Source organism: Saccopteryx leptura, chromosome 5, assembly GCF_036850995.1.
Source record: "Saccopteryx leptura isolate mSacLep1 chromosome 5, mSacLep1_pri_phased_curated, whole genome shotgun sequence".
Classification (NCBI taxonomy): Eukaryota; Metazoa; Chordata; class Mammalia; order Chiroptera; family Emballonuridae; genus Saccopteryx; species Saccopteryx leptura.
In genome coordinates, this window is record NC_089507.1 from 210,024,898 (window position 1) to 210,095,678 (window position 70,781).

General features: G+C 51.8%; 1 protein-coding gene across 2 annotated transcripts; it reads left to right on the forward strand.

The window, feature by feature from the left end:
- The first annotated feature begins 24,198 nt into the window (after positions 1-24,198).
- Positions 24,199-56,368, forward strand: KIAA1755 (KIAA1755 ortholog). 2 transcript variants are annotated; one of them, XM_066387835.1, is made up of 14 exons: positions 24,199-24,424; positions 36,365-36,562; positions 38,365-39,715; positions 40,211-40,408; positions 41,511-41,634; positions 42,525-42,618; positions 43,511-43,597; positions 45,316-45,432; positions 47,113-47,211; positions 47,936-48,084; positions 50,570-50,708; positions 50,861-50,983; positions 51,507-51,728; positions 55,202-56,368. In XM_066387835.1, the coding sequence occupies exons 1-14, from the start codon at positions 24,422-24,424 to the stop codon at positions 55,901-55,903; spliced, it is 3,606 nt and encodes a 1,201-aa protein (XP_066243932.1). In that variant the 5' UTR covers positions 24,199-24,421; the 3' UTR covers positions 55,904-56,368. The 2 variants fall into 2 exon arrangements, with proteins under 2 accessions (XP_066243932.1, XP_066243933.1); XM_066387836.1 differs by lacking the exon at positions 45,316-45,432.
- Positions 56,369-70,781: the final 14,413 nt, after the last annotated feature.

Below are 70,781 nucleotides of genomic sequence, written 5' to 3' on the forward strand. Positions count from 1 at the left end.
TATATATATATATATATATATATATATATATATATATATACACAATGTCATGATTTGATATGGATATTCATTGTGAAATAACTGCCACCACCAAGCTAATTGACACATCCACCATCCCACCTATCCTAATTTCTCCGTGTGTGCTGGGAATACTTCAGACCTCCTCTCTGAAGGTGAATCCCAAGACTACGATATAACACTCCTAACTAGAGTCCCCGTGCTGTGCGCTAGGTCCCCAGGACTTACTCATTTTATAACTGAAAGTTATATTTTTCTGTCTACTTTTGCCTTCCTTGATTTATATTTTCCATAGGAAGACATTTAAGAAAACAGAACTTTTTGTGTTTTCTTGTTTTAAGAGGCAGTAGTAGTAATAATTAAATGTTCGAATTTTGGAAGTTCAGTATCTTAGCAGGGATTTTGAAATCTTAGCTCTGCCACAAGTGTGGTTTGACCTTGGTCAAGCCCTTTATCCTCTCTGAACCTAATTTCCTCTTCTGTAAAGTGGGGATAATCAGAGTATGCTCCCTCCCTGGATGACTGTGAAGACAGAAGGGGCTTAAAAAAAAAAAAAAGAGCTCATTGATTTTAAAGAGAGAGGAAAGGAGAGAGAGAGAAACATCAATTTGTTGTACCAGTGCCACTTATTTATGTATTCATTGGTTAATTCTTGTATGTGCCCTGACTGCACCCACAATGTTGGTATTTCTAATCAACTGAGCTACCCCACCAGGGTCAGAGGGGCTTTAAACTTGTAGAGCAGTGGTCCCCAAACTCTGGGCCGTGGACCGGTACCGGTCCACAGAGAAAGAATAAATAACTTACATTATTTCCATTTTATTTATAGTTAAGTCTGAACGATGTTTTATTTTTTAAAAATGACCAGATGCCCTCTGTTACATCCGTCTAAGACTCACTCTTGATGCGTGTCTCGGTCACGTGATACATTTATCCGTCCCACCCTAAAGGCCAGTCCGTGAACATATTTTCTGACATTAAACCGGTCCGTGGCCCAAAAGAGGTTGGGGACCACTGCTGTAGAGCACTTCTCAGCGCAATGCCTCTGCGTGATAAGCACAGAAACGGTAGCTATTGATGTCACTCTGACTTTAAAAGTAATCCATGTTCACTGCCAAAACTTGAGAAAGAACCAAGAAGATAAAAATTACATGCAATCCCCCTTCTGGAGACAGTAAGCAGAAGTGTATTTAGAGTATTTCCTCCCCTCCGCCCCCTCCTTGGTTTTGGTAAGCATAAATAGAGAGTGTGGTTTTTAACAAAGAGAAATGGGATCACACCAGTCAGTTTTGTAAAGTTCTCTTTTTTTCAATAAACCGGGGTGTCGTGTATGTTCTCTCTGAATACTAAATATTCTCCTACATGCACCCTATTGCATTGCTTCCTCACCCCCCAGTTTTCTTCATCAAGTTTTCTTTTTATCCCTTTTATCCCTTCCTTTGACAGATGTGGGACCGGAGGCTTTGGGAGAGGAAGTGTTTTTCCCACAGTCTCGCAGCTCGCCGCTGCAGCAGAGCAGGGATTCAGACGGCCACCGGGCCGCCAGACACATCCCACACCAGCCTGAGCCCTTCAGCGCCTTGGGGGCTGGGAGGGGGGCATAGACACCTCCCCCACCCCCCACCCCCAGCTTTCCAGACGGCTCTCTGTCTGCAGGGTTCCTGCCCCTCCCTTTGCAGTCCCTTCAGGCCCTGGGTGGGCGGGAACCCTGCCGGCAGCTAGCTCGGTCTCCATGGTGATGAGAGAAGGGGGAGGGACTTCTGCGGGGAGGCCAGTTTCTCTCCTGCTGGGTCCCCATCAGTCCCCTGGAACCCTGTCTCCCCGACTTTGATTTTATGAAAGTCTAATGAAGCCCTGGTTGAGCCAGGAGGACGTGAGACCTCTAGACTTTTTTTTGTTTGTTTGTTTTTTGTTTTCCTTCTCTTTGCCTAGTTCTAAAAGGGCTTCCCTTCATGCCCCCACCCACAACTAGAATCCTCCTGGCTTGCTTAAGAATGAAAACGGCGGCTATGTACCTCTGTTTTGTGCCAGATGCCCTACACATATCATCTCCAAGCCTGAAAACAAGCCGGAGGGAGGGAAGAGTTCTTCTCTATTTTGGAGATGAGGGAACTGAGTCACAGAGTGTTTATGTCCCGGTCAAGGTCAAACTGCCTTTCAAGAAGAGAAGACTTCTCCCCCCTACCTGGGTCAGTAGACAAGGAGGACTTGTCACCCTGGGGTCCTCACGACCCAGCTGTACCTGACTGAGCCACCAGAGTCAGAGGTCCGCACCTGTACAAGGAAGATAGCTTTAAGTAACTGCCAAAACACATTGATCGATGACCTGTCAGAAAATTAGATTTTTAAAAAAATTCTCTTGCACAGTTCTGAACAGCAGCAGTTCTAACTAAACTGCGTAACATTCCCAAGTCCCCTGGGCCCAGGCGGATCTTGAGAGTGTGAGGACATCAGACAGGAAAGGAGCAGTAAGATGAAATTCACATGACTATGACTTACACCGCCATAAAATTGGACTCTTAAAACCAACTACCAAGCTTCTGAGTCAGTTGCCCCCGACCGGCTTCTCACTGATGACTCACGACGCCCAGCCAAATCCAGGCGCGTCCTTCAGGGACCCGCCAGGCTACCTACTATGTGTATGTAACTCTGCTCAAATTCTTTGACCCTCCTGGAACCTGGGGAAACAATGCCCGTCATGGGGGCTGTCCTGGGGATTAAATGAGATAATAAGTATGACGCAGTCTGCGTGGAGAAGGTGGTCAGTCAGTCAACAGTCACAATGCACCCTTCAGCACCAGCTGGCCTGAGAGTCCTGGAGCCAGGAGAGCACACCCTGTCATCACAAGCGGGAGCTCTGGCCTTGGGAGTGGGTTGGACATGTGCACAGAGAGGGGAGTTCACAGCTCACAGCAGGTAACAGGTGAGTGGGGACAAACAGACCTGGGCGCAAATCTCAGCCTGCCACTTACTTGCCTCTCGCGTTTGAGCTTAGCTTTGCTCAATCTCCGTCTCCTCGTTTGTCCCCACACGCCATCTTCAGGTCCAGATCCTTAGGTTTGACCACGAGGCCACCCCTGTGATCCACTGAGGCCCTATAAGCCTCTCCCCCCACCCCTTAGGTGGTTTCTCCCACTCTGTCTCCACCCACCCCGTCTTACCCCTTCTGTGTGTCTGGCTTCGAGGGTATGCTGTGGGTCATTGTCTGACCCTGGATGGGGGATGCGGGAGTAGGAGGGGCTTGTGGTCTGTCCTGAGGGTGGAGGTAATGCCGGTGGCCGAGGCTGGGCAGGTTCACATTGGATTCGGGCAGACAGTAGAGGAACTGCGGAGCTGGGAAGCACTGGGCCATTCCCCGTTTATTGGAGTCTCCCAACGGTGGACCAGCAAACAGGCAGGGGAAAACCCGCTGCTCACAGCAATGGGCAAGCAAAGAGGCAAATCACTCCTTGTGGCAGCAGGTGAGCAAACAAGCAAATGGTCCTGCGCAGTGGCGGGCAAGCCATCGGTGCCAAGGGAAAGCACCCATAGCCTCATGCAGGCTAGCTCACGCCCTAATCTCGCAAAGTACAAATGAGCAAGCCTGACACAGCTGTTTTCCCTGCAGTCGAGGAAGAGATCTGGCCTCAAGGTAGTATCTAAATGGCAATCAGACATTTTGCACCAAGCAGATAGCCTCCTGAGAGGGTGTATCACCTGCCTTGTTGTGCTAAAACAGTGTCTTGTCTCCTGAGCCTTGAGTCTCATAAAAGGGCTCCTTTGGGTACTCTGGTCCTGGAGGTGGGGGAGATCTTTCTCATTGCATCATCATCATTATATATTATATATTATATTGATATATATATTATATATATTATTATTATCATCCCAGAATAGATCACAGATATATTTAATAGTGAATAAATGAGAGAAGGGTTAGAACTCAGACAATAAATGTTTGGAGCCTGAGAAGGCCAAGCTCAGCCCGACCTGGCAATGCCAGGAGGAGGCGAGAATTGGCGTTGGTCCTGGGGCCGGAGGGGGCAGCCCACCTCGGTGCCCCCGGGCTGAGAGGAGGAGGTCCGCTTCTGACACTGGAGGCACTGGCTTTGCAGGAAGAACAGTTTCTGGGGAGAGCTGGAGGCTGAGGGAAAGAATGGGAAGAAAATTGCAGGTGAGGGGGCAGAGGGGAGGGAGCGTGTGGCTCTCACTTCTCCTTTCTCTTGAGCTTGGCCTGTGTCACTGCTGTGGCTCCTGTAGGCTGGTCTTCCTCCAGCCCCAGGGAGGATCGAGCACAGGAAGTCTAAGGCAACAGGCCCTTACTGGCCTCTGACACCCAGAACCTTCCTTTTCCTTTCAGTCACATTAGGAAATGGGTGTGTGGGCTCAGTCAGCCCCCGGGGGGTGGGGGTGGGAGGTGAGGGGTGGTCCCAAAGGGAACTGGTGCTGGTGAAGAGCAAACTACCCCGTGGTGGCCCTGCCCAGTCTGGGGACACAGACAGACCTGGACTAGAGGAGGTCAGGGAGGAACGACCTGGCTTGGAGCCCTGCTTGGCTCTACATGGCTCTGTGAACTTGGACGAGACTTGGCTCCTTTCTGAGCCCCAGAAGAGCCGTCCCACGTTCGGAGGGCTTGAAGCCCTCCAGAAACCACAAGTCCAGCTGTGGGCTAACCCTCTCCTTCCCTCACCCAACCCTGAGAGTTGGTCTCGTTGGCTCCATTTCACAGATGAGAAACTGGAGGCTCAGAGCCATTAAATAGCTTGCCCAAGGCCGCACAAAGGGAGGCCGCACAAAGGTTTCAGAATGAGGAAGGGAGCACTTCCTGTTGGGTTTCATGATGGAGGGGACCGTGGGATGCTGGGGCTCGAGGAGAAACGCAAACCCTGAGCTGAAGGTGGGGGAAGGGAGGCCGGGTGGCCAGTGGGTTAGAAGTCCCAGGGGTTTCCGTGGGGGAGTGTAAGTTGGGGGAGGGGAGGTGTTGGGTCCTGGGGTCGTGATGTGGTCTTGTTCTTGAAGGCCAGTGACCCCAAGTTTTTCAAGTAAGAAGGTCTTTTCATGATGATAGTTAAATTTGCAATCAGTAGAAAATCAGGTTGAAGAGAAAGCCAATGCAAAATCAGGAACTCTTTTAAATGAATCTTAATTTTTCTAGCTTCAGATTTATAGGCATTTCACATGCGGAAAGCCAGAGGCATGTCTGATGCTATTTGATAGTGTTTGGCTAAGGGGTTTCTGAGCGCCCCCAAAACTTGCCCTTCCAGTTCCCTGGCCCCTTGTCCCCACTGCACCTGGGGAGCTGAACCCGGAGATTGTCATGCTCGGAAACAAAGCACTGATTCATAGTCAGCTGGGTAGTGGCCAAGGGCTGAGGCTGGGCAGGACCACAGAAGGCATGGGACTGGCCTCTTCCCACCGCCCACCTCTTCCCCTCCCAGACTTTAGCGGGCCACGTGGGGGAGAAGTCCCAGGATGACGGGGAGAGGGGGAGAGAGCTTGAACCTAGCTCCCTGGTCACATGGCACAGTTTCAAGAACAGAGAAAGGGCCATCTGGGTGTTGGCCTTGTAGCGCAGGGACTCCTGCTCACTGGCAGACGAGGGTCAGTCAATGTCCTAGAATCCAGCCAATCAGAGTAGCAATTCCAGATTCCTAGGGGAGGGGAAATGACAGCCTGGACAGCAGAGAAGCAGGTGGGGTGAGAGGGTTTCTTCTCCTGCTAGGGATGTGTGCTGGCCTCCAGACAATGGTCCATGACTAAGGGTGGGGGGTGCAGACCCTTGAAAAGGATTCCGAGACTCCACCCCCCCCACCATGAGTGTCCACAGCCCAGAGGCCAGGGCTTCTCTGATGACAGCTGGAGCTATTAAAGGATTTTTAGTGGAGGTATCCCAGGAGACAATGAGCTTTTATTATTATTAGATGACATTTCTGGAGCGCTAACTCTACGCAAAGCACAGCACTACCTGTGCCTCCCACTTAATTTTAGTAAAGTTCACTCTGCCTTCTGGGTAGAGGCCTGGAGAACTTCCTATGATTCTGAAAGTCAAACTTTTACCCTTTCCAAAAATTCCTCTTCTGCTCAAATCAATCACCTGGGTCACCCGAGAGGGCCCTGCTGGCCACCAAGAGCCTACTGTGTACCTTGCCCTGTACTGTACGTCCCCAAGGAGTGAACACCAGTGGGGCGCCCTGCCTGGAAGTTGCTGCCAACCCAACTGGGGACAAGGTGACCGCTACAACGAGGCCACCGTTGCTGAGCTCCTACTGTGTGCCAAGCCGGGGCGTGTTCTACGTGGAACGGAACACGGTTGATGATGACTGGACGTGCCCAGTCTCGGTTCAAGCCCTACCTACTGAAGAGTCTACCGACTCAGCCTCCTTCTCCACCCTACCCTCTGAGGAAGGGGCTGCAGGGTCCTCCTGGGTTCCGGTGACAGAATATGGAAAAAGAGGGGGGAAAGAATGAGGGAAACAGGAAAAAGACCAAGGGTCTGGGCAAGCTCTGGGGGCCGGCTCTGTACTCTACATGTGCACAGTGGGGATTCTTGTCTCTCGTTCCCGGCTCGATCTTAAGTACCTAGAACAGCTCCTGGTACATAGTAGGTGCTCAGTAAACACCTGTTAGAATTTGAAGGAGGACCCCTCACTCCACCAAGGAGATGATAGTAATTGCGGTGGGGAAACAGCCGGTTGAAGAGACGAAACTATTAGGAGGTATTTTAGTAAACCACATATTCCCTTCAGGGTGTGCTACATCACAAATGAAGAATTTGAGTCATTTAAAAATTACTTTGGGGGTGGTAGGGCTGTGACCCTGTGATGGCCACCTGCTCTCAGACGACCTCAGGGACCTGTGCGCTCATACATCTATCAGCTGGATTTTCACAGCCGTTCTCCCAAACACTTACTGAGCTCTTCGATGTGTGCCAGGCATCCTTCTAAGCTCTTTGCACGTGGGCACATGCACGCATACACACACAGCGTCCTGATGAGGTAGACCCCGTCTTTATCCCCGTGGTACAGAGGACATGGAGGCACAGAGAGGTTGAGTAACTGGCCTAGAGACACACAGCCGATAAGTGATTAATTGCGAGTCCACCTGTAGGCACCAGAGTCCACCCTCTCTGACCTTATATTCAACTACAGAAGCCCAAGCTGTGGGGCGGGGCTTATGTTCTGGCTGCCCGGTGGCAATAGAAGGGGGCTTCTGAGTCTGAATTGCTGCCCCCTTTCCCAGTCTCCTGCCTTGTCTGCTCAGGGAGGAAAATAAACACTGACAGGACGAGGCCCAGGGTTCATCCGGGGGCTGCTGTTTTCCCAGCTGTGGCGTGGCCGCCTCCTCCCAGCCTCCCTGAGCCAGGCCCCGACTCCAGCGGTTCCAAGGAGCCAGGACGCAGTGTGGGAAAATGAGCAAGCACAGGAGCAAAAGAAAACAAAGGTCAGCTGCAGCCCCTGCACTCGGAGAGCCTCGCGGACACCCCTTCTGGTGTCTGTGTGGCAGGTTGTCTTCCTAGACGCGTGTGCATGTGTATCCGCACGGACCGGCGGAGACCCAGTCTGGGGCTGGGTAACAGGGACAGTCGTTTGACAATGCTGCGGATGTGTTCCCGTGTCATTAAATGTTCTTACAGACTGTTTCTCTCTAGCTTTCCCATCAGGGGTTTATTTCAGTTTACAAAGGTATTCTACACAGCACCTTTTCTAGTTTGCATGTTTCATTGAGGTGTAATTTGCAGACAATAAAAGTCACCCTTCCTGGTATTTATGTCTGAGTTTTGGACAGACTCACAGTCATGCAATCAACCTATAAAACCGTTCCTTCACCCCCAGAAATTTTCCTTGTACCCGTTTGTAGTCAACTTCTCCCATCGTCACAGCCCCTGACATCCTTTGATGTTTCCCTGCCTTATAAATTTGCCTTTTTTTTTTTGCAATGTCATAGAAATGGGACCACAGAGCCCATAATCCATAAAACTGCCCATAAATCACTAAGAAGAGGCTAATAAAGAACACAGTCGAAAATGCACAAAAACATGAACAGAAACCTCATAAAAGAAGCAGACATGATTCATAAACACGAGAACAGACGTTCCATCTCATTCTCGGGCAAAGAAGTCCAGACCGAGACCCCGTCCGATCCTGGGTTAGATACCCCCGGGTTGGCAGCAAAGGATGGCGAGGCTCTGGGGGGAGCCGGTGAGCGTGGAAACTTCGGAAGCAGTTTAAAAACAGAAGATGCTGTATTGTGATGTAAACATAGGTGTGTGTGCATTCTCACTTCTAGGTTTACCCCAGAGAAGCATGTCTGTATGTCCGCAACACGTGCAGGACAGCTCATAGAAACACTGTCCTCAATGGCAGAGCACCCGCAGAGAACTCACATAGCCACGGATACCCGAAAATGGACATGTCGCAACACGCAGTGGTCCCACCCGTGTGGTGATATGCAGACAATGAAATACTCTATAGCTGTGACAGAAAAGGGACGGCTGGGCTGCTGGGCCCACCCACATGAATGAATCTCAAAGCAGAGTGTCCAGGGAGAAAGCCTAGTCACGGAAGAGACAATTCAATAGGGACTCCATTTATATGAAGTTCGAAAACAGACAAAGCAAGAGAAAAATTTGTTTGGGGATTTCTATGTAAGGAGTAAAAGTATACACAGAAGCAACAGGGTGGGTTACCTCGGGCAGGGGGCCGGAACACGGGACCAGTGATGTCAGCCATGTGCTTTTTTTTTTTTTTTTTTTTTTAATTTTCTGTATTGATGGTGTTTTAACATCTTAAAAAATCTTGCTGGCCAAAGAGAGATGGCCCTCCCAGGGGTAGCCGATTCTTAGAAACAGCAGAGGGTTCTGCCAAGAGCATGCCTTTCATAAGCAAACCACGAGGACCCAGTTTATCTAACTCACACACCATGCCAGTATTTCTCCCGCTCAGGGCCAGCTACGGGACAACTGGAGACCACCCCTGGAGTCCAAAGCCCACTGGAATGATTCACACCAGCCAATCCTAAGCTGTTGGCCCTGCCCTGCCTTTCTCCTGGAAACCCCAATACACGCCATGCCTAAGGGCTTGCTCCCCTCTACCCTGACTGACTATGATGTCTTTTCCATGTGGCCCGGAATGGTGTGGTGCGCCCCCTTCTGTTGGGAAATGTAAGTCAATTCTTTCAAAGACATTAGCCTCTTCTGGTCCTCAACTCCGTCATCTCCACAAATTAGAAGCTGTGGGCACAATCATTGGAATGGGGGATTTGATCAGGGAGGGGCACAGAGAGTGCCAAGGTAACATCGTGTTTAATTTCTTAAATAGACTGGTGGGTTCAAGGGCACTTATTATCATTCAAACTGTTCATATATGCTTTTGTATCTATAGAATATGCCCCAATAAAAATGAAAGCGATCTATAATCACTTTTGTTTACTATGAAAGTAACACATCATTAGACCAATGTTAATGCCTTAGTTTTGTTTGTTTTTTTTGTATTTTTCTGAAGCTGGAAACGGGGAGAGACAGTCAGACAGACTCCCGCATGCGCCCGACCGGGATCCACCCGGCACGCCCACCAAGGGCGAAGCTCTGCCCACCAGGGGGCGATGCTCTGCCCCTCCGGGGCATCGCTCTGCCGCAACCAGAGCCACTCTAGCGCCTGGGGCAGAGGCCAAGGAGCCATCCCCAGCGCCCGGGCCATCTTTGCTCCAATGGAGCCTTGGCTGCGGGAAGGGAAGAGAGAGACAGAGAGGAAGGAGGGGGTGGGGGTGGAGAAGCAAATGGGCGCCTCTCCTATGTGCCCTGGCCGGGAATCAAACCCGGGTCCCCCGCACGCCAGGCCGACGCTCTACCGCTGAGCCAACCGGCCAGGGCCAATACCTTAGTTTTGATCAATGTGCTATGATTACACATGACGTTAATGTCAGGGGAACTTAGGTGAGGGGTATATTGAAAATCTTTATATTACCTTTGCATATCTTTTATGCAAACCTAAAATTATTTCAAAATATAAAAAGGTTTTAAGTACCACAGAACCCAAACCACGCAGGGTCTTGAAGGCCACTGTGGAGTGTATGGATTCTGTTTTCTGAGCAATGGGGCATCCCACTGGCCAGCTTCCAGAGTGTGGGGTAGGGCCCCACAGATGTGAAGACAAAACATAGCTTCTTAAGAATTTCAAGTGTTGGCAGAGATGTGGAGGCAGAACTTCCCTTCGGCCAGATGGAGACTGCTGTGACCATGGCCATGTGGTCCCTGTGATGGGGGGACACGGGGAGGGGGCGCCAGAGAGAACACAGCATCCATTGATCGGAGTGGACAGCAGATGGGAGGGAGTGTCCCCCTGACCTCATAGGAGGGTCCTGGGGGAGACAGGGAGGAAATGGCAAGGACTGAGCTGCAGGGGCAGCGGGGGTGGGGAGTGGGTAGGGAGTGGGGCCTGGGGAGTCCCCGTCCTCAAGCTTCCTGTGTCTCTCAGCCCAGCCCTCAGCCTTCTCCCTCCTCACGTCTTAGACCCCCTGCAGCCCCCCTCTCCGCAGGTCTCCTCCTCCGCCCCCTTTCCACTTTCCCCACGGCTCCTGCGTATGCACCTGCCCCTCCCTCCCTCCCTCCCTCCCTCTCCGCTTCCAGAACAATCCCAGCTCTCCTCTTTTCAGAATGTTTTGGAGTCTAATCAGCTCACAAAATTCTCCACCATGAAATCGGATGAAACTCCCCTTTGATCCCAGGCCTCCTTCCAGCCACGGTCCTCCCTCCCTCCCTCCCTCCTTCCCTCCCTCCCTCCGCCAAACCTCCTCAAAGCCCCTTTGTCTCCCTGGTCCAGACTCCTACTTCCTGTCCTCAGGCCACCCTCCCCGCTCAGCTCTGGAACGTTCCACCCCATAGATAAGAGCAACACCTTCCCCTCGCCCCTGCTGTTTCTCTCTCCACACCACCCCTCACCTACTGGGGTATCATCTACTTATCTGCTTATCGAGGGTCGGCCTCACTAGATTGGAAGGTGGATGTTATGGTGTGAATTGTGTCCCCCGCAAAGTCATATGTCGAAGTCCTGATCCCCCAGCACCTCAGGGTGTGACCTTCTATGGAGAGATGGTCTTTATAGAAGTAATCAAATCAGAGTGAGGTCGTTAGTGTGAACCCTAATCCAGTACGACTGGGGTCCTTCTACAGAAGGGAAAATGTGGACACACGGACACACAGGGAGGAGGCTGTGTGAACCTGGAGGTGGCCACTCACAGCTGAGCAGGGACACCTGGAACAGGGACCCTTCCCCCATAGCCTTCAGAAGCAACCAACCCTCTGACACCCTGAATTCAGACTTCCAGCCTCCCGAGCTGGGAGAAAATACATTTCTGTTGTTTAAGCCGCCTGGGCTGTGGTATTCTGTTATGACAGCCCTCGCAGACTAATCCTGCTGATGACAGCAGGAACTTTGTTCGGTTCTCTGTTTCCAGCGCCAAGAACAATGCCTGGCACACAGTGGGAGCTCCATAAAAATATTTGTTGTTCGAAGGAATGAAAGAACTCCTTTCCAAATTCAGTGACACTCCCTTGGTCTCCTGGTAATTATTTTTTTAAAAATATATATTTATTAGAATAGGGAAACACATAAAAGATACAAAGACATGACCAGGGAAAAGCGTGCCCTCTCAGAGATGTCCTATGAATAGACCTCAGATGCTTATGTAGGTGGGCGGCCTTTTAATGACAGCTCTCTCTGGGTCACTTGTGGGCCTCTGTCCCACTGCCCCCTGTGGGCCTCCGTCCCACTGCCCCCTGTGGGCCTCTGTCCCACTACCCTTGTGGGCCTCTGTCCCACTGCCCCCTGTGGGCCCCTGTCCCACTGCCCCCTGTGGGCCTCTGTCCCACTGCCCCTTGTGGGCCTCTGTTCCACTACCCCTGAAACCCAGGGGCTTTCTGGGGTTCTGTCCTGGGCCACCTTCCCTGCCTACTCAGTGTCACGCACCATCTCGAATGACCAGTGGTCCAGTCTCTCCTTAGCTCCTCATTATGCTGCCCACTCCCTGACTCTCCTCAGATCTCCCTAGAGCCTCATGTCATTGTCCCCCCCGGACAGGGAGAGCCCAGAGGAGCCTCTGACTCAGGAGGTCAAAGCGCAATGTATCATTTACTCAGTCGTGCTCATCCTTCTATGCCTCTCTCTAACAGATGGCATCTCATCAGTAACCTGAGGCCATCTCAGACACCTCCTGCCCCAGCAATAGCAACCTATAAAGCCCTGTGGCTTTTGTATCCTGGAGAGCTGGTTTAGCTTTTCTTTTTTCCTTCTCATCCCTGCACGTCCACTGACCACAGTCCAGACCACCATTTCTCCCCACCTGGACCACTGCAACCACCTTTACACTGGTCTTCCTGCTGCCCTCCGCTCCACTCAACATGGCAGTCGGAAGGACCTTGACAATCCAAAGTTGACCCTGCTCTCTCTTCTGCTTAAATCTTTCGCTGACTTCTTATACTTTACATACTTTACAAAAAGAAGGGGGGGGGGGAGAGAAAAAGAAATTCTTAGCGTATCACTTAAGTTCCTCTTGGAACTGGCCCCTACCAAGGTTTCTCCAGTCTCATTGCACTCCTGCCTCAGGACCTTTGCACTTGCTGCTGCTTCTTTCTAGAACATGCTTCATCCAGATTCTTTACAACTCACTCTGTTATTCCCTTCAGGTATCCACTAATGGCCATTTACTCCAAGAGGCTGTCCCTGGCTGTCCTTCTGAAATAATCCCTAGCCCCTTACCCTGCATTATAGTTCTCCTCAGAGCTTACCACCTCATACATGTTATGCACTTATTAACTTATTTGCTTGTAGTGTGTGTTGTCTCTCCTCTTCACTACAATGTAAGGTCATGAGGGAAGAGACTTTTTTTCTTTGTTCACTGTGCCCAAACCCAGTGCCTGAACAGGGTCTGGCATACATGGGTCTAAGCATTTAACAGACGTAATCAGGGGGTGAACACTTCACCTACACTGAGCTGCTTTGGCTGCCCACACACACTGTGCTACTTCTCACTGCCAAGCCTTTGCTCCTGCTGATCCATCTCCCTGGAGGACCCTTCCTTCTTTGCATAGATATTTTCTATGGCTCCTTTAAGGTTCTGCTTGGGCCTGACCTGTGGTGGCACAGTGAATAAAGCGTCAACTTGGAAGGCTATGGTCATCGGTTCAAAACCCCGGGCTTGCCCGGTCAAGGCACATAGGGGAGTTGATGCTTCCTGCTCCTTCCCTCCACTCTAAAATGATAATCAAATAAAATCTAAAAAAGAATAAAAAAGATTCTGCTTGGGTTATCACTTCTTCCAGGCAGCCTTCACTGATCACAGCCCCTTTGCCTCCCTGGGCTTCTGCAGAATTCTGGAAATCTCAACTGCAGTCTTTATCACTGTGCTTTTGAAGACCCCTGTTTGCTGTTTTCTTACTGGCTTATTGTGAGCGCCTTGTGTGCAGACTCTCTCTCTGGTCCATCCTTAGCATAGAGCCTGGGATAGTCAGTGCTCAGTGGATGTTTTTATGAATGAAGAAGGGAGTGAATTAATGAATGAGGCGGCCTGTGTCTAGCCATGAGACTTGCTCTGTGACCCTGAGCGAGTCCATGTGCCTCTCTGGACCTCAGTTTTCCGCAGTCTGTGTAACCAGGTATCTCACTAACCAGCTGTGCTTGATTTTTTACTTTTAAAAATGTTTTATTGAATTTATTGGGGTGACATTGGTTAATAAAATAATCTAGGTTTCGGGCATACTGTTCTATATAAAACATCATTTGCATATTACATTGTGTGTTCACCACCCCAAGTACCAGCTATGTTTATTAGAAATGTAATTTCTGGCCCTGGCCGGTTGGCTCAGCGGTAGAGCGTCGGCCTAGCGTGCGGAGGACCCGGGTTCGATTCCCAGCCAGGGCACATAGGAGAAGCGCCCATTTGCTTCTCCACCCCTCCGCCGCACTTTCCTCTCTGTCTCTCTTCCCCTCCCGCAGCCAAGGCTCCATTGGAGCAAAGATGGCCCGGGCGCTGGGGATGGCTCTGTGGCCTCTGCCCCAGGCGCTAGAGTGGCTCTGGTCGCAACATGGCGACGCCCAGGATGGGCAGAGCATTGCCCCCTGGTGGGCAGAGCGTCGCCCCTGGTGGGCTGCCGGGTGGATCCCGGTCGGGCGCATGCGGGAGTCTGTCTGACTGTCTCTCCCTGTTTCCAGCTTCAGAAAAATGAAAAAAAAAAAAAAAGAAATGTAATTTCTGGTCCTAGCCCTGGGGGTTCCGATCCCATAGAAGAGGGGCACGTCTGCCTGTCACCCCCCCCCCCCAGGAGTCATGCTGATGTGACAACCGCAGGATGCTGTGGTTTCTGAGGCCCCTTCTCACTCTGCAGACCTGAGGTTCTGCTTTGACAAGAAACCAGGAGGGGAAGGTGGCACTTGATGTCCCCTGGAGGACTGTCCTGGAGGACTCCCTGTGGGGCGGGACGGGAGGGACGACATGACACAGGCAGGAAGAAGACAGCGCCGCCCTCCCAGAGAGGGGAAGGCAGACAAGCACAGCTGCAGAGGACAAGTCCACGCTTTCACCCGGAGCTATGTTCCCGCCGCTGGGCTGGCGGGAGGGGCTGCGGAATGACCTCTGCGTCCACCCTGTTGCGGCCGCCATGACATTATCTGCTCTGTTTCCTCACACTTCCCAGGCCTTTTCACTCTGGGAAGAGACCCTGATGCTCTTGGGTGGCCTTGGAGCTAAGCAGGGGGGGGGGGAGATACTGTCCCCACGAGTAAGGAGACATTTCAGTGCTGAGAATCTCAGAAAAGGGGGGTAAATGAGGTTAAGCTGAGATCCTCACAGTGGGGTGTCCTCACAGTGGGGTGTGGCTTGGCGATCTCCACTTCTTATTTTTTTTATTTTTTATTTTTTATTTTTTAGAGACAGAGAGAGAGAGAGAGTCAGAGAGAGGGATAGACAGGGACAGACAGACAGGAACGGAGAGATGAGAAGCATCAATCATTAGTTTTTCGTTGCGCGTTGCGACACCTTAGTTGTTCACTCATTGCTTTCTCATATGTGCCTTGACCGTGGGCCTTCAGCAGACCGAGTAACCCCTTGCTTGAGCCATTGACCTTGGGCTCAAGCTGGTGAGCTTTTGCTCAAACCAGATGAGCCCGTGCTCAAGCTGGCGACCTCAGGGTCTCAAACCTGGGTCTTCCGCATCCCAGTCCGACGCTCTATCCACTGCACCACCGCCTGGTCAGGCTCCACTTCTTATTTTTGGCAGCTGTGCTGCTACAAGGTAACGCAGGGGAATTCTGCCAGTCCCTCTTATCTTCTCTGCAAAATGGGTGTCCCCACAGCAGTGGCTCTGATAATGTCATAAAGAGGCCTGTTCCATGCCTGCCCTTCCCAGCACTCTGGAATTTGGGGGAGGACCCCTGATCAGGACAGTGAGTTTGAATCCTGAATCTTCTATAGGTGGGTTGTGCAGCCTTGGAGAAGCCTGTTGCCCTCTCTGGGCATCGTGCAAGGCAGGTGGGGGCAGAATGGAGGTGTCTAAGGTAGCCTGTAACTCAGTCACCCTAGTCTCACGCCACACATCAGAGGCGCAGACTATCAACAGGACTCACCACTGCGGATGTTGACCGTGGTCACCTGGCTGAGGCAGTGTTTGTCACGTTTCTCCACCATGAAGTGGCTCCGTCCCCCCTTTCCCTCCTGGGCTCTTTGGAAAGAAGCCGTGTGTGACCACACGCGAGGACTGGGGGGTTATGCTCCACCGCCTGAGGGTGAAGTCGCTACATAAATGACTTGGAATTCTTCTGCACAGAAGGTTTGTCTCCTCTCTCCCACTTACTTATTTATATCAGGATAATGATTTATTTTCTTGCTCAAATTGTTCCAAATTTGGTTATTCGAAGCTCTTTGAATGGTCCCTGCGCTCCCTTTTCATCCTTGTGGGGTTCGTCTGTGTGTCGTGAGCACTTCCTAATGTCCGGCCGAGAAGGTGCACCAGGCACATCCTGTGTATTCCCCGCTCAGGCCCCACACAGACATTCCTCCCAAAACCCAGGTGTGCTGGTTGTCACTAGGGGTCATTGCCTCTGAGCCTGCTCAGCTGATGGAAAAGGGAAGTCCGTGTGCATAGACCGACTTCTGTACACACACATATCTACATCTATGTCTAGACGTATCTATCAATCCACCTATCTACGTCTGTATCCGTCTTAAGCTAACCGTGAGTTCATACTGTCTCTAGTATATGTTAATGTAATATATAGTTAAGCTCATTTTTTTCTCTTTGTTTTCAAGTTTAGGGATTAGGGTTTCATCTTTTTATTTAAGTTTTTAAAAAATTTTACTCTAGTTAATTTTTTTTCATGTGTATTTTATTGATATTTAGAGAGAGACAGAAACATCAATCTGTTCCTGTATGTGCCCTGACCGGGGATCGAACCAGCAACCTCTGTGCCTCAAAACGATGCTCTAACCAACCGAGTTATCAGGCCAGGGCTTATTTAAAATTTTTTTTTTAATGTAAAATACTTACATGGTTAGAGTCAAAATGATATAAAAATATATTCAGGGAAATCTCACTCCCATCTCTTTGTTTTCCACTGCGTTCCCATTAATTCCTTTGAGTACCCATTTTCAAGTTTGTAATTCATATTTCCTGGGTTTCTTTTGCATAATTAAGTACACGTGTAAATAAATAAGTGTTTTTAGCATTCTTTTTCTTACATGAACGGTAGCATACCATATACAGTCCTTTTACTTTGCTTCTACTTTTTTTTTTTTTTTGCTTAACAATATACACTGTAATCATTCCATATATGTCCATAGAAACAGAAGATCTTCCTCCTCCCTGCTTTTACGGCTGCATACCTTTTCCTTGTGTGGGATCACAGTTCATTCATCCAGTTGCCTATGGATGGACATTTGGGTAGTCCAACATTTTGCTATGACAAGTTATGCCTCAGTGAATAACTTTATGCATGTGTTTTTCCTATTTATATCTTCAGGTTAAATCCTAGAAGTAAAAGTCCTGGGTGAGAGAGTAACAGCATATATCATTCTTTTGGATACTATCGATTTCCCTTCCGTAAGGCTTGTTATCAAATGACAATCCCACCAAAGATGTGTGAGTGCCTGTCTGCTCAAAGCCTCGCCATGTGTTGTTGTCAAGCTTTGGAACCTTTGCCAATTTGATAGCCGGGATAATGGCAGATTTTCATTTCCCCAAAGATGTGGGTGAGTCATTTTCAACGGCCCCCATAGGCTAAGTCAGGGTTGATCTACCCAAATTGGTGTTGGTGTCCCATCATGCCTAGAGGCTAGTGGGGTTTCATAGAGTCACAGCTCCTCCCCACCCCCGCTGGGTTTCCGAATGCCGCTGACCTACCCTGAGCTCCCCGCCTCCAGCAGCTGAGGGACAACTGCTTCCTCAGCACAAAGGAGACTCTGAGAGAGGAGGATGACTTGGCCTCTGAGAAATGTGGAAGTCTTGACCTCCCCTGCAATTCAGAGGGCCAGCTGGGGCCGAGGAGTGACGGGGTGCCCAGGACTGGGTGGCACTGCTGGGTCTGGAGGGGCAGGAGACTAACCCAGACTCTGGCTTACCGGCTCATCAGCTCCGTCCTCCCCGACCTGGCTGCCTGAGTGACCTGCCTAAAACTCAGAGAGGAACATGGCGTTCTCTGGTTTCAAACTTCTTCCAGCTCTCCCGGATGTCAAACTCAGTTGGGATCTGATCCCTATTCACTTTCCCAATGGAATCTCCCTCCCTCCCAATACACCCTATATCCACCCATCCATCCACCCACATATCCATCCATCCATCCATCCATCCATCCATCATCCATCCATCCATCCACCCATCCATCCACCCACATATCCATCCATCCAGCCAGCCAGCCAGCCAGCCATCTATCCAGCCATTCACCCACTCATCCATCCATCCATCCATCCATCCATCCATCCATCCATCCATCCATCCATCCATTCATCCACCCATCTATCCAGCCATTCACCCACTCATCCATCCATCCATCCATCCATCCATCCATCCATATTAGTTATCTATTGCTGCATAACAAATTGCCTCCTGAACTCAACTTCTGAAGCACTAAACATTGTTTCACACAGTTTCTGTGGCTCGGGCTTTGGAAGCAACTTAGCTGGGTGGTTCTAGCTAGGGTCTCTCATGAGTTTGCAATCAAGTGGTCAGCTGGAGTGCAGCCATCCAAAGGCTACCCTGGGCTGGAGGGCCCACGTCCAAGGTGGCTGCTCACATGGCTGGAAGCTGGTGTTGGCTGTTGGCAGGAAGCCTCAGTTCTTTGCCACGTGGGTGTTTCCATAGAACTGTCTGAGTGTCCTAACAACACCGCAGCTGGCTTCCCCCACAGCAAGAGATCCAGGAGACAGCGAGACAGAAGCCAACGGCCTTTTATGACCCAGTCTCAAAAGTCACACCCTGTCACTTCCTCCACATATGATTCCTTGAATGTGAGGCTCTAAATCCAGCCCACACTGAAGGGGGCTCCCCCTCAGGAAGAAACGTGGAGACATGGCTTAGTATCACCACTGTGTTCATCCGCCTAGTGAACAAACAGCTATTGAGTGTCTGCCGCGTGCCTGGCCCTGTGAGCAGCTCATAGTCCAGGGCCTTGAACTGGATCCGGGGTGGAAACTGAAACACCCGCATGGTCCAGGAGTTGAACCAGGCGCTGTCTGGTGAGCTGGACCCCAGGGCCCTGGATGACAGGAGAGGCTGCTGCCCAGCTGCAGAGGTTTAGGGGAGGCCTCTCTACTGTGAAATGTTAACGACTAGTTCAGTTTGGTTTGAAACTCCGTTTGCCTGGTGTGGCCCATCCACTGCCAGCTTGCAAACTTCGGATGCAGCCACACCCCATTTCTCAGTGTCCTCCCCAAACATTCATTCATTCAACAACGCACGAGGCCCCTTTCACACATTACGGAAGTGACTTGCAATCATACACTGTCCCCTTGGCCTGGAATGCCTCCCCATCTTTCTCCCCTCGGTGAACTTCTATTCCTCCCTCACAACCCAGATGCAAATGTCCCTTCCTCTGGGAAACCTCCTCTGACCCCACCTCTGGGGTCTGTAACTGGCTTTCTCCTCAGGCTCCGGGCGTATTTGTGCCCCCGGCTCCATCCTTGCACCCCTCTGTCTCCCTCACCGAAAGGTGAGGACCGAGGGGTAAGTGAAAAGACCAGGTCCATCAGGCAGGGCTTCTCAGAGGAGGTGGCATTGAGATGAGCAGGACTTGCAGAAAGAAGACCTCCTGGCAGGGGGGAGGGGGCGGAGCACAGTCCCAGCCGCAGGAAAGCGTGGGTGGTGCCTGAAGCTGGCAGAGACCCAGCTCCTTCCCTCTTAGACCCCCAGCCAAACTGGCAGGGCTCTTGGCTGCCACCCCAGATGGTGAGGGGTGAGGCCTGCAGGCCCTAGGAGCTCCAAGTAGAGGGAAATGGAGGGGGCTGGGAGGAGGACGGCGGCAACAAGAAATCCAAGTCCTGGGTGAGTCATTGATGGAGTCTGTCCCACAATAACAAGGGCTGGACAAGGAGGGGGGAGAGAAAGCCCAGGGGTGCAGGGCCCAGAGGGCCTGTGGCTACGGGCTGGGCAGGGGGGGGGGAGCAGGACAGCTCTCAGCATCCCCTGCCTCGGGACCTCCAGTCCTAAGTCCCCCTGGAGCCTTGGCCTTGGTTTCCACTGCCCTTGGAACTTGACCCTTCTCCAGCTCTCCACGCAGCCCCCTTGCTGGTGGGTCTCCTTGCAGCCCCTGCCCCCCTTCCTCTGCCTCCTCCCCCCAGCAGCTAGAGGAATTTTTTTTGACTCCTCGAGTGATCACATTACTCCCTCTTTAATTCCCTCTATGGCTTTTCCTGGCTCTAAGAAGAAAAGCCGAGCTCTCTGTGATCTGCAGAGCCTTGCCCACCTCTCCCCACTCTTCTCAGGTCCCTGTCGCTCTCACTTCTCTGCCTTTTTTGTGCCTCCAACCTATTCTCTTACCACAGGGCTTTTGCATATGCTGTTCCTTCTGACTGTAATGTTCTTCCCTGACTTCTTTCACTAGTTAATTCTTCTTCTCTTCAAATCTCAGCACAATCCTCCAGCACAGCCTCTCCAGACCCTCAGAATCTACTAGGTTCCTTTGATACACGCTTTCTTTCTGTGTTAGCAACTGTACCACCAGGTGCACAGGGCACTCGTTATAAAGATCTGAGCCCTGACTACACTGCGAGCTATATGAGGGCAGAGACTGTCGTGTTCCCCAGCACCCAGCACACTGTCTCTGGCATAGAGTAGACAACCAATAAATGCATCTCAGGACCCCTGTCCCTTGCATGCTATTGGCTCACAGCCGGCAGGGGAGGGAGTCAAAGAAGAGGTCAGTGATTCATTGTACAGTTGAGAAGATTGTACCGCAGAGAATTCAGGCAAACCCCCAGGACCCTCCATGAAGTTAGTGGACAGGTAGGGACTTGACCTAAAGCTGCTACATAATCATGGGCTCCTCTACCATGAAGCAGTTTTAGGGGCAGAACTAAGTATGACAAGTAGTTGTCCTGGCTGGGCAGTGTGACCCTATGGGTCGTTTCTCTCTGGGTGGATCTCTCTGCTGTAAATCAAGACAGTTGAACAAGGCAAGCTTTAAGTCTCAGGGGCTCTGAGAGGTTTTGTTCACATAGCTTGTTTCCATCTCTGTCACCGCCACCAGATTTTGGGCATCCTAGGGGGGGGGGGGGACAGTGTCTGAGGTACTTAAGTGTCCACAGGTCTCCTCTACTCTCATCCCCAGATGTGGGATGAGGAAGCTTATGTAAACATTCTATTTTCCCCTACAAGAAGAGAAGGCCATGAAGGGATAAAACCATGTCTTTTCCATCCCTTTTCCTTCCGGTGTTTACGAATTAGGTAAGGAAAAAAGCTTGTGTTGTCTTAACCTGTCTTTCCACCTTCCTTTCTCTGGTTTCCTTGACCTCCTCCCCGCTCCATGCAGTTTTGGAGTAGGGCACCTCTGCCCAATTCTGGCCAATCAGACAGAGCTGCCTGGACTCTGTGTTGAGAAGGATTCAGAGGCTGCTTCTAGGTTCAGCAGAAAATTCCATGATTGATGAATGATGTCTACCATGTGTAGGACAGGGGTGAGTATACACACGTGTGCCAAGGAGGGACACATCAATTTTGATTGAATGAATAAATGAATTCTGAATTCCAGGACACTCTGTGTGTAATTTGGCAACTCTCTTCCCCCAAGTGAGACTGTCCCCAGGTAAGACGTCCAGGCACCTGGCCCTGGGAATATCAGAACCAATATCAGAAACATTTGCTGGGGATGTATGCTATGACCTTTCAAGGAATCATTTCAGTGGCTCTTCACAGAAGTCTCATGAGGAAGGGATTATAATATCCATTTTATGCCGAGGAAATGTGGCCCCAAGCAGGCAAGGATATATACACAGAGCAATCCAGCAAATCGTCAGCAGAGCCCGATTCCACATAGCTCTCCTGTTTTCTCCACTCCCTCCGCCATGTGTAAGACCAGTGATGGGCTTTGTTATTTCTCCAGATTTAGTGTAGCAATTGGAGCATGATTCCGTTACTCATTTACCAAAGAGAAAGGAAATAAATACTTGAATGATCCTTGGAAAACCCTCTGGAAAGTCCCCGCATGATGAACCCAGTCCAATCCAACATTTAAGCCTGTGCATTTAGAAACTGATTTCACAACCATTGGCCCCCTAACATAAACAAGACCGGTTTGTGTGTTGTTATGTTAATTCTGCTGTGTACCAGACACAGTGCAAGACGCCTTACATTCGTTAACTCATTTAATCCCTGCCATAGTCCTGTGAGGAAGTAAGTATTATTCTCTATGTTTTACAAAGGATGAATCTGAGGCTGGCAAAGGTGAATCTCCTCAAGGTCACACACAGTATGGGGCCAAATCATAACAGGGTGTAGTGTGTGTGTGTGTGTGTGTGTGTGTGTGTGCGCACGCGCGTGCATTTTTAGGTGCATATGGAGTTGTACTGTGTCAGGAGAGAGTATTTTTGGAAGAACAGGCATGGGAATAAAGGTGCAAAGGATGTCAAAAGTTTCAAGGGGTGGACTGTAACAAACCCATGCTGTTTATAAGCCATTTCAGACCCTCCATTCCCACCCTCCTTATGCAATCTAATTTCCTTGTAGGTGACCAACGAGTCCTGATATGTTCAGTGCTAGGGGACTTTGGACACATGAGCCAATTAGAATTTTTATTTTAAGTGTTTAAATCTAGCAAGGAGTGACACAAGGCTTGGGATTCATCCAGGTAGCCCAGGAAGGGGGTTAATAGCATGATTTCTGAAAATGGAAAGCCTTGTCCAGTTCCCAGGCTCCACAGTTTACCAGCTATCTGTCATTGGACAAGCTGCTTAACCTCTGTGTGCCTTGGTCTCTTCATCCGTAAAATGAAGACAATAGTAGACCTCATAGCGGTTACACATTTAGAGAAGTGTGGACACGTAGGAAATTCTAGTTTGGTGTGGGTGTCTGTCTAGATGTCGTTCCATCAGTTGTCAAGCCTTTACAATTCATTCCTGTGAATGAGACCCCTGAACCATCTTGCTTGCTCCTGTGCTTTCCAGAGGACAGACCCCCAGTCTTCTCATTGATTCGATGAGCATCTGATACCCAGCCAATCCACCATTTAGCTGCTCTACTATCTCAGATTTATGTATCTCTGTTACCTGCAAGCCCAGGATACTAGCTGTCATGTCAGTTATGTCTCACTGCAAAGTTAGGGCTCTAGAACCTCTCTGCACCTGACATCAATCAGCAAGTCTGTTTTCTCCCGAACTCATGTCTGGAGCCATCCAAACTGGCTCCTACAGGCTGGAGAGGGTTTATCTGATTGCTTAGGAAATGCTACTGAGGGCTCCTCTGGGCTGCGTGGCACAGTGGAACTATTGGGGATTATTAGTTCCACATTAATAACAAGCAAATGGAGGTCCAGGGATATGAAAGGACTTGTTAAATGCTAGCTCAGGCTCTTTGCTGAAAGACTGATTAATTTATATGAAGTGAAAGATGGGCATTGAATAAGGCTTGGGTTCTAAATTTAAACCCTTACTATTGCACTCATCCTTTTTCCGTTCTTTGCTTTCTCCCAATTTCTTTAAGCTTAATACTAAGTCAGGGCCTTTGCACATGCTGTTTCTTCTGCCCAGAACTCTGTTTCTTCCCCACACACCCCTCTCCCATTCTCCACCTAATTCTTTCCCTCTTTCAGATCTAGGATTCTGTCTTTCTGAGACTACCAGCTCTAAGTTCCTTCCCAGTGGCAACATTTGTCTGTTTTCTTAGCAGCTGCCATATTTAGTGATTTTTTGTTTGTTTATCTGTTTCTTGCTTATCTTCCTCACTAAACTGTACATTACCTGAAGGCAGCGACTATGACTTGTTTTGGCTCAGTGCTTGGCACAATGTTTGATAAATAAATGGATGGATCTTAGAGTCATCCAACCAGAAGCCACCTAGTTTCTAGCTGTGACACAGGGCTTGGTAGAGGTCACAAAAGTAGTCATTATCTGGGAGACACAAATGTTTACTCCTCACCACCAAATCTAAGAGGCAGGTATCATCATCATTATCACCGTCGTCATCAACACCATATCATCACCAACCCCATTTTACAGATGGGGAAACTGAGGCTCAAGACGGTTCGTTACTTGCCAGATTCCATCAACTAAAAAGTGGATAATGAGGGGGCTCGAAACCAGATCTGATCCTGAAGTCGGTAGGCGCTGCCTCGCTCTGCCTGTCTGTAAATGGGGGCTGTCTGGGGCGGGGGCGCTGCAAGGAGGAGGAGGGGAGAGGAGGGGAGAGGAGGGGAGGGGAGGGGAGGGGAGGGGAGGGGCCGGCAGGACGCGGCTGCGGGCCGGCTCGAGCTCCTCTTGGCAGCGGCTGAGACCTGGAGCCTGGAGCCGGGCGCCTGGTTCTCATCACGCGCTCGGCGGGCGGGGCGGGAGACAGACGCCGGCACAAAAGGCCAACGTCGCGCCGCCGCCGCCGCCGGGTCCCACGCGGGAAGCGCTCACCCGGGCGGAGACCTGGGGCAGCCCCCGCCCCGTCCCGCCCCGCCCCGCCCAGGCGGCCGCCCCTCGGTGGTGGCCGGGCAGGCAGCGCAGCCGCGCCGCTCCCTCGTCTCTTGCAGTGTCCAGCCTCGGTTTCGCTCGTCTCTCGGGCGCCTCCTCCCCTTGTCCCTCTCCCTGTCCCTTCTGCCTCCCCTCGGAGATGAGGCTGGGGTCGGCGCTCCGGGCCAGCCCGCTCCAGTGCTAGGCTGGGCACCGGGCTGCACCGGACAGACGGACTCGCGGACCAACCGACCCGACGCCCGGGAGAGGAGCAGCCTGTGGCTTGTAGCCCGTCACCATGGTAACGCCTGCCAAAGCCTGGACCACCTCCCTCTGTCTTTTTTTGACGGGGTCCTCGAGGGAGTGTACAGCACAGACCCTGACCTTTGACGTTGAGACGACCCTCAGTACCTTGCCGGGGCTCTGTGCTCAACTGCCCCCCACCAGCAGGGGTGGGTGGTGGGGAGGCCCAGAGACCCATCGCTGGGCCATGCCCGTCCGCATTCTGGGCCTCCGGCCCTCCGTGTGTACAGTGGATGAGTAAGACTGGATAACTTGTAAACTTTGATGTTGCCCATCCCACAGCACAGCGCAGAGCTGGAATCCTGGCTCCAGGGCCTTGGACCCAACTTGGGGTGGTGCTGCATTTTAGACTTGGGCCTGAGCGGCAGATATTCCCACTGTCTCCACGCAGGTTTCCGATGGGGTTGGAGGTTAAAGGTCCCTCTGAGCACGGTCAGGCAGTGCGGGGCAAGGAGGGTTCAGGGTGATGAGTGAAAAGGAGGACGTTGCCCACTAAAACCATTTTAGACTCAGGGCAGGAAGGTCAGATGGGCACACTGTCCTGACTGGAGGTGCTCCCATGGGAACTGGGTGGGAGGTAGGCTTGTGGGAGGGGAGAGGGGATGGGTAAACCCATACACTGTGGCTTCCTGGGCTGACACCTCAGGGTTGGAACAGGCGCGTGTGAGTGTGAACGAGTTTGTGAGTGTGAGTGTGTGTGTGTGTGTGTGTGTTTGAATAGAGCATGAAAGAAAAGTCTGTTTTCGGAGAATGCCAGCCCAGCTCCAGACAGGCCCGGGAGCCCCAGGCAGATTCATACAGTCACAAGGGTGGTCGGGATTTGGAAGAGCACAGTGAAGAAAGGCCAGGGCTTTCCCCCTTGACTGTGGTCTACCATGTTGAATTCGTGTGATTTTTCACTATGTGCCAGTCCACACACACAATTCTATATAGAGACGTGTTCACATGCATATACACATACACACTACACCCCCCCAAAGCATGATCCTTATGACTCGCACGGCTGAACACACGTGCCCTCTCACACAGGCAAGCCTTGTGCACCTGCTCTCCCACACTGCCAAACTATGGCCACACGCCTGCGTGCACACCACAGACAGGCTCCTAGATTCCTGTACCAGCAGGGCAGGTGTGCGCACACACTGCTGTTGGAGCTGTTTGGCAATGATCATCATAAGCTAATGTTATTCACCTCTCACCACGGGCAAAGCCCTGCACCAGGCAATTTCCATGTGGGAGCTCGTGTGACTCACACCAACTCTAAGAGTAGAGACTCTGGGAGCCTAAGTGGCGGCCCAAGGTCACCCTACCGAGAACTTAGAGTCAGGTCAGCATGAATTCTGAACCTGCACTCAGTTGTCACGCCCACCCCAGAGCCACCTGCACCAAGTGGTATTTGCCAAACCTTGCCTGGTTTTTAATCTAATTTAGTTATTTATCTTAGAATTCAGAAACTCCTTGCTGAACCCCAGGCCCGAAGATCAAGGGTCAGGCACTGAGTAGTCTTCTCAAAACACGAACAACTCTTTTCCGAATGGGAATTATGAACAGACTCCCCTCCCACTGTTGTCTTTAAGTATTAAAGGTTGTCACCCGCCTACCTCTCTGGCCTCACCTGTACACTCCAGACACTCTGACCTTGGTGTAGAGCAGCGGTTCTCAACCTGTAGGTCGCGACCGCCTAGGCGACCCCTGTGTTTTGGTCGTTCGACCCCCGCCGGGGTCGCGACCCACAGGTTGGGAACCGCTGGTGTAGAGCCTCTCATGTTTCATGTTATCTCCTGCCACAGAGCCTTTGTACATGCTGTTCTGCTGGGTGGAACCTCTTCCCCTAATAAATTCTATTCATCCTGTGTATCTCCACCCAAATGTCACCTCCTCAGGAAAGCCTTTCCTGATTTTCCTGACTCTCTCTCTAGCATGCTGTATATCTCTCCTTCACAACACTCCTCACAGTTGTCAGTTTTGTGAGATAATTTGATTAGTGGCTACATAGTGTTCTGAAGCAGCCCAGTGTTGGAGCATCTTATGACAAAGGGGCTTAGGGTTTTATCCAGTCCCACATTTCTGTAATTTCAGTATCATCAGAAAATTTCTTGCATATCCACTTATTGGATATAGGAAATAATAAAATCTACTCCTTATTCTTTGCTTAATATCTTTATTTATATACACTTGCTTTGTAAACCTAAAAAATTTTATTTAAACAGGACACTTTATATCATGACCATGAAAAATCAGTGTCCCTTGTCATAAGTAGAAAGTAACTGTAAAAATATATACAACAAAGGTGAATCCATGTTAGAAAATTCTGGCTGGATGAGGTTGGCTGTGGATGAGTCCAAGCCCGGGGACTGCTCTCCTTTTGTTAAAAGGAGTAATGACTAAGTGTTGAGAGGTGTTCAAGATATACTGGCACTGAGCTGAGACTTTCTCTTTGGTGTCAGCAAGAGGACCAGAACATCAGAGTAGTTTCTTTACTGTGACTTCATGCTGAGTTCACATCCTCCCCAAATGGTCTTGTGGGCCACCTGTGGTGATCTTATTCCTCGCTTTGGGAAAAACTGTCTGAGTCCAATTCGACTCATGCAACATTTCAAGGTGCCTGCTTCATGGTGGTCCCCCAGAGGACCTACTGGGTGCCAGTTCCTGTGTAAGGACTGGGGGGAGAGATGTGTAAGCCCTGGGCAGGCCCCCTGTCTGAGAATTCTGGTGCTGTGTGGCGGGCAGTGGGAGTCCATCCCTTTGCCTGGAAGCGCATGTGTCATGAGCAGAGGAGAGATGCAGGTGGACCAGGCTCTGAAGTGTGGGAGGGAGCTCACCAGTCCAGGGAGGGATGCAGTGCTTCCCAAGGTGGGGCGCTTACTATGGGTCCTTGGAGGGGAGACTTTATTTTATTATTTTTTTTTATGCTCTTTAGTTTTATTTTTCAATTACTGTTTACATTCAATATTATTTTTTGTTAGTTTCGGGTGTCCAACATGGTGGTTAGACAGATACTTTACAAAGTCCCCCCACCCCGATATTTCCAGTACCCACCTGGCACTGTACAGTTATTACAATATTATTGACTATAGTCCTCACGCTGTACTTCACGTCCCCGTGACTTCTGCAGTTACTGATTTGTACTTCTCAACCCCTTCACCATTTTCACTCATCCCCCAACGCCCTTCCCATCTGGCAACTGTCAGTTTGTTCCCTGTATCTATAACCTGACTTCTGTTTTGTTTATTTTGTTCTTTGAATTCCGCATAAAAGTGAAATCATAAAGTATTTGTATTTCTCTGTCTGACCTATTTCACTTAGCATAACACCTCGGAGGAGAGACTTCAGGTGGCATTTAGATGAACGCTTTTCCTTACAGCTTTTTATCTTAATGAGTGTTAGGAAATCATCTAAATAGCCCACACACGTGATAGTAGATACAAATAAATGTATTTGAGTTGAAAATGAATCGAGAAAAAGATGAATGTGAAGTAAATAACAATACTAAGTAAACAATAAATGAGGAATGAGAATAACAAGAAGAACTCATGAATGCGGAATGTGGGTGATGGGAAGGCCCGGGCTAGAGTGGAAAGAGTGTTTAGAAGAAGTAGGAAAGGCCCTGGCCGGTTGGCTCAGCAGTAGAGCGTCGGCCTGGTGTGCGGGGGACCCGGGTTCGATTCCCAGCCAGGGCACATAGGAGAAGCGCCCATTTGCTTCTCCACCCCCACCCCCTCCTTCCTCTCTGTCTCTCTCTTCCCCTCCCGCAGCCGAGGCTCCATTGGAGCAAAGATGGCCCGGGCGCTGGGGATGGCTCCTTGGCCTCTGCCCCAGGCGCTAGAGTGGCTCTGGTCGCAACAGAGCAATGCCCCAGAGGGGCAGAGCATCACCCCCTGGTGGGCAGAGCCTCACCCCTGGTGGGTGGATCCCGGTCGGGCGCATGCGGGAGTCTGTCTGACTGTCTCTCCCCGTTTCCAGCTTCAGAAAAAAAAAAAAATTAAAAAAAATAAAAAGAAGAAGTAGGAAAGCTATGCTGGGTGGAGACTGATGGGCCACCTGTGTCAGGCTGAGTTGCTAAGGCAACGGGGAGCCACTCAAGGTGATTAAGCAGCTGAGGGTCACAAAGGCCCCTGTGGTGGCCAAAGGAGAGGCTGGTCTGGTGGGAGGGAGCCTGGGGAAGAGGCAGAAGAGCTGGTAGTTATCTGCACAGGTTTCTATGCCAGCTCCACCATTTACTGACAGTAGAGCCTTGGGCTCAGTTTCTCAACCTGTAACATGGGAATAAAAATACCCATTCAATAAACTTGTTGGGAAGATGAAATAAAACAATCCATGGCAAGAGCTTAGCATAAGGCTTGACATAGAAGCCTTGCTCAGTAAGAAGCAGCCCTAGTTAGAATTGTTATTATCATGCAGTTGGGGTGAGAAATGGGGAGCCCTAGGGCAAGGGCAGAGGAGACAGGAGAGAAAGGCGCAAACACAAAGCTGAGGTCAGAGAGGTGACGGGACCTGCGCAAGCTTACACAGAGTACATGGCAGTGCCGGACTTGAACTTGGGTCTCTGACACCCACTAGCTTCTCAGTTCACTGCAACTGGAATGTTTTTATCCAGTTTCTGAAAAGCTTTTATTTCTTTTTTAGAAGGAGCCAGTTCTCACTCATACCTCCACCCACACCAAAATAAGGATTTAAAGCAAGAGAGGTTTTAGTTGGACGTGAGCAAGAGCGTTCTGGCAGCCAGAGCGGCAGAATACTGGCTTCAGATTCTCCAGCCTGGAGACGTTCTAGAGGAATGTCCCAGGTAGTTGAGGCGGGTGGTCACAGCCTGACACCTTGCTGGGCTAGAGCAGGCTCACGGATCTGTTTGTTTTGGCCGTCCTTTAAAAAATTGGGAAGTTTTCCTAAAATATCCATAGATCAGGCAATACTAGGCTAAAGCAACACTGGGCTCACGCTGAGGAGAGAGGCGTTTGCTTCAGGCTTCAATACTCCCTGTTGCCTCCCCGACACTGAGGATGACTGTTGGGGGCCCACTCATCAAAGTGCTAGAGGGGTTGTTTTTCTCACACGTGGCTTGCTCTGTCTTCCGTGTCACCTGTCAGGTCCCTGTAGGTATTTGCATCTGTGGTGCCTGGTTTAGATTCTCCCCGGATCTAATTATACCTTGAGTTCTAGAAATGGCCCTGCTGGAATGGCCCTTGGGGATAGATAAATGCCCCTATTTAACACGTGGGGAAACTGATACCAAGCTGACCCAGTGTGTCAGGGATGGAATCCCACCTTCCCGAAGGCATTTCAGCCGTGGTGGAGAGCAGGAGCGGTGGAGAGCGGGGAGTTGACCTCGGCTTTTCCCAGCTGACCTCTCTCTTCCCGAGCTAGGAGGTACCGATGCTAACTGCTCCTAAAATTTTGCCTGTTGGAGCAAATGCCAAGTCTGGACCTTTAAGAAAAGTTCAGCCCACGTCTCAGAAGGCGCCGCTAACGACATCTGGTGAGACCATTTAAAAAGAGAACCGGCCTTAAAAACACACACAATCACACTTTTATTTTTTCCCCTTGGTTATAAAAGCCCAACAAGCTAGTTACAGATCATTTGGAAAACCCAGGAAAACAACGAAGAGAAGGAACCGGAGCCTTACAAGGCCTCTGCCTGCCGCAGCCCTCAAGGGGAGCCGCCATTGACACCCTTTGGTGGTCTCTTGGCTTACACGTGGTTTTGCACAGTGGAGAGCAAACTGTATGGAAATTTCTCTTTTAAAAAATTCCAATAGTCAGGCCCTGGCTGGTTGGCTCAGTGGTAGAGCGTCAGCCTGGTGTGCAGGAGTCCCGGGTTTGATTCCTGGCCAGGGCACACAGGAGAAGGACCCATCTGCTTCTCCACCCCTCCCCCTCTCCTTCCTCTCTGTCTCTCTCTTCCCCTCCCGCAGCCAAGGCTCCATTGGAGCAAAGTTGGCCCGGGTGCTGAGGATGGCTCTGTGGCCTCTGCCTCGGGTGCTAGAATGGCTCTGATTGCGGCAGAGCGACACCCCAGATGGGCAGAGCATCGCCCCCTGGTGGGCGTGCCGGGTGGATCCTGGTCAGGCGCATGTGGGAGTCTGTCTGACTGCCTCCCCATTTCGAACTTCAGAAAAATACACACACACACACACACACACACACACAAATTCCAATAGTCAGAAGAGCAGTGACTCCTGGGGTGGGGGTGGGGGCACGGAAGGTGGTCTGGGAGGGGGCCTCTCTCTGGGGCGGTGGGATTGATCTGGGTCAGAGTTATAGGAGTGATGTATGTAGGTAAAGTGCACCAACCTGTGACTTCGTATTTGTTTATTCTATATAAAGATAATACTTAGGATGACAATGGTAATAGAGGCTCCTTATAAAGACCTTGAGACGGAAGAATACGGAAAACCTCACTCTTCTCTCTTCCCGTGCCCGGATGGGACTGCTGGGCACAGATATGTCTCTGAGTCCTTTGGCACCACACAAGGTCGCCGTGTCGGTTCAGAAGGTCTGTGAGCATCGCATAGGTGCCAGCCCCATGGGTGGGGTTCAGCTGGTCCCCCTGGGGGCTCCTCCCTTGGCCCTGGGCTGCAGGGGGGTGCCCAGGCTGCACACTGGCTCCGCCTGGTCTCTGGTCTTCCTTCCAGCTCCATGCTGTCTCCCGCCAGGGTTCCTGCTGGGGAGCAGTTAAAAGGCCCAGCCCCGCTGCGCTCACTGAGCAGGAATGGAAACGCGTTGATTAAGTTTCACGGAAATCATTTTGAGGGGCCCACGTCTGGCCCACGGTGTTTGGGTTCCTGTGGTCCCAGGCTAGGCTGCCAGGTTGATTGTGAATGGAGAGGGGCCAGCTTCCCTCCCTGCTGCTGCCTGGTCCCCTTCACGGCGTGTTTCCCCCAATACTTGGACAGCTTATGAGCCCCTGGGGTTTGGGCCTATAGCAGGTAATGCTCTGGCCAAGAGCTCGGAGTCCTGTTAACTTGGAACATTCTTCCTTGTTACTGGCTGCCCCTTAAATGGTTACCGTGTGTGCAGGAAGCCGAGCCAATTTGTGAAGCCAAGGCCATTCCAGTCTGCGAGCCTCAGTCTGTGAGAGGTAAACAGCGTCCTTAGGCCCCACTGGAAACAGCACAGGACGGGCAGTTGGGAAGGCCACCTTCGAAGCTGGTGGCTGCCCATGGCTGATGGTGGCCCCAAGACAGACCAAGCACAAGGGACCGGAGAAGAGGGCAGACTTGGCTGTTCCAGGCTTGAGTTGGATCCTGGCTCTGTCTTCTTCTCTCTGGGAACTTGGGCAACATCAGCCTCAGTTTCTTTATCTGCAAAATGGGATGTTCCTGCTTAGCTCCTGCGATCTTTGTGTGGCTAAGTAAGAGAGAATGAATAGACGGCTTGGTGCACAGTAGGTGTCTGGAAACTTGTTGTTCTTGGAGGGGGAAGATGTCTTTCTACGGAGGCTGGGACTTGAGCTTCGTCCGACAGGACGCGTAAAAGTAAGTAATCAGTGACGATAGCAACAGCTGCCTTTTCCCAAGATCCCCTGCAACTGTTACCTCCTTGTATCCCCAGAACAACCTCTGAGCAAGACAGGTTAGGAACTAGAATCGGCATGCACAGATGGAGAAACTGAGGCACATGAGGGAAGAGATGGTGTAGCTTGTTGCTCCCAGAGGCTGGGGTGCAGGCTATAGTTGCGACATTGGTTGTCACAAACTGTAACGTAATAACATGGAACTGGGGTAGTAAGAGTCAGTTTCTTCTGAATTCTCCTCCTCCGGTCTTCTGAGGACCCAGAGAGAAACCCTGCCTTCCTCTGGTGAAAGAGGGCTTTGACAAATCTTCCTCATGGAGGGCGGTATCTTTGGGAAGAAGGAGAGAAAACCTGTTGAGCCTTTAGGAGGTAACCAGCCCTCTCTTGAATTTCACGGCAGTATTTGTTTTCATGATCTACTGTGACTTTCAAACATAGTTTATCTTTTATATGATAGAAATAGAGCCGTTAAATAAGGCATTTTCTATACAAAGTATAGATTTATTATTGAGATATGTTATATTATTTATATAAATATATGCTTATAGAAGATATATATATACTATAGCTATTAGAATAACAAATATAAATATATTTATATAAATAAAATAATATAAAAACCACCCCATGCATCGTGGGTGCTTATTTTTGGAGTTTCATTTTATGTATGCCACTTGCTACTGATTTTACCATTTAAGGTGGTGATAGAATAATAACTATAATATAAAATAAACCAAGAACAGCAGCAGTGGCTGTTGCTTAATGAGCACTTATTAAGTGGTTGCCCCGTGCGGAGAATTTATTAATACATTCCTTCTATCACTGAATGGCCCTCAACTCTTTAAGGCGGTAGGATTACAACCTCTACTTTTAACAATGAGGAGATGGAGGCAGAGCAGAGGTAAGTAACTTGCCAGGTCACATAGTCAGGAAGTGGCAGAGCCAGAGCCTGAACTCGCGCAATCTGGTCGCATCCTCACAACCAGTCTGGTGACACAGAGTCTCCCTTTCCAAGGCAATTACGTTTTTGTTTGTTTGTTTTTTGTTTTTTTGCGACAGAGACAGAGAGAGGGACAGATAGGGACAGACAGGAAGGGGGAGAGATGAGAAGCATCAATTCTTTGTTGTAGCACCTTAGTTGTTCACTGATTGCTTTCTCATATGTATGTGCCTTGACAGGGGCGGGAGGGGGTCTACAGCCAAGCGAGTGACCCCTTGCTCAAGCCAGCGACTTTTGGGCTCAAGCCAGTGACCATGGGGACATGTCTATGATCCCGCACTCAAGCTGGATGAGCCCGTGCTCAAGCTGGCGACCTCCAGGTTTCCAACCTGGGTCCTCTGCGTCCCAGGCTGATGCTCTATCCACTGTGCCACCGCCTGGCCAGGCGTAAGTGTTTTAAAAAGTAAGTGGATTTGCAGAAAAACAGAAGGTGCTAATAGTGCACACAGTGCTAGGGTGAGCTAAGATTCATGAAGGTGATAGTGAATGGTTAAGTTTCCAAACACAAAATGAGACAAGCTTAGGCTGACTCCATGTGCCCATGAGGAAGGAGACCTAGGGAAGGGACACACAGGGAAGTGAAACCCCGGGGGGACACAGTGGCCTAGGGAAAGCTGGATGGAGTGGGGAGGGCATGAGACAGGCGAGGGGTGATGGTCTGATTGACTTAGTGTGTCTGTGGTCACGGATGTTAGACATGTTCCTATTACCCCTGCTACTGTTAGGATTGCGGGGGGGGGGGGAATGGGGGGTTGAAAATAATACTGGGGTTTAGCCTTGCTTGGGGGTGATTGGAAGAGGTTACCAGGCCAGATGAGCCAACCAGTTTGCCAAATTAAAGACCCTCCTGAGCACGTGTACTTTCGACTTCAAGTACCTCTGACCCAGCGTCCCCTCTGAGCTTACCACTCTGACAGTGCCGGGCCCCTCTTTCCTGCAGGGGAGGAAGTGGGGGCCATCAGGATCCGTGTATTCATCCTGCAAATAGTGATGGGGGCACCTGTCCTGTGCCCGGCACTGTGTGGGTACTGAGGAAGAGTGGTGACATTGACATTTGTCTAAACTTAGCCCTGGGCTAGTGTCCCCTGTTTTATAACCTCCTGGCATTAGAGTCTTGCTGGGATCGAGAAATATCATCTTCCTCCTCCTCCCTGTCTCTGGGGGCCTCTATTATACGAGTAAGAATTCCTATTTATTCTTCACTTCCTTTACATTCCTCAGGGATAGTTGCGCTCAGAGCTCGTAATCAGTGTGAGGCAGCCAGAAGGGCCTCCACTCTGCTGCTTAAGGGTTGAAAGTCGTAACCATGGACTCTGTTGTATCTGGATGGAAATCTCTGGTCTAATCCAATTTGCCTATGTTACAGATGGAAAAACTGTGGTTGAGAGAGGGACATGTTGTTCAATTTTCTACAACATTTACTAAGCACCTATTTTGTGCCAGGGACTGAAGACCGGGGAGGAACAGGAGCCAATGCCTGCTGTGTTAGCTGTGTTAGCTTCTGTAGCTGCCGGAGCCAATGATCAGAAACTCAGTAACTGAGAGCAACGCGAATCAGTGATCTTGCCGTTCCATAGATCGGGAGTCCCACGTGGGTGTCGCTGGGCTCACACCAAGGCGTTGGCAGGATGCGTTCTTTTCTGGAGACTCTTGGGGAGAATCTGTTTGCGTTTTCCAGCTTCTAGAAGCCATCCACATTCCTTGGCTCCTCCTCCATTTTCAAAGCCAGCAGCGTCGCATCTCTTTGATTCTTCTCCCGTAGTCGCAGCTCCCCGAGTCTTGCCTTTTCAGCAACCTTCTTGCACTGTTGAGGCCCCTTGTGGGTGTTTGGATGGCACTCACCTGGATAATCCAGGATAATCTCCCTGTGTTAGGTCAGCTGACCATAAAGCTTTGCTTCATCTGCAACATTCATCCCCTCTTTGCCATGTTAAGGTAACATGTTCACAGGTTCCAGAGATTAGGGTATGGGTGTCTTTGGGGACCGTTGTTCTGCTTATCATTCTTGTCCTCGGGGATCCTGAAGTCCATTGAAGAAGACAGAAATCAGCGTGGGAACCGCTGTGACAGGGGCCCCATAGATGCCCGGAAAAGGGGACACCTGACCTAGCAGGACAGGCGGAGGGAGGTCAGAGAAAACCTCCAGGAAGAGATGAGGGCTGACCTGAATCTTGAAGAATGAGAAGGAGTTAGCCGGATGAAGAGGGAATGGAAGTGGAAGGCATGGGGTGGGGGGGAACAGCACGTGCAAAGGCCTGGAGGTGAGCGAGAGAATGCACGCGTCCTTGTGGCAGGAGCACAAGAGGCAGTGCAGCTGGAGGCGAGAGCAGAGAGCTGCGCAGCGGCAAGATCACGGCGACCCGGGTGCCTGGAGGCTGATGCTTCCGGAAGGTAGTGGGGAACCTTTAAGGTTTTGAGCAGGAGACTGAGGAGATCGGGTTCACATTTGAGAAAGGTTACTCCGGGGTCCTGGTGGAGAATGGCCGGAAGTGAGGCTGACTAGAGGTTGGAAGCCAATGAAGTGATTCATTGGAACACAGGCTGGACCTGGATAGGGCGGGGCCAGGGGACCAGAAGAGAGCAGGTGCACTGTGGGAGCAAGGAGACTGCGTAGGATGCGGCTGAGGGTTGTTCGTGGGCGGGGGAGGCCAGAGGGCACAGTGTTATGAGGTCTCTTGACCCAGCAGCTGACTGAATGGCGGGGCCATCACTGATGCAGGGACACAGGGGAGGAGTAGGTTTAGGAAGGTACTGATATGTTTGATATCATTGCTTTGATATGTTGATGGCCTGTGTCTGATAGACCTCTAAGGAGGTATCCAGAAAGCAGTTAGATACATGAGTCTGGAGCACATATTTCAAGTTTCAATTATATCAACTTGTATCAATTAGTTATTGCTGTGTAACAAACTGTCCTAAAACTCAGTGGTAAAAACTGCCACCACTTATCACTCAGGTGCTTGCATGCTGACTGGGGCTTGTCCAATTTAGGCTTGGCCTCCCTGATAGCTCAGCTTCAAAATGCAGGTTTGCAAGTCAGTCAGGGGGTGGGATTTGGGGATTCTGGCCTCCCCTTTCTCTCTGGCCCTGACCTAAATGTCTTCCTTCATTCCTCTGTTTCACCTTGGACCAGAGAATGACCTGCAGGAAGTGAGGGAATGAGGATGTCTTGAGGAAAAGTATTTTAGGCAGAGGGAACAGCCAGTGCAAAGGCCCTGAGGTGGGATTGTCCCCCGTATGTTGGAGGAACAGGAAAGAAAGCCAGTGTGTCTGGAGGAGGTGAGTGGGGGGAAGGAGCTGGAGAAGAAGTCAGAGAGTTAGCAGGGGCCTGAGTCACATGGGCCCTGGAAAGTTATGGGAAGTGGCCACCACCCGTGTTATTACTGCTAATATCACTGTCCGTCCTCTTCTCCTCTCCTCCACAGGACCCCCCTTCCCTGGACACAGCCATCCAGAACGCCCTGGCAGGCCTCTATCCTCCTTTTGAGGCCACCGCGCCCACTGTCCTGGGGCAGGTGTTCCGTCTCCTGGAGTCTGACTTCGGGGGGGATGGGCTGAGCTTCCTCCTGGATTTCCTGGTCCCTGCCAAGCGCCTGTGTGAGCAAGTCCGAGAAGCAGCCTGCGTAAGTCAGAAGGGAGACCCTCCAAAGGGAGCAGGAGGGCCACTTGGCCCCTTACCCTCTGACATCTAGGAGTCCCTCACGTTTGCACTTTTATTAGCAGGCACATCAGGAACGAAATGTGAGGATGGGGACCACATGCATCGTTTCATTGTTAGAAAGAAAGTGACTGTGGCAGCTAAAAGTCCAGGCTTAGGGACCAGACTTAGAGATGGTTGGAACCGGAAGGAAACATGCTTAGCACAGGGCCAGGCACACAGAAGGAGCTCCATACACACTCAGTGTTATGATAGGGCGGGCAGACCCCCTGAAACATTTGCAGCCAACTTACACATAGCCACATTGCAAACACACCTTTCCCCGTCCTCACTCCTCCCTGACAAGCTATACAACCACTCACTTCCTTTGTTTGGCCACGAAAACTACATTTGTGCCATCCTCCTCCCCATTTCTCCCCGGAAAAAGGGTCACACTTTTCAGTTGTGGGGGGCGGGGTGTAGTAAAGGATAAAGGGGCCAAATACATGGTGAGACAGAAAATGACTTGCTTTGGAGTGTTGGGCTCACAATGCAATATACAGATGATGTAGCATAGACATGTACACCTGAAACCTATGTGATCGATCGTATTACCCAATGTCACCCCAATGAGTTTAATATAAAATAATAATGATAAGTGACTTCCACTTCATTGTAATTACGGGTGAATTCATGTCACCTCAGAGCCGTGGGTCGTAGCGCGGAATTAACAGTGTGGCTCTGGGGACAAAAGAACCCCAAATTCATAGTAGCTACACTCGATAGCCAGATCTACAGTGTGACTGACACGAACTAGTTTATCAATTGGGGGTACAAGTGTGGTCAAATCTCATTAGTTCCCCAATTAAGAATTCCAGGGAACACCTGCTTAATTATCAGGAAGTTCATGTCTCCCACATACACAGCGAAGTACATATACGCTGGCATGTACATTTCAGGCCCAGAATAGTGGCGTGCCTTTTTCAAGGCCACGAGCAAGTTGGAGGCAGGGTCAGATTTCCTGACTTTCACTCCATGCTGTTTCTACTTCCCCTTGTGATTTCTCTACTTAGAAATTAGAGACTAGTGTAAAAGCAGTACATGACCTCTCTATTTTTTGAGTTGAAAATCCCTACAATTTTTTCCGTAGAATAAATGTCGCCAAAGGGAGAGGGAATTATCATATTCATTGAACACATTGCCTAGTAGTCTATGCCAGGTGTTGTGTCAAGTTATATATCTATAATTGCCCTTATTTCTCATACCAGCCCAATAATCCAAACATGTGTCATTATTTCTATTTGCAGGTAGGAAACAGAAGCCTCCAAGACATTAAGTCCATAATTTGCAAACATTTGCACCTCAGACCTGGGAACCCATGTCTCCCTTAAGTGGAGGGCTCAGGCTTGAGCTGGGGTGGGAGGAGTTTGGATAGATGGGGAGGAGAAGGGAACGTGGGTCAACAGGATGATCTTCATGGGACAGGCGCTTGCAAACTAGTGCCTGGAACTCAAGCTCTCCCCCCGGGTCAGTAGGTTTGCAAGTATTTTGAAGGTCAGGGCTGGGACCAAAGGTGCAACATTTCAGAGGTACTCCCTGTCGGGGCTGTGTGACTCGTAGGACCCTGACGGTGGGGCCCTCTTAGATGCGACATCCTCGGCACCTCTCTTGCCTCCCTGAGCCCCCAACCCGCTCAGGATCCCTCCTTGAATGAAGAGGGAAGGGAGCAGAGCCGTGGGTGGGGCTTTCCGGGCCAGGGTCTCCGACCTCATCCCCTTCTCTCCGCAGGCCCCCTACGCTCACTGCCTCTTCCTGCACCAGGGCTGGCCGCTGTGCCTGCGGGACAAGGTCGTGGTCCACCTGGCGCCCCTCAACCCCCTCTTACTGCGCCAGGGCGACTTCTACCTGCAAGTGGAGTCTCAGGCGGAGCAGTCCGTCTGCATCGCGATCAAGTGCCTCTCCTTAGACCTCCGCACAGTGGACGCGAAGCCTGTATCCCAGTCATCCTACCCGATACTTTTCACCCAAGAGTGGCTGGAGGCCGTCAACAGCGACTTTCAGGGAAGTCCCCTACACAACTGCCTGGTAGCTTCAGAAGAGGGGATTGCCCCCGTGCCTTGGACCAGGATAACCAGCCCAGACTTTGTGGATGACAAACCCCAAGCAGAGACTGTCCTCTCCCTGGCCTGGGGGTCCCTTCAATTAGAGGCACTCGATTTGAGTGGCCCTCAAGAGCTGCACCAGGCCAGGCCCCCAGGTAGCCAGGTGCTTCTTGGCCAGAGCTTGGCCAAAGGTAAGGGCAGCGCAGATGGGATTAAGTACCCGGGACTCATCAAGGTGGAGCAAAGCAGGCCTGGGGAGGTGGCCGTCAGGATGGACGCTGCGGCCAGCCAGGACTTCGAGGGAGATTATGTGGCCCTCCTGGACTTTTCCCAAGAGCGCGGAGGAGAGAGCCCCAGTAGGGAGGTGGACACATCCCGCGGGCGACCCATGGGGGCGCTGGAAGCATTATCTGGAGTTAAAGATATCCCTTTCTCTCAAAGGATGCTTCCTCTCTCAGGGGCCAGTGGGGGGCCTTCCTTGGACAGATGTGCTTGCACAAAGCCGGCAAGTTCGGAAGAGGAGCCTTGCCACTCGGGCTCGAGGAGAAAAGTCAAGCAGAAAGCCCCGTCCCACCACTCAGAACTCCAGCCCCCAGAGCCCTACCTCAAGGTCCTTGAGGACCCACTGCCCTGCTCCTCTGCTCTCAAGACGGATGTCTCAGAAGAGCCAGCTGTCTCCAAGATGCAGGAAGCTCTGGGAAATCCAGAGAACACGGTCCAGCTCAAGCCTGGACCAAAACAAGCATCGTCTCCCCGGCTGGGCCCAGCTTCTCCCGCTGCCGCTCCCGCCGCTGAAACCAAGCCGGGAGAGAGGACTAAACAGGGAAACAGGAGATTTCCCAAGCCCGCGGCTGGCTCTGGTCGAAACACTCCCTCCTCTAGATCCCCCACTCTCGGGCTCAAATTCTCGTTCTTGAAGGGGCAGAGGCAAGCCCCCGCGCGCCCAGAGAAAGCCTCACTCCAGCATGAAGGGCCCTGGAAGGTCTTGTGTTCACTCTACTCTCCCAGACCCAGCCAAGCCAAGTGCTTGGGGAAAGGTAAGGTGTCCACGTGCTTAGCGGGACAGGGGAACTGTGCCCGGGATGGGATGAAGTGACAGGTACTGCGGGTGGTCAGGGACAGAGACCCACACGGGCTGCTCAGTCTCAGCAGGTCAGAGCACGGGGCGGCATGTCAAGAGGCCTGAAGTCCTCTGGTTCTGGAATCGAGCGAGGTGTTGTGACTGTGTTGGATGGCCGGAGTCCCTGATGGCGCAGGTTGACCACGCCCTGGCTGAGTGACCTCGGTCAAGGACTGAACCTCTCAAAGTTCAGGTGGCCCACTCAGAGCAGTGGGGATCTCACCTGCCTCCCAGAGTCCTTCTGAGGTTCAAAGAGACACCAGAAGGAAGGAAGGAGCTCAGCACAGTGCCTAGCACACAGGAGACCAGTAGTTTGTAAGCTGTTATTAATAGTCAGGAGGACATCCCCCTCCCCTCTTCCCGAAAATCCATCTTCTGCTTCACACCCTCTCCTTTGTTGTTGTTTTCCCAGCTGGGACAGCTCAGACCAAAACATCTGGCCCAGTTGCTGACTCAGGCTCCCTGGCTGGAGAAGAGGCAGATTTCCCAGAAGCTCCCACAGACCCTCCAGAAAGAGGCCCCACTCTGGACGAGGAGCCGCCAGGGCCAGGACCCAGGATCGGGGCTCTGAGCATGGAGATCGTCCACTCCAGGATAGCGTGCCTGCCAGGTCTGCGGGGCTGGAGGGGCAGGGGGAGGGGAGGGGTCCCTGAGCATCCTCGGATGCTGGTGGGCACGAGGGAAGACAGGGAGGGTTCTAGAGGCCTGTGTTCTGGGCCGAGCCTCCCTGGGACTCAGGTTTCTTATCTTTCCAATGAAGAAGTTAGATTTTACAGGGCGGGGCAACAGTAGGTTTACAGTTGTTCATATGAAAAACAATACAATAAATATTAATACAAGAATTAATTGTTTCGTGTACTCACAATTGTAAACTTACTTTTGCCACACCCTGTAGAAAAGCAGTTTCTATGTATGCATCCAAACATTCATCCTCCATTCATTCATCTACCTACTCACCGTCTAATACGTACATTGTGCATACACCCTACTTTCAGTGACGCAGGCAAGTTGGGTGTCTGGGTGTCAGGTCAGGTTCCCTGGAAGCTGAGCCAGAGCCAGAGGTCCTTGTGAAAGGGATGTATTTTCCTGAGGTTGCTCTGGGGAGAAGCTGAGTGAGGGAAGCAGGTTAGGGTGGGGGAGGAGCTAAGCAAGGGTGTGGCTTGATCCCACAGTGGGGTGGGGTGGGAGGGGCATGAAGATACCACAGAGCTGGTTCCATCTTAGGGTGCTGGCATCCCTGCCAGGCTCCAAGCTTAGCCCTGAGGGCCCAACAGGGAACAAGCTGAATGTGCTCCTGCTCTTAGGAAGTCTATATTCTGGGGTGGAGAACATTCAACAGGTCGTTACAGCTCAGTGTAAAAGAACTTGTGACCAAGGGGGCATTCAAGGGTCTGTGGGAGGACAGATGTCTGTGCGAACCCAAAGCTCATTCCGTGAGCTCTATCCCCCCAGGTAAAACCCCGGACAGAGGGAGTCCAGAGGAGGGTGAGGCTTACCTCCGCATGGAGGAGGAAATCAGGGATGACTTCTCGGAGGAAGTGGTTTTTGAGCTGGGTTTGGAAGGATGAAAAGGAGTTCAGAGTTAAGGGGGGAGAAGGAGAGAAAGGGCATTTCAGGCAGTGTGGGCAAAGACCTGGAGACCACAGAGCAGGTCCTAGAAGAGGGGGTTGCACCAAAGTTCTCACTGTGCCCCTGTGCCCTCTCTCCTCCAGGTGGTCGGGACAGGGCAGGGCGGCCCCTGCTTCTGGTGTCAACCACCCAGGGAGCCTGGGAGGCGCCATGGTGCACAGCCTCAGAGCTCACCAAGCTGCTTTCCTACCTGTGCACTGTCCCCAGGTAAGACCTGGGCTGGCTGGCCACTCCATCCCTCCGACCTCAGAGTTTCTGAGTCAGTAAGTCTGCGGTGGGGCCTGAGCATTTGCATTTCTAACCAGTTTTCTGGTGATCCTGATGCTGCTGGACTGTGGACCAGCTTTTGAGAGCCACGGTCGTAGAGTGAGAAGGCTGAGTGGACTCATTCCAATTGGAACATCAGGGAAGACTTCCCTGAGGAGGTGATAATTGAAAGCTGACATCTGAATTATAAATATTTGTTGAACAAATGGAGGGTTAATGAATGAATGAATGAATGAGAAAGTGAAAAAAATGAATGCATGAATGAATAAGTTAGTGAGTGACCCAGGCTGATTTCTAACCCCCACCCTATCATTTGGACTTCATGGTGGACTGGCTAGGGAAGAGGTACCATCCTTTCCTCTGAGTCCCAGCCCATCAGATGGTCTCAAAAGTGGCATTTGCTCAGGGTTATGGCTATAGACCCCAACCCAACGTGGAGGTCTGCTGCTAGGGGTAGGGGGTAGAGGGACTGATAGAAGCTTCTCCATGTACTCCTCCACCCCATGGGAGGCAACACTGCCACCAGCTGGCCACTGAGAGTTTCTTCCTCTTGTCCAAGGTGGAGTGGCTTTGCTGACCAGACAGGGAGACGAGGCCCCATTTTTGGTGCTGAGAAAGTGGCCAGCACGGTACACAAAACCCTGGAATCCCACTAACTTGCTGTGTGACCTTGGGGTGGTGAGCTCCCCTCTCTGAGGCTCACCTGGAAGAAAAGGGGATGACCAAGGAGACTCTAAGTCCACCAATTAATCAAGGTGTCCAGCAGCCAGTTTCCCTCGCCTTCCCCTAGAGGGCCTGGGTTATCCAGCAAGACTGTTTACCACCCACAGGCCAGAAGATAAGACCAAGGGGCTGGCGGTTGTGATTGATGCCAGGAAGCAGCCTCTACACCCTGGTTTGGTCAGTGCCCTGAAGGTCACCCAGGTGAGTGGCAGGTGGACAGAATCAGCCTAGCGAGTCTCGGCAGCACCAGGGGCCTTCTGATATTCATAGAGCCCCGGGGGCTCAGAACTAGGTCCAGGGCCCCCAGTCAGCAACCATTAGTTGCAGCCAGCAGAAACCCCAGCCCAAACAGGCTTACAGAGAAAGACTGATCACGGGTTCATGTGACTCCACAGTCCAGGAGTTAAGTCCAACTTAAGTATGTATGGCTTGAACCAGAGGCTCATATATTGTCACAAGATCTGCTTCTTCTCTCTCCGTTTCTGGCCCTGTTCTCCTGGGAAGGTATCCCTCTCTCCGAGGTCCCCTCTGCGTGGCAATCTGGCTCCCAGAAGCTCTAACTACACGTGGTCTTTCATTCAAGACCAATAAGAGAAATTTTTCCCCTTCCAGAAGTCCTAGAAAATGTTTTTGTGTCTCCTTAACCGTGATTGGCTCAGGTGTTGATCCATCAACCAATCCCTGTGACCAGGGGAATGACACATTCTGATTGGCTTAGACTTAGGTCACATGACCCCGTGACCTGAGAATGAGGGAGGGAAGAGATTCCTAACTGGCTGGTATAGACAGCAGAGTAAATGGAAGTTTGGCTTATGCTTATCTCCTCCTCACTGTATAGATGGGGAAACTGAGGCCCAGAGGGGACGGGTCATCTAGGAAGTTTGCAACACAGCTTGGACCTGCTACTCTCTTGATGCTCAACAGCTCACCTTCCACACATACCACAGAAGGGTCCCAGCCTCAGGAAACCCCCCCCCTCCCCAGCCCTATTTGCTTGCTCCTTAGTGGGGTGTGTGTATGTGTGTGCGGGGGGTGCTTAGGGGCTCAGCGAAGGCCCAGGCAGAGCAGCGCTGAAATGCTTCTTTTTTTCCAGGCTCGGGACCCAGCCTCCATCTGTGCCATACTCCTCCTGGGGGAGAAGGAGGCTGCTCTTCCTCTGGAGACATTGCCTGACATCCAGGTGAGGGGCAGGCCGCGTCAGCCCAGGCGGAGAGGAGTGGTTGGGTCTGTGCTGAGCAGGGGTGGGGCATTGCAGAAGTCACGAGCAAGGGCGCCCTGAGATAATAGTGCCCGTCAATAAATGCAAGGCCCGGATGCTACAACTCTCTGGTCCTGCCTGTGTCACAGAATTATTTTTTCTCTGGCAATCCTAGCAATGCCTGGTGGCCACCACCACGTGGCTGAGAGTGGCACATGGCATGAAACCTTTTTGAAAAGCTTCATCTAGCCAACCCCTTCCCCCTTTCTTTTCAGAGGGGGGAACTGAGGCCGCCCAAGGCCACACAGCAAGCTGGAGGCAGAGGTGCCTTTTCCTCCTGATCTCCCTGTATTTCCCCCCTAGTTTCTCTAGGTATCTCCATCTCAGATGCAGAGTTGATTTGGGCCGTTGCGGGAAAGAGCCTGGCAGCTCCCTTAAATTAGTGCCATGTGCCACAGTCGTCAAGTGCGGGCACCCACGTTTTGCCATTTCAGGAAATGATTTTAAAGGGATCCTTCCTCCTGGTCGGAGACAAGGCACATTGTGGGCTAGAGATAGGCTTTTCAACCTTTCATGTACTTATGAGTCGCTTGAGGACCTTGTCAAAGTGCAAGTTCCAACGAAGTAGTTTGGGTTGGGGCCTGGGACTCTGCATTTCTAGCATGCTCCTAGGTGCTGTTGATGCTGCTGGTCTGTGGACTACACTTTGAGTACCAGGGTTAACTAGTGGGCCCACCAAACCACAAACCTGCCCAGTCCCGGGCTTAGGTATCTGGAGCTGTTTGGAGCATAAACCCCAAACTTCACTGCCTGGGCAAAGCAATCACCTAGTCCCTCTTCCATGGCTTAGGGCAGGGGTCCCCCAACTTTTTACACAGGGGGCCAGTTCACTGTCCCTCAGACCGTTGGAGGGCCGGACTATAAAAAAAAAACTATGAACAAATCCCTATGTACACTGCACATATCTTATTTTAAAGTAAAAACAAAAACAAAAACAAAAAAAACGGGAACGAATACAATATTTAAAATAAAAAACAAGTAAATTTAAATCAAGAAACTGACCAGTATTTCAATGGGAACTATGGGCCTGCTTTTGGCTAATGAGATGGTCAATGTGCTCCTTTCATTGACCACCAATGAAAGAGGTGCCCCTTCTGGAAGTGCAGCGGGGGCCGGATAAATGGCCTCAGGGGGCCGCATGTGGCCCACGGGCTGTAGTTTGGGGACCCCTGGCTTAGGGGATACTGTTAGGACTTGGTGACCTTTCTCAACAGCCTCAAAGAGGAGACAGTGCCTTGGGTCACCAGAGAATGGTACAAGGATTACAAAGAAATTACATGACAAGGGCCAGCTTCAGTCAATTTATGTGATTGCCTGGAGAGCTGGGCTGGGAAGGAGCCAAGCTCAGAGGGAGCTAGTGCTGTGATTGATTAATGATGTCTGCCTTGGGCACAGGCTAGCAGAATGGTAGCGAGAATGCTGTTTATTTGCTATTCTTTACCCAGGGTCTGGTTCTGAATTTTGATTTTTCGGAATTCCCCGAGAAGATTCATTGCCCAGAAAGCAATTCTAAAAGCCAGGGCCAGACTTCCGTGTGGGAGGTGGAGTGGTGCTGGGGCTGGGCCCTGGACAGACCCTTACCAAACGTCTGTCCCCACAGTGAGTCCCCAGTCCTCCTGATTTGCTTCTTTCGTATACAGGTAGAAGCACTGACCTCCTTAAAAGCCCTCAGCCACCATGTGGACCCCAGCCAGCTGCCCGCAGCCCTGGAAGGGTCCTTCCCCTACCGCCACAGCGAGTGGGTGCAATTCTTCCAGGTGTCTACCGTCACGGCCTTTAGCCCCATACCCCCACTCCTCTCCCTCCCTCCACTATCCTGCCCCCAGGGATCCATCCATGCTGTCCAGGTCAAAACTAGTCCTTCAGCAAATGTCTAAAATGAAGGTGCAGAGTAGAGTGATTGAGAGCTCAGGCTCTGGGGCCTGCCTGCTTGGGTTCTAATCCCAGCTCTGCTGTGTGACCTTGGGTAAGTTATATACCTTCTCTGAGCCCTTCTCCTTAGCTGTAAAATGGGGGGTAATCATAGTACCTCCTCGGGGGGCAGTTGTGAGCAGTAATTGAGTTAATGGGGGGTAAAGAGCTTAGAAGAGTGTCTGACACATGCTGAGAGTTATGTCTCTGTTAACGGAAAATAAATCCAGACATCTGCTCTGTAGACCCACCCACCCAGCTCAGTGCCTGGTGGGGGGGAGGGGCAGGCGTGTTCCCTTTTGTAAGAAGGGAAATGAGAAAACAGCCAGCGCTGCGCTCAATCCCTCCTCACCACAACCCTTCGAGGGGGCATTTCATGCCCAAGTTAACACACGAGAACACACAGGGTGGGGAGACTCACACAACAGCACACAGAAGATGACCAGCTTAAACCGCACAGAAACCGCGCCCGCCAGTGCCCGCCTGCAGCTTCCTCTAGACCGGGGCTGCTCGTCCTCCGCACTGTTCACATTTTGGGCTGGATAATTCTTTTGTGTTGCTGTTGAGAGCTGTCTTGTGCATCGTAGCGTGATTAGCACCATCCCCCCCTGGCATCTGCCCACTCTGACCATGACAACCAAAATGTTTCCAGATATTGGCAGTGCCCCCTCGGGGGTAGAAATACCCCCCCCCCACACACACACACACACATGCACACACACGGAGAACCACTGGTTTATGTTAATAGTGTATCACGTGGTACTCTTCTTAAAATCACGCCTGTTTAAAAATAGGCAGTATGTTCAAAATTCAGATGGTACAACAAGGTACCGAAAAACATTCCCTTTCCTGCTTGTCCCCTGGGCTCCAGTTCCCTTCCAATGAATCCAGTGACTTTCGAAGTACATTTTTGTTTTAAAACCTTCCCTTTAAATGAAATCTGACCCATAGATTCAGACTATAAAACTGGTAACGATGAAGACTAACACTGTTTGATCCTCACACCAGCCTATAAGGCAAGAACTCCCGTGATCCCGTTTTACAGAGGAAGACGCAGAAGCACAGAGAGGTTAAGTAACTTGCCCAAGGCCTCACAGTGAGTAAGTGGCAGAGCTGGGCTGAAGTGGGACCCAGCGGAGGATGCCCCCCCATCCCTGTCCTCTGACTTCCCCTTTCTTTCTCTCCCCCACGGTGTCCCCACTGGCCTGGGGACAGCTCAGGACTGTCCTCCCTCTGTTGTTCCCAGCCCCAGTTGTTCTCAAAGTGTGGTCCCTGCCGGACCGGCAGCATCAGCATCACCTGGGGAACTTGTTACAAAGTCCCATTCAGGCCCCACCCAGAGGGGCTAAGTCACAAACTCCGGAGTGGGGCTCAGCAGCATAGATATAACCAGCTCTCCGGGTGATTCTGATGCAGCTGAAGTTTGAGAACCACCACCTGACATCCCTGCTGTGTACTCCGGGGTGGGGGAGGCGTCCTCCTCCACGGCCCAGGCTGACACCCACCTCTGGCCTTCTGTCCTGCAGAAGTCGGACCCTTTCCTTGCTGACCTCCGCCAGGCCTCCTCCCTGCTACAGGCGTCCATCAAGGAGTTTGAGAAGGGTGACCCCCCTGGCGGGGCACAGGTGAGGCAGGAGCATGAGGCGGGAAAGTCATGCTGCACCCCAGATTCCACAGACCAAGGGCTCAATGTTGGGTACTCACTATGTGCACCTGAAGCCTCAGCCTGGGGCAAGTTGACTTATCCCTGCCCTCCTGGGATTCATGGTACTGTGGTAGACTTGTCCCTGCCCTCCTGGGATTCATGGTACTGTGGTAGAGGTCGTTGTTAAAAAGTGAACAAAGAAGTGGGCATGTAATTACAAATTGTGCCAAATGCTACGATAGTAAGATTGAGAATAACAGAGCGGGGTGAGGGCTCCCTGAAGAGATGGTATTTAAATTCAGGCTGAAGGACGAGAAGGAGGCTGCATGGAAATAAGAGGGAGATTGGGCTCCAGGAGGAGGGCAAACATGTGCAAAGGCCCTGAGGTGGGATTATGGTTGGTATATTCAGGAATAGCATGGAAGCCAGTGTCCATGTAGAAAACAAACTGAAGGGGGAGCCAGAGTGTAGCAGGAAGACCAGTGAGGAGGCTGGGATGGTTTCCCAGCAAGCGATGATGGCACTTGGGCCAGTGAGGTTGCCATGATGATGAGAGATGTTTTAGAGGTAGAAAAATATACACTTTCTGTAGGACCCTGAATGCCAGATGGGGGGAGTCTGCCATGATCTGAGTGTGGGGAGCCCTGGAAGGTTGTAGAGGCAGAGTGGGGACTGGGTCTCAGGCCACCTCTCTACACTGGCAGGAGGCCACCAGGTGTCTGAACAAGTCCAAGGAGCTGATGGAGGCTGTGCTGAGGGACCCAGGCCTGCTGGGCCTCCAGCGGGAAGGTGGGGCCACCCTGGCCAGGCTGCGGCAGGAGGCCAGCAGGCTGGACTTCAACCCCGATGTCAGGTACGGACTCCCAATCTTCTCCCCTCCCACCCCACCCTGTCTCCTGGGTGGGAGTTTGGAGCTGGGCACACAGTGTGGGCGCTGCCGATGCCCAGGGCCCATATCCTGTCTTGTCTGTGCTGCCCTGGTCATCGTCACACTGGGGTGGACACTGCAGGACAGCCCTGCTTGCTTCTGGTCACACTCATGGACCGACCACTTTCCCTGACCCAGAGACTGAGCTGAGCCCGGTGGGGAGAAGCTCACAGTGTATGAGGGCGCCTCAGAGCCACAGAATAAATACTAAATATTCCTGAAAAGTACCAATTTTCTTAAATTTAGGGGTGTGGTGAGGGAATCAGTAATTAAATCAGTCAGTAATTGGAAATATTTTTATCTCTGCCAGAACACACAGTTCTAACGTCTACATAAGCTTCCAAGGACAACACCTAAATAGCACTTAGTATGAGCACAACATTGTTTTAAAGGCTTTAAAATACGGGTTCGATTCCTGGCCAGGGCACACAGGAGAAGCGCCCATTTGCTTCTCCACCCCTCTGCCGCACTTTCCTCTCTGTCTCTCTCTTCCCCTCCCGCAGCCAAGGCTCCATTGGAGCAAAGATGGCCCGGGCGCTGGGGATGGCTCTGTGGCCTCTGCCCCAGGCGCTAGAGTGGCTCTGGTCGCAATATGGCGACGCCCAGGATGGGCAGAGCATCGCCCCCTGGTGGGCAGAGCGTCGCCCCCTGGTGGGCAGAGCATCGCCCCCTGGTGGGCAGAGCATCGCCCCCTGGTGGGCGTGCCGGGTGGATCCCGGTCGGGCGCATGCGGGAGTCTGTCTGACTGTCTCTCCCCGTTTCCAGCTTCAGAAAAATGAAAAAAAAAAAAAAAAAATGGCTTTAAAATAATAACCTGTTTAATTCCCGCCAATGAGGTGGATCCTAGTGATATCCCCATTTCACAGTGGAGGAGCCTGAGGCTCAGTGAGAGGTTGAGTGACTTGCCGAGGGTCACACAGCTGGGAGGTGGCGGGGCCAGGACCAGAACCCAGGCAGCTTGGTCCAGAAACTTGAACACACCACCTTGCGCCGGGGCCGCAGGCAGAGTCATGTTGATACGAGCACTGGGCGGCAGTGGACCCTGGTATTGGGCAGTGGATCCCTGCCCCTCATGTGGCCTGGTGGCGCTGGAGCTGTGATTCCTAGAGTGTCCCCACCTCACTGACTGGGCACCAGGCCCCTCTGTCCACCAAAGGCCCCTCCAGACCATTTGTCACTGGTATCTCCACCAGGGGGCGCTGTGGTCCCATGTGAGCCGCTATGCGCGTTCATTCTGCAGATGAATCGCAGCAACTCCTGCCTACCGCCCCTCCCTCCCTCCTTCCCTCCGCAAGGCAGGCTGGCATTTTCCTTCCTGTTCAAGTGCCCTGGGCCCTCACCTGGAAGGGCAGTGACCCGTGGGGAGCGGCGGTCAGATGGGAAGGCCCAGGCAAGACTCCCTCCAGGCAAGCAGGCTTTCCTAACATCTCCTCTTTTTCCTCCTGAAGTAAGACGCCCCCCCCCCCTCACCCAGGGCAGAGGAGGGTGTGGTGGGATTTGAGGGGTGCTGGGAAAGCCCCGGATTCCTTCCTTTACACAAGCGTTAGTATGCCTGGATCCCATCCACAGTCCTTCATTTACGCCTTGCTGGCTTCGACCCTTTTTAAAAATTACGTTCGGAAAACACCACGGACTGGGTTCCAGTTCAGACTGGCCTGTTTGAGAGTCAGTTCCTCTCTCTCTGGACCTCAGTTTTCCCATCTGTAAAATGGAGGCCGGGTAGAGGGCTTGTTACAGCGGGTCACTGTCGCTGCAGTATAAATGACAAGCGCTTACGTGTGCTGGATGTCCCGCGTTGCGTTTTGAGTGCGTGAGGGCTGGTTCTCAGCCCCGGCCGCCCCCCACCTCCGGAACCTCTCGAACCTCCGGAAGAGGCTTAGGAAGCGCTGCTGTCCGGGCTGCGCTCAGACCTGCCCCCGGGGGCCTGGGGTCGGCCTGGGCATCCAGACTTTTAAAGCTCCCAGGGTAGATTGTAATGTGCAGCCAGGGTTGAGAGCCAAGATGTTAGATCATATAATCCCTGCTGCAGTCTGTGAAGTGGGTGGGTTCTGTCATCTCCATTTTTCAGGGGTGAAATAAAAAGCCTTGCAAGGTTGAGAAATTTGCACAAGTCCCCATGACTCAAAGAGAGCGGGGTTGGGATTTGAACCCAGACCTGTCCAGCTCAGTTCATAACCTCCTGGATATGGGAGGGCCATTCGGTTTCCTGCTGTGTCTGCTGGTCCTCCCAGTCCCATGGGACACCAAAGCTGAGGCCCACAAAGGTATAGGGACATGTCCATAGTCACACATCAAGTCGGCAGCCAGAATTCCCAGGTTAGGGTCCTAGAATCGCTGGAAGTTGGGGGTACAGGCCTGTATTGGGGAAGGGGTGCATCTTGGGCCTTCTCTCGCCTCCTCTGCTTCCCAGGAGCCACCTGGCTGAAGCCACCGCCCTCTATAGCCTCTTGGACGAGCAGCTACATGTGCTGGTCACTGCATCTAATCACCTCCTGGGGAGGCTGGAGCTCCGCATCCGCCTGGGCCACCTGGAAGCTGCCATCCACCAGGTGAGAGGGGAGGCCGGGCCGGGAGATGTGGGTGCTCCTACCTGGCCACCCTCCACAGGGAAGGCCCTGCGCCAGGCCCAGCTCCCGCCGGGCACTTGCTCTGGTGTAAGGACGTGAGCCCCTCAAGTCCAAACCGCCCTCCCCCGTCCCAGGTCAGCAACTGGATGGAGCAGGAAGGAAGCCGCTGCCTGCAAGCACTGACGCCCAAGGACGGGAGTTTGGAGACGGTGGAGAGAGCCCACGCGGAGTTTGAGGACTTCTTCCTTCGGGCTGCCGTGCGTTCCCAAAGCTGAGCAGCAGGACTGGAGCGGACGGACAGGGCAGGAGAGGGGCGGCCTGGCCAGGGCCAAGGTGTGGAGGTGGGAAAGTGCAAGGAAACTGCCCGGGGCAGCGAGGAGACCAGCACGGGTCGTAATGGGTTCAGCGCACATGCCCTCTCCTCCGGGAAGCCTTCAGGGACTTCCGAGTCCAAAGACGGCCTATCTCAGAATCCCTCAGGGAACTCCCAAGACAGTGGGGCATGGAGGTGGGGGACAAACAGGGAAACAGCCAGAAAGGGGAAACCGTGGGGACACAAAGGCTTTGGGGGTCAGGGACGTTTTTCAGAAGATGACACTAAGCGGAGTCCCAGCTAGGTGAAGTAAACGGCCTCGACAAAGGCCTGTGTCCCCATCCTACAGATGAGCAAACTGAGGCTCCGGCGGTCTCAGCACTCAGCAGCGGGGCAGTGGGAGCTCTCTGACTCTGGGGGAGGCCTCAGCTGAGGGGGGCTGAGTGGATGCTCCTTTCCCCGCTCAGGCCCAGTACCGGCGAGGCCTGGAGCTGTCCAAGCAGGCGGCCCAGCTGGGGGCTGCAGCTGGAGGGGCCGGCGAGGCCGCAGGGACAGAGTTCCCGGAGCTGGCAGCCTTCGCCTCCACGCAGCGGACCTTCCAGGCTGAGCTGACCCACTTCTACATGGCCGCCGAGCGGCAGCGCACAGACCTGGAGACGCTGCTCCAGCTCTACCATTTCTGCAAGAAGGTGAGCCTGGCAGACCGCCTGTACAGACCGCCCCTCCGGCCGGGAGGCCGGGAGCCGCCGGACGCAGCCCCGGGCTCTCTGCGCGGTTCATCCCCTAGTCCCAGGAGTTGGGCGAAAGCATTTCCTCCATTTTCCAGGAGGGAAACATAGTCTGAGAGGTTAAGTCACCCTCCCAAATCCAGGGCTGGCGTATCCCTGACCCCCGACTTGACCCACTACACCAGGCAGCCTCCCTGGGACCCTCAGATAGCACCTGCTTCATAAATGTGGGGATTAAGGGAAGGGGCTGAGGGATTCCTGAGAATCCAGTCATGTAGCTCTCTGTAGGCGACGTTGATCTTATGTTACCCCTCAGTCGCGGATTTGGAGAAACAACCTCAGAGAAGGGCTGTCACTTAGCCAAGGTCACCCAGCAAGCCCACGACACCATTACAATGCCCTTTTCCATGCCGCCCCTTGTCCACACAGGTGGCGCAAGCAGGGGAGGGAGGGACAGTTGGCTGAGGCTGGCACGCTCAGATCAGAGGCCTCCGTCCTAGCCAGGACCCCGGAGTTTGGCCAGGAGGACAGAGGAGAGGGTAGGGCCACGGTGGGGGGGTGGAGGTGGGGGGCAAGCACAGAGTGTTGGGGTGCAAGGCAAGAGAAACTCCATTACTTTGCATCTGTCATGGCTTGGCCACCCAGTGTGGCATGGTTGATCAGCCCATTTTACAGAGGAGGAAACGGAGGCCCAAAGAGGGAAGCGACTGGCTCATGGTCCCCCAGGGGCTGACAGTCAAGCAGGATTTGACTTAAGGGCCCCCAACTCTTCCAAATCTCTCCTAAACACATTATTTCCTGATGGGGAAACTGAGGCCTCAGGGGACAGGGGAGCAGCCTGGGAGAGCTGTGACCCAGTGGGGACAGACACCCACGTCTCTGGCCTGGGCCCAGTGCCCACAGCTGCCCCTCACCACCAAGGGCAGAGCGTGAGAAGAGCCTGAGCCCAGTGGCCCAGCTGTCAGCCAGCCCGTCACTCAGGGGACAGAGAACACAGGATGCTTCAGAAGGCCGCGGGAGGGACTCCGGTCAGTCCTGCCAGGGGCACTGGGAGGACAGGCCACTCTCTGTCTCCCTGGGGCAGCAGGCAAGGGAGGCAGATGCAGGCTGTGACAGCAAAGGGACCCCCCCACACACACACACACACACTCCCAGCGGTACAGACATTAGAGAGTGGGCCACTTGTGCTGCGTGGCCAGGGTGACCTCAAAGAGAGCCTCACTGCCCTGGGCCTCCGCTCCTCATCAGTAATGATGATGATGACGATGATGACAATAATAACCAATGCTCCTGCAGTTCTTATCATGTGCCCTTGTTCCAGTCATTTACACATCGTTTTATTGTCACACTAACCCCGTGAGATGGGGACTGTTATTGCATAGGCCCCTTCTGTGCACCAAGGAGGCACAGAGAGGTCAAAGAATGTACCCAGGGTCACACAGCTAGGAAGTGGCAGAGCTGAGATTCAAACCCAGATCACCTGGCTCTCGTGCCAGCTTTGCCGGGAAAATTAAATTGCCAAGAGAATCAAATTAAAAGTAAGTAACCCCCCCACACACACACACCTACCCCATACTCTGCTCTAATTTGGAATTATGATCTTTAACACCAATATTATTATCATTAGTTGTGGTAATACCTCATGGGTTAAATGTATCTATCTGGAAGCTTCTCCCTTGCTCGTCAGTTTTAACCAATTTCAGCCCCACTGACCAAACTTGCTGTAGCTCTGAGGCTTTGCCCTTGCTGTTCCCTCAGCTTTTCCCCTCGACCGGCTGGCTTCTTATCTTTCTTCAGTGCTCAGCTCATATGTCCCCTCCTTACGGGGACCCTTCCTGACCACCTAGCACCTGCCCCCAGCCCCCTGTTCTCTCTCATCACCCTTTGTTTATCACTTCATGGGCCCTTTGTGATCGGAAATTATCCTGTTGCGTCGTCACCTGCTTGTCTCTGTCTGTCACCTGTGAGGTGAGTTCCCGGGGCAGCAACCGGGTCTGACTGGGCCCTGGTCCTGTCCACAGAGCCCGGCACAGGGCCAGCACCCAAGGGGCTCAGGGAAGGCTGCGGATGGCCGGCCAGGTGGCTGGGGGTCGGGAGGCTGGGTGCATGTGGGAAGGTGGACTCTGACCCAGGACTAGCAGTCCTACAGGAGGCAACAGGCCTGGCCTGAAGTCGCGGCTTGGCCATCTCTTGCTGTGTGACCTGGGCAGGCCCCCTCTCCTTTCTGGCCCTGAATTTTAACCCGCACAACAAGGCTTTGGGACAAGATAGTATCTGAGGTGTTATTCATCTGTGTTCAGTCAGCCTGGAAAATGGAGTCCTAGACAGACAGACGGGACAGCCCGGGGCTGGGCCCAGCCCCGGGCAGAGAGCATGCATGCAGCAGCTTTGGCACTAAATAATAATAACACGACTGTGCCGCTAACGGAGATTTATGGAGCCCTTTCCCAGCCATGAGCTCCGTGTGCTCCCGCGAATATGAAGCCATTTATCTAAAGACAAGTTCCCTTAATCCACGGAAAGATGGTTTCCTCAGAGAAAATGGTTCTCCAATCCCCACAGCCTAACAGCTCGCTGTCGGCTTCCAAATTAATGGAGAGAAAGATTATGTTTTTCACGAGCTGCTGGGAGTGTGTTGGCTCCTTTGCAGCCCGCAGACATTTTGTGGGTGAAGTGGGGACAGGCAGCATCCCAAAATGGGGCAGAGGGGCTGGAATAGGGCGGCCAAGGGGCCTGGCTTGGCTGACGGTCTCGCTGGTTGACAGTGAGGGTCGGCCCTGCCCGGGCCCGTTTCTCCCACATAAGGACAGGCTTGGCGGATACTCCCTGAGGCCCGATCCTAGCTCCCCCCCGTGACTTGTGGTGTGACCTGGGCAAGTGATTTCGCATCTCTGAGCCTCCGTTTCTTCCTCCGTCAAATGAGCTGTTGGTGCAGTTGAGTGCGCTCAGGCCTAAAGCCCACAGAGCCTGCAGACAGGTGGTGCTCAATACGCATTAGCCAGACTCCTCTCGCAGTACCCTTCATGAGGGGTTGATGCAATCCAAGAATCTGAATATTCAGCTCTCAGAAAGCTTTTTATGATCGTCATAAAACCTCCCACTTTGCAGCAGGAGAAACTGAGCTCCAGAGAGGCATAAGTCCTTGCTGACCCAGAGGGGTGTTAGCCTGTGCCCGGAGTTCCCAGGGGTGCTGGGGACCGGTGGCAGGTGTGTGCACCTTGGGGAAGAGCAGGAAACCACTGTCATCAGTGTCAAAGAAAATTACGGCCGCCGGAGGGGGCCCTGACCTATTTGGGCATGTTATTAATTCAGTCCATCAATGATTTATTCTTCGAGTCCTCTCTCTGCTCAGAGAAGCCCCATCCTGTCTTCCTGGGGGCCCCACGATCCCACTCCTAGCCTGAACCCTACTTCTCTTCCTTCTTGTCCCCTAGATGACCTGGTTCCACATGGACTGTCAGGACCTGATGGCCCAGCTCAGGCTGGGCAAGGCCCAGAAGGCCAGCCCTGGGGACCAGCGCCGCCTCCATCGCTACCTGCAGCGACTGGCGTCTGAGTTCCCTGCCGAGAAGCTCACCGCCATGGGGCTGCAGGTGGCCTCGCTGAGCCGGAAGGGGCTGGGCCAGGGCCTGTGGGACGAGGCCCAGGCAAGACACGGGGAGATCCAGACCCTCCTGAAGAAGGCGTTGGCCCACTGTCCGTGCCCGCTGGGCCCCAGTGCTCACGCGGCACACCTGGAACCACGGGGGACAGCCACCAAGGGCCAGGGAGTGAACGGAGAAGCCGTTTCCAGAGGAAGGCAGGACCTGCCCTGCCAGGATTCCCTTGGCCTGGATCGTTCACCGAAACCCCATGGGCCTCCCCGGGCTCCCAGAGCCGGGCAGGACAGAAACCTCCGGGCAGGCCCTGTGCCCCAGGACACGGGCCAGGTCGCCGAGGCCGATGACAGCAAGGGCCCCCGGGAGCCCCTCGATCCTGCCCCCGAGCGATTTTTCAGCACCCTCTTCTCCTGGCAGCGGCTCCCCAGGCAGAGTCGCGTCGCCCACCCCACCGGAGGCAGCTTCTCCTCCGAGGGGACAGACTCACAGACGTCTCTGGAGGACTCGCCCCAGACTAGCCCCCCGGCCTCCCTCTAGCTGGGAGCCCCTACCACTTGCCCTCGGCTCCAGGGCGTGCTGGGCTGGGGTCAGCCGCACAAGGTCCTGGCCCATCAGGACGTGGCCCCTGGGCACTCCGTGTGTGCGTGGCCTGTGCTAAGGGGACAAGAGCCGGCAGCCGGGGACTCTGGGAAGACCCGGCCCGCGGGAGGTCAGCGCAGGGTGCAGCAGAGAGTGGGGTTGGCCCCCTCCCCCCGGTACAGACCCTTCCAGGGCTCTCAGCCTTGACAGGCCACCTGCCTGGCTGGAGTCCAGGGGGACGCAGCCCTCTGAGTCCTTGGGACACAGGGGACATCACTGCCCTCATATAGAACCATGAGCCGGTCTTAGGGTCCCACTGGAACAGACCCCAAGACAAGGATCCAAGTGCATGCGTATTTGACAGTAATCCTGGGAACCACTGTGGGAGGAGCAGGGAGGTGAGTCTGGGAAAGAAATAAAGGGATGTTGTCAAGCAAATTACTGCACGCTATTCACTGCACCACTGACCTTGGGCATGAGAATCACCTGCTGGAGGCCGGTTAGTATCCAGGGCAGGGGAAGGAGAGAAGGAGGGGGAAGGAGAGAAGGAGGGGGAAGAGGGGGAAGGGGGGAGGGGGGAGGGGGGAGGGGGGAGGGGAGGGAATGTCTGCTGCATCTCTCTCACTGCAATCCAACCATCTGGGCCATCGGTCTCAAATTCAAGGATCCCTACAGTCTGGTCCTTGAGCTTCAGAGAGAACCCTCAACCCCTCATGGTCTCTGTCGACTCCCCTCCCCACCACGTCTCCTCGGACTCTGCCATCCCCTTTCCCACAATTCCTCCTCTCTCTAGGCCCAGCCTCTGGTACCCAGTCAGCAGTTCTGTTGGCAGTAGGGGCTGGACAAGCATAAGGAGCCACGTCCCCTCCAGCAGGTTGTGCGGGCGGGCGGGATGGGGGACAACAGGCAGAGGACTCGACACCTCTAATCTTAGACAGGAAGACTGTGAGCCTCTCACCCTCCTGCCCCGCCTCCGCCCAGAGTGAGTCTGCGGCTGCCTGCCCTAAACGTCTTTACCCCAAGGGAGCGTGGGCCCAGTCTATCCTGGGAGGCGTTTCCAGCATGGCCTTCCGCAGCCTAGCCCTGGAATTTTCCTGGCTCCAGGGAGAGGGCGGGCCCACGTCCTCCCACAGATGAGGCCGTGGAAGGAGAGGGTGGCAAGCCTGGAGCGGGCCCAGGGGACACACAGGGTTCTCAGGACTTGGCTCAGCAGAAGGAGCCACACAAACCTCATGCCCAGAAGGACTTGAGGAATCTTCCAAAACCCAAGATTTCGTCAAGTGCGGTTTGGGGCCTGCCTGCCTCAGAACCAGTAGCAGCTCTCTGATCTAAGGCAGCTTCCCCGCAGGATTAAAATCAGGCCCTGGGGGCCATTGGTGGCTGGAATCTACATTTGTAATCCCCTGGGCTGCTCCGGACAGGGACACAGCGCAGTGGGGGCGGCTGTCTGGCATCGCTGGGGGCTGGGGGCTGAGCTAGCCCCCACCCTGAATCAGCTCCGATGTTCACATTCCACCCTCCTGCCTTCCATTCAGACAGGTCAGAGAACACAGGAGACATTTGATCAGCCCATCTCCATCCACGCCTGTCACCTCAGAGGGGGGCCAAAAGCTCTTAGAATGCCGTTGCCATAGCAACAGCATCCAGCCAGTGGGGACCACAGGCAGGGAGCCAGGGTACCCGGGGTGCAAAGATGGAAACTGACTTCTGGAGAGACTATAACTACTGCTGAGGGATGAGGGGGGTGGCAAAGGAAGGGGGATGGGTGACCCCAAAATTCTTGAGAGGGTGGGGTCCCCAAGGCCATCTTGGGTGTCCCTCTGCCTCCAAACAGAGTAACTTGTCTACTCACAGCAACCCCCAGGGGAGACAGGGTTCGGAAAGGAAATGTAATAATGAATAATAACAAAAATAATGAACAATAATAACACTAATAGCTGACATTTATCTGCATTTTCTTTGTGCCTTAGCTTGCTGCTAAGCCCTTGAAAAGCTTCCCAGGGCTCATTGAATTTTTCATAACAATCCTATGAAGCCGATACTAATCTCACCCCATTTTAATAAGGAGGAAACTGAGACTCAAAGAGATTTGGTGGAGCCTGGCCCCGTGACACGCAGCGAGTGGCAGAGCTGTGAGACTGATACGGCCCAGGCTTCTAACTCAGCCTCAGACCAGCCGAGGCCGAGTCCTGGGTCTGCGGTGGCCACAGGCTCTGTCCCCTCAGCAGTCCTGCTGTGTCTGGGGGGCCTTGGCTGGGCTGGGCTGGGTCCTTTGGGCAGCACTCATGTCCAGTCTCCTGCAACACGGCTGGCAGTGTGGTCCAGTGGTCAGTCAGTCAGTCACATGGCTCTGCAGTTGAACAGACTGGGTTCCGGCCCAGGCTCCATCAGTTACATGCTGTGAATCCCTGGTCAACTTATCTACCTCTCTGTGCCTTGATTCCCTCACTGGAAAATGAGAATAAGCAGACCTCAGAGGCTCGCTGTTAATATTAAATGAGTTAATATGTGGAAAGCCCTTGGAGAGGTGCCTCGCACATAGTAAGTGCTCATTAAATGGTATCTGGTATTATAATTGGGGACCAGTCCAGCCGATCCCTGCTTTCATTACCTGACAAATCAAGGAAGAGATTTCTCCAGAGACCACCAATAAATTCCCAAAGAGTTTCTCACTCTTCGAGTCGTGTAGATTTCCTAGTTTGTTTCCTGGATCCCCAGTTGTCTCTTGAAGGCCAAGAGGACCTGCTATATGGATATTTGTCCTAATCTGCTCAGGGTGGGGGCATGGGGCGACCTTTCCCCCAAGATTCCCCACTAGTGACAACATAGCTCTGTGTCAGTAAAGCCTCAGCCCCTGGGAGACTTCTCTGAGTTGTGGAGGTGCAAGGTCCCTCTGTGGAATTTCTAGGAAAGCTTGTAGCCTATTCTGGTGGGAAGAAGATGGCTGACAAGGAACCCCAAGTCTGCCAGTGACTATGAATATCCCACTGTGACGGGAGCCCGTTTTCCATTCTAGAGGTCGGTGGTCAAGGGATGGTAGAGGGAGCTTAGCCCAGCCTGGGAGGCAGGGACCTCACACGCCACTCCTGCCCTGTTGCTGACGGCCCGTGTGACCCCAGGCCTGTTGCTTCCTCTCCCTGGCTCTCAACTTACCCTATCTGTTTAATGGGGACATTGGATGGATAAGGATCTTTTTTATTTTTGTACTCAGAGAGCCCTGCCTTTGAATCCAGGCTTAACAGCTTGGTGACTCTGAGCAGATGAGTGCCCCTCAGTTTTCCCCATCTGTCCAATGGGTTGGTCAAGTCTGCTGGGCCAGGATAATAAGAGGTTTGGGTGCCTGAACCCCATCCCCAGCCTTCTTCCTCTCCAGCAGGATGTCTGTCTGGTGAAGGAGCCCAGCCTTAGCAGTCTACTGGGCAGGGGCATGGCTCACAAGGAGGGCTGGGCCCAGCTTTAGGCACTTCAGAGTTTTCATAGTAATGTTTTTGGTCCGTTTCCTCTTCTGATGTCTACTACAACATTGAGAGCCGCAGAAGTCATACCCGAGGATGTCTCCATTTTACAGATGAAGCATGGAGAGGGGAGGAGACTTGCTCAAGGTCACACCATAAGGAAGGGGATAGGGAAGGGAAACCTCAGAATCCATGCCTGGGTCTAATTGATGCCAAATCCAAGAAAGTGGATGAGCCCCTACCTTGCCAGACACTCTGAGGTGGGCACCCCATTCTCTTATACCCTCAACTGACCCACAGCAGACCCAGACGGCACAGCTGGCCAGGGTCAGGGCCCAGGCTGCCCTCATGAAACAGAGCCGTTCTGTTCTCTGGGGGCTGTGAACTGGCTGCCAGCCCAGGACAAACTCATCTGGCCTAAAACCGCACCCTGTCCCAGCTGAAAAATAGCTCTCTGAGGCCAGAGCCCATGCCCCGTGGAGAGAGAGTAAGTGCTCTGGCTGGGTGGCAGCCACTCCGGCCGGGTGGCAGGACTCCTGGAGTCCCAGCCCCTCTGTCTAGGGTGTGATGGGAGACCCTGGGTGAACCGCTATACTTCCTTAGGCCTCCCTTTCCCCATCTGTGAAATGGAGAGAGCGGCCAGACCGCTTTGCCCTTGGTGTCATCTTGCAGGTGGAGCTCCTGATCTGCCCTCCCAGCCCCGCCTCCCTCCCTGTTCACGGACCATCCATCCAAGCGCTCAGGCTGGAAACCTGCAAGTTCTCCCTGAATTTCCTCAGAGCTTCTAAATTGACACCCCCCAACCAATCTCTCTCTCATCTTCCATTTCTCTCTCCCTCCACCTTCCCCACCCTCATCCCAGCCTCCATCCTCTCTCCCTGGGACAGTTAGAACAGCATCCGGCAGCCATTTGGGCCCCTCTCACCTGTCCTCCAAGCAGAAACCAGAGGGACCTTTGCAGAACGTAAAATAACGTGACATCAAAAGCACAAGCAACAAAAGCAGAAATTGACCAATTGGATGGAGTTCATCAAAATGAAAAACACCTGTTCTTCAAAGGACATTATCAGGAACATACGGAACGGGAGAAAATACTTGTAAATCATATATATGATAAGGGTTTAACATCTAGAATATATAAGAAACTCCTACAACTCAACAACAAAAAGATAAACACCCAATTAAGAAGCGTGTAAAGAACTCGAATAGACATTTCTCCAGAGAAGATATACAAATGGCCAGCAAGCACATGAAGGGATACTCAACTAGGCTGGTCATTAGGGAAATGCAAATTATACCACCTCACACCTACTAGGATGGCTATCAACAAAAAAGCAGACAATAACACATGTTGGTGATGATGTAGAGAAATTGGGACCTTTGTCCGTTGTTAGTGGGAATGTGTAAATGTTGTGGAAAGGTTGATGGTTCCTCTAAAACAGGGGTCCCCAAACTTTTTACACAGGGGGCCAGTTCACTGTCCCTCAGACCATTGGAGGGCCAGACTATAAAAAAACCTATGAACAAATCCCTATGCACACTGCATATATCTTATTTTAAAGTAAAAAAACAAAACGGGAACAAATACAATATTTAAAATAAAGAACAAGTACATTTAAATCAACAAACTGACCACTATTTCAATGGGAACTATGGACCTGCTTTTGGCTAATGAGATGATGGTGCCCCTTCCGGAAGTGTGGCGGGGGGGGGGGGGCTGGATAAATGGCCTCAGGGGGCCGCATGCGGCCCGCGGGCTGTAGTTTGGGGACCCTTGCTCTAAAAGGTCTACATAGAATGATCCAGCAATGTTACTCCTAAGTATACACCCCAGAGAACCGAAAGCAGGGAAGCAAACAGGTACGTACCTGACCTGTGGTGGCACAGTGGATAAAGCATCAACCTGGAATGCTTAGGTTGCCAGGTTGAAACCCCACGCATGCCCAGTCAAGGCACTCGTGAGAAGCAATTTCTATGAGTTGATGCTTCCTGCTCCTCCCCCACCCCTTTCTCTCTCTAGCCTCTCTCAAAAATCAATAAATGAGTCTGACCGGGTGGTGGCGCAGTGGATAGAGCGTCGGACTGGGATGCAGAAGACCCAGGTTCGAGACCCTGAGGTCGCCAGCTTGAGCGAGGGCTCATCTGGTTTGAGCAAAAGCTCACCAGCTTGAAACCAAGGTTGCTGGCTCGAGCAAGGGGTTACTTGGTCTGCTGAAGGCCCGCGGTCAAGGCACATATGAGAAAGCAATCAAAGAACAATTAAGGTGTTGCAACGCACAACAAAAAACTAATGATTGATGCTTCTCATCTCTCCGTTCCTGTCTGTCTGTCCCTGTTTACCCCTCTCTCTGACTCTCTTTCTGTCTCTGTAAAAAAATATACAAAAAATTTTTTAAAAATCAATAAATGAAATCTTAAAAACAGAACGAAACAAAAGAGGTACTTGTATGCCAGGGCTCATTGCAGCATTATTCACAATAGCTACAAGGTAGCAATTAACCCAAGTATCCATCAACAGATGAATGGGTAACAAAATGTAATATTTACATAAAACAGAGTATTATCCAGCCATAAAAAGGAATGAAGTTCTGATGCGTGCCACAATGTGAATGATCGTTCAAAACATTATGCTAAGTGAATTAACACAGACAAAAGGCATCAATATTGTATGATTCTGTTCTATGAAATATCTAGACTAGGCAAATTCATAGAGACATTAAGTTGGTTAGAGGTTACCAGGGTCTGGGAGGAGGCCAGAATGGGGAATGACTGTTTAATAGGTACAGAGTTTCTGTTCAGAGTGAAGAAAAAGTTCTGGGGATAGATAGTGATGATGGTTGCACATTGTGAATGTCATTAATGCCACTGAATTATACACTTAAGGATAGTTAAAATGGCAAGTTTTATGTTCAATAAAAAAATTTTTTTAAGTACTGATCTATACAGAGCATGGATGAACCATATAAACTTTAGTCTGAGTGAAAGAAGCCAGTCATAAAAGATTATACACTGTATGATTCTATTTATATAAAATGTCCAGAACAGGCAAATCTATACAGACAGAAATCAGAGTAGCAGTTGCTTAGAGCTGAGGGTGTGGATACATAAAGGGTCAAGGATTTCTTTCTTGGGTCATAACAATGTTTCAACTGTGACAATGGTGGTTGCATGCATCTGTATGGTATGTGAACTCTATGTCAATAAAGCTATTTAAATAAAAAGCCAGTGTACAGCCAGAAGCCACGGCCACTATCACAGCAGCCCGGTCCATGCAGGTTCGCATTAGATTCGGACAGTCGGTAAAGAAACAACGGAGCCAAAAACCGATGGGCTGTCATCTTTAATTCTAGCTTGCACCCGGCGGGCAAGTAAAAACACACACTGGGCTCCAAAACCCACTCACATTCAGTGCTCACAAAGCTACTGACTTAATCCGAGTTCTCCTAGAATCAAAGGTTTCTAGCTCACCAGACTTATTCACCTCTGTTCCCCATCTCCTTCCTTTTCCCTGCACAAACTCTGCACTAACTGGCTTCTCACTCAACACTCTGCCATCTTGGCTGCTTCTTCTGGCCTCCTCCACGTGGCCTCTCTCTGCTCTCTGCTGTGATCTCTCTGCTCTCTCATGCTAATCATCCCAGGAATCAAGAGAGCAAGCTCTCATTCTGCCCCCATTTTATAGTGTAGATTCCAAACTTTTAATCCAATATACAAAATAGGGAAGTCTCTAATACAAAGACACTTCTCTGAGGCATGATTGGATTGTACCGCCTCACATCAAAACGAGTGAGAAAGGCTTAATCCCCAAACCAAGCACCAGGTTACAAGGATTCTACCTGCCCACAGAGACACACATTAATATCACCTGGGCGATGGCCTCCTCGTGGGCAGCGCCGTCTTTAACAAAGTGAGCATAATATATTTTATCTGCCCAACAGCCAGAGAAGGGATACAAAGAAACAAAAAGTGACCCCTGCTGGTTGGCTCAGTGGTAGTGTTGGCCCTGCAGTGGAAGTTCCCCGTTCGATTCCTGGGCAGAGCATTGCCCCTGAAGGGGGGTTGCTGGGTGGGCTCCCAGTCAGAGTGCATGCGGGAGTCTGTCTCTGTTTCCCTTCCTCTCACTTAAGAAACAAACAAACAAACAAACAAAAAATGATCAAAGGAATCTCAGTATAGCATTGATAAGCTCTTTCTTGTCTCAAGGCCTGGAATGTTCTCTCCCCTCCCCCCCCCCCCCTTTTCAACTAGTTAAGCTTTCCTCATCTTTCAGATACCAGCAACAGGGTCCCTCCTTTCCTAGCCACTCTGAATGAGTCAGAACTCCTTTTTATAAAAACCACGTACCTCAATGGCATTTATCTCACTCCATTGCCACTTTGCAGTATTTTATTAGTGCTTCTACCCATCGCTTACTAAACTGTGAGTTTCATGAGAGTAGGAATTGAATCTGCCTGTTCAGTGTATCCTTGGCATAGGGAAGAAACTCAACCAAATTTGTTAGATGAATGGATGGATGAATGAATGAATGAATGAATGCCAACTTTGATCGATAAGTAAGGACTGCCTAGAGCACCTGGTTGGCTCAGTAAGAAAAACTTCTGTGATTGATTAATCATGTCTGTCGTGGATGCCAGCTGGGATAGAGGTAATAAATGTGTCCCAAACTTGCCATTCCTGAGCTAGAGAGGGCCGTGCCTCCGGGTCTCCTATCAGAGGGCGCTCTAGAAAGAACCGCACTTCTCCTCCAGCTCCCAGGAGGGGAGTGCCGTTGTCATCCCAGCTGGCTTTGATACTCAATCACCCAGCCTTGCCGTGCCTGTTAGGATTTGTCACTGAACCACATCCAGGTGTGCCAAGCTAGAGCGGGCAGGCTCATTTACATCTGATCTGCACGGAAATTTGCATACGCCTCCACAGCCCTGTCTCAAGTTAAAATGTCATTATCGCCCCTGTGAAGGTTGTTATTTCTTGATTTCATTCTCCCTGCCCCCTTACCCCCATTCCCACCTACACCTCAGACACTCAAGCCTGGGCGGGGAGGGAAAAGGGGTTTGACTCTGGTTCACTTGTGGCTTCCTTTTCTGGGGGCCATCTGAACCCCCAGGCACAGTGGTGGGAATGTGGCTGCAGGGGCCACCTTTCAAGCAGCCACAGGGATTCTCCACACAAAGCCTCTGATTCCCTGCCTCTCAGCCTTTGCCCACGCGGTGCCCTCTTCCTGGAAAGCCTTCTCCCTTCCCTAAGAGTGAATGTCCAAGGCCCTCACCCATTATTTCTCTGCTTCTGCTATGTCTCAGACCTGTTGGCAGTAAGCTGGTTGGACGAGGACATGGTCATGTGACCCAAGCTCACCAATAAGATTCTTTTCCCAGGATTTGGATTTGAAAATCAGAGCCAGGAGGAGGCAGCTTCTGAACTGACCATGTGTAAACTCAAGTGTAGAGGCTACTTGTATGGCCAGTAGCCATAGCCACCATCACAGCCGCCTGGCCCATGCAGGTTCGCATAGGATTTGGACAGATGGTAATAAAACAACGGAGCCAAGAACTGGTGGGCCATTAGCTTTAATCCTAGCTTGTACCCAGCAGGCAAGTAAAACACACACACTGGGTTCCAAAACCCGCTCATTCAGTGCTCACAAAGCTACTGACTTATCCGAGTTTCCTAGAATCTAAAGTTTCTAACCTCACCAGCTTTACTCACCTCTGTTTCCCATCTCCTCTCTGCACAAACTCTGCACAAACTGGCTTCTCCTTCAGCCCTCCGCCATCTTGGCTGCTTCTCATCCCCTCCACGTGGTCTTTCTCTGCTCTCCTTTCTTTCTCTGCTCTCTTCTCTAATGCTAATCTCAGGAACCAAGAGAGAGCAAGCTCCCGGTCTGCCCCCATTTTATAGTGTAGAAATCAAAACCTTTAATCCAATATACAAATAAGGAAGTCTCTGATACAAAGTCACTTATCTGAGGCATAATGGGATTCCTCATGAGAGTGATGAGAGTACACCACCTCACATCGTGCAATAGTCAAGGGTGTGGGGAAAAGCTTAGTCTTAAAACTAAGCCTTAGGCTATAATGATCAGGCTTGCCTACAGCCTGTCCCCCACACCCAATACAAACTAAAAGCGATCAAACATATATATTTACAAACTTATTTGACCAACACCACTGTGTCCAGCCATGTCCTTAGAAAGCACAAAAGTGGTCCTCAGTGGAGAAAGACTAAAGCTAATGAGCCCAGAGCCAGACTCAAGAGGCCGAGGAGCAGCAACTGCCCCTCCCTGACCCCAGTCAGATCAGGCTGCCCTGCTTACCACTTTTTTGGACCACAAAACCTAAAATAAAACAAAATCTATCTAGGCCCTGGCCAGGTAGCTCAGTGGATAGAGCACTGACCCAGCACACCAGAGGTCGCAGGTTCGATCCCCAGTCAAGGCACATAGAAGAAACAAGCAACGAGTGCACAACTAAATGGACCAACTAAGGGAAACAATGAATTAATGCTTCTCTCTCTCTCAAATCAATGGGAAAAAAAATTTTTTTAATTTTATTTATTTATTTTTTTACAGAGACAGAGAGTGAGTCAGAGAGAGGGATAGACAGGGACAGACAGACAGGAACGGAGAGAGATGAGAAGCATCAATCATTAGTTTTTCATTGTGCGTTGCAACACCTTAGTTGTTCATTGATTGCTTTCTCATATGTGCCTTGACCGCGGGCCTTCAGCAGACCGAGTAACCCCTTGCTGGAGCCAGCGACCTTGGGTCCAAGCTGCTGGGCTTTTTTTGCTCAAACCAGATGAGCCCTCGCTCAAGCTGGCGACCTCGGGGTCTCGAACCTGGGTCTTCTGCATCCCAGTCTGACATTCTATCCACTGCGCCACCGCCTGGTCAGGCTGGAAAATTTTTTTTTTAAAAAAGAAACGAGTCTAAACCTGTAAAGAATTTTAAAGAGTTTATTTGAGTCAAACTGGTAACATACGCCAGGAGCAAGATCTCAAATGCTCCAGAAAATGACAGTTTTGCAGCTTCTCTTACACGTTAGGATCAAAGGAGGAGACATGAGGGAGTGCAGGAGGTCCGGGCGCGGGCTGCAGGGGGTCCGGGCATGGGCTGCAGGGGTCCGGGCGCGGCTGCGGGGGGTTCGGGCGCGGGCTGCAGGGGGTCCGGGCGCGGGCTGCAGGGGGTCCGGGCGCGGGCTGCAGGGGTCCGGGCGCGGGCTGCAGGGGGTCTGGGCGCGGGCTGCAGGGGTCCGGGCGCGGGCTGGGTTAGGGGGTAGGAGAACGCAGAGTGGGTGGGTTAAGGAGGCAGGAGAACGCACAGTGGGAGACCTCTGGGGTCACCTAGAAGGAAAATGGAGAAACAGACACTTCTACACTGGTGGGTCCAGGATAGTGAACATCGACATCTGCAGCACACAGAGGTGGATGGCGTGCAGGGGACGAGGTAACAGTGAGGGGTCCTGTGGTCTAGTGCTCGCCGGGGTGCCGGCAGTCAGGAAAGAAAAGAAAATGACTCTGACATTTCAAAGGTATATTATCCTAGAGGCATCAGGTCTGAATGCGCGATGAGACCGCCCAGTGTGATTATTTTTGCTCACTGAGCTCGTCAGCCCCTGCCTTGTGATGATGGCCTGGCCTTTTACGGAAAGTTGGCCTTACTAAAAGGCCTGAGGACTGACCTGTGGTGGCGCCGTGGAGAAAGCACAGGCCTGGAATGCTGAGGTGGCCCTTTCGAAACCCCAGGCTTCCCCGGTCAGGGCACAGACGAGAAGCAACTACTACACTTCCCGCTCTACCTACCATCCCCCCTTCCCTCTAAAAAAATTAAAAAAATAAAATCTTTAAAAAAAAAAATGGTGACCCTTTAGAAAATAAATAAATAAAGGCCTGAGGATGAGTTGGAAATTTTTCAGCAAAATTCTCTAAGTTTGACTTAAGGAGACCCAATGAGACCCAGTAATTTTTTCCCCCTCACTTCTCTCTTCTGCAAAATGGGACAGTAACCGCTCCTGCCTCTGACCGGTGCGGTAGGATAGAGGAGAGAGAGAGAGAGAAAGCCCTGCTGTGCACAGGCTCTGGCTCACTCTGGGAGTGCCTGCCCCTCCCCCGCCCCTCCTCCCGGGGAAGTCTCTGACCTGCAGGGAGGGCAAGAATGCAGCTGGAGCCCCCAGAGAAATCCTTTCCTGGGTCCTGGTGGCTCCACCTCATCTGGAATGTTCATTGCATAGATTTGCACAGTGTGCTCACTGAGGTGATACTGTATCTGCCGGTTTAAACCATTTAATCACCTTTCTTCCTCTCAATTTTGATGATACCAAGATGGGGAAAGGAAAGTGAAAGAAAGATACTATGAATCTCAGGTTTTGCGCTCTCTCGCTCTCTCTCTCTCTCTCTTTCTCTCTTTCTCTCTCTCTCTCACACACACACATACACACACACACACACACACTCCTTATTGCAACCCAATTGTCCAACACACTCTCCATCTCCATCACTGGACTCTGGCTGTATTGACCTTCTTGCTATTTCTCACACATTAAGCACATTCCTGCCCCAGGACCTTTACACTTGCTTTTCCTCTGCTTGGTATACCCTTTTCCAGAAAACTATCTAGTTGCCTCTCTTACTTCCTTCAGGTCTTTATTCAAAATCACTGCTTCAGACAAATACCTTCTTGATGTCCCTGTCTTATTTAATAGCTTCTATCCTACATTTTTCTGCAAACACTTTCTACCACCTGACATTGTAGTACATGTTTGTCTCTTTGTCTGTTGTCAAGTCCTTTAGCAGAATGTAAGTTCGACGTGGGTAGGATTTTAGTTTTTGGCTTGTGTTTTGTTTTGACTGCTCTCTCTCCTAGTGCCTACAACAGTGCCTGTCACATAGTAGGTCCTCAGAAAATATTTGAATTCATGAACTTGGCTTGCATCAAAGGATTAAAGGCCCCAGAAGGATTAGATATGATGGCTATAAGGTCGCAGGCTGTCCAAGGACTTACACCAAGGCCTGGTCGGCTCTGAATCCAGGACCCAGGTTTGCTACCAGGCTTTCTCCAGAAGCGGAACTGTTTCTGGGAAGGTCCAGCTCAGCTTCCCCAGGGGGCTGGCATTTCCTGGGCAGACAAGAAGAGCTGCCTGGGTCGAGGGAGCCCGGACAGACTTCAAGGGAACTGGCAATTGTTTTTGCAACACAGGCATCAGAAGTGAGAACCTTCAGGGTCAGGCCAACAAGCCCAGAGGTCACCGTCCAGAGGTCACAAGGAGGAAGGTGCTGGCTCCCAGGGACAGAGGCCACTGAGAGTCCAGAGATGGCTGCTGATCCCGTTTCCCTGTGAATGGTTTGAGCTGCAGGTCACGGCTGGAGTCCAAGCCTCTTCTGCCTTCTCAGACAGGCGAAGAAACAGGTTCAGCCCAGGGAATTGGCTTGTCCACGTGTCCTGAGCAGACTCACCTCCCACAGGAGCTCGTGGGCAGAGAGACATCTGGTGGGAAGCGTCGGAGGCGGCTCCCATCGCCTGTGTGTGCCTTTTCCTCCTCCAGACCCTCTCAGACAACGCTTCCTCTGGGAGGCTGCCCTTGATACTCTTGGCTTAGGTCAAGTCCCTCATTTCTCATAGAATCGTGTTTTTTCCCTTCAGAGCCCGTGTTTTTTCATAGTGATGATCTGGTTTCTGTGTCCCCAGCCCGGCTCTTAGCTGCACGGGGGCAGAGACCGTGCCAGGCATTTCCATGCACACCGTGTCACCAGAGCCTAGCACGTGGCGGGCGCATTGCCAGGTCTCGGTGACTGTTGCTTGAGTGAACGTGCACAGTGTGCAAACATGTGGAGACAGGATGATGCAGATGAGGAGGGCGCTCAGGGCCTGGCCCGGGGACAGGGACGGTGGCTCAGCTTCCCTCAGGCAGAAGCCCGCAGGCTGTTCTCTGCCCGTACCCTCGGGAGTCCTTCCCGTGTGCTGCACACCGGCTCCTGAGGGGACTCTCTTCCAGCAAGCTGTCCCTGCCTCTCTGTCCTGGGATGCTCAGGCTGTCAGAAGCCCCTTCACCTCTGCCCAGCGGGGGCTGAAAGTACCTGGGAACTTGTGTCCCCTGCCCACTCCTGGGGGGGCGTACACCCCATTCCTTGCCAAGGTCTGGGAACACTGTAATGGGAACCCCGGTCTCAGCACCTTCTGCCTGGCACGCCTAGCTGGCATGCCCTTCTTGACCTCCTGCCCTGCCCTGTCTCACTTCCCCTCTGGGTTGCTGGTATTTCCTGAAAACACTCCCTGGTAAACCACGTTTGCATAAATCCTGTCTCAGGCTCTGCCTTGGACGCCCCATCTAAGACAGTGGTCTCGCTCAGGACCTCTTTCACAGCTCACTGAAGCTTGAGTCAGACGCACACTTGGGTCTAACACCAGCTCTGCTTCTGACCACCTGTGTGGCCCCCGGCGATTTCCTCAACCTCCCTGGCCCCCTTTGCAGTAGGTGTGACAAGAATTAGAAATGGTGCTTGTGTCCAGGTCTTGGCTATTGCAAATAGCACTGCAATGAACAAAGGGCTGCCTATATGCTTTTGGATGAGTGTTTTCAGTATTCTTTGGATTCCCACAAGTGGAATCACTGTGGGGTAGTTCCAGGGTTTGTTTTTTGAGGAATCTCCGTACTGCCTTCCACAGTGGCTGCACCAGTCTGCATTCCCACCCGCAGTGCACGCCGACACTTGTCATTTGTTGATGCGTTGATAACAGCCATTCTGACAGGTGTGAGGTGATATCTCGTGGTGGTTATAATTTGTAGATGAGTGGGGGGGGGGGAATCTGTGGTATATTTACACAATGGTGACATGACAAAGAAGGAAGTCCTACTCTTTGTGACAGCGTGGATGGACAGGAAGAATACACTGGGGAACAAAATTTTTGTTGCATCCACAAAAGCACTTGTTCTTACCTAATTCGAGTGTGCTGATCACAAATCTGACATTAGTTTTTCTCTGTAAGCTACAGTTTTTTTTTGCAATTCAAGATTTTAGGTTTTCATCTTATTGTAAAATTTTCAACATTTAGTTTAACATAATGAAGTAGAATGTCTTCTTGGGCATCATATTTGTGAAAATATAATAATTTATATAATGCAGTAAATACACTAATACACTAAAAGATATGATTGTATCAGAATTTGTCTACAATTTCAAAATAGAACATATTAAAACACTTATTTTAATCATAAAATTTGCTCAAAACTTATTTAAATTTTATTCAGGCAAAAATTTGTGTTTGTAGCTCTTGCGTTTGTATACTTGTTGAAGGACAATTTTGTTTGATGCTCCAGCAGTGGTCTGCTCATAACTTACAGCTTCAAGATTTTCGGGAAACATATCAAGATGACTGTTCAGGAAGTGAA

Coding starts and splice junctions, on each gene's coding strand:
- KIAA1755 (XM_066387835.1), top strand. Junction 48,085..50,569: donor GACTTCAACCCCGATGTCAG/GTACGGACTCCC, acceptor TCTGCTTCCCAG/GAGCCACCTGGCTGAAGCCA. Junction 50,709..50,860: donor TGGAAGCTGCCATCCACCAG/GTGAGAGGGGAG, acceptor CCCCCGTCCCAG/GTCAGCAACTGGATGGAGCA.